The sequence below is a fragment of the Carcharodon carcharias genome, chromosome 8 (assembly GCF_017639515.1).
Source record: "Carcharodon carcharias isolate sCarCar2 chromosome 8, sCarCar2.pri, whole genome shotgun sequence".
NCBI classification, from domain to species: Eukaryota; Metazoa; Chordata; class Chondrichthyes; order Lamniformes; family Lamnidae; genus Carcharodon; species Carcharodon carcharias.
Genome location: NC_054474.1, coordinates 40,245,508 through 40,317,596, shown reverse-complemented (window position 1 = coordinate 40,317,596; position 72,089 = coordinate 40,245,508).

Sequence of the window (72,089 nt, the reverse complement as noted above, 5' to 3'; positions counted from 1 at the left end):
TGAAGCATAAAATGATGCGAGATGATGTTGGGCGTGCATCCCGACATCATCGCGCGTTATTTTGTTATTTCATTCGGCGGGCGCACTCAGAGTTGGCTGCGCACCTGCTGAACTGTCAAAGGCCTATTAAGGCCATTAAAAAAGTAATTTACCTTATTGGCGGCCAGGTGAAGAGCCCAAGCGGCCTTCGTGTTTTTCAGGAAACCTCATCCATGAGCGGGATGAGGTTTCCTGAAGGTTTTATAAAATAATTAAATAAATGTTGCTAAATTCACAAACATGTCCCAGCTCATGTGACACTGTCACATGAGGGTACATTTAAGTAATTTTTCACCTTATTTATAAAAAAGTTCTATCATCAACTCTTGCGCACACGTGTGAATGAGCGCAGGCCCCGACTCTCCCTCCTCCCCCCACCCGCACAGGTTGCGCTGAGTGCTACTGGGCGCACGTTATGCTGGGCGGGCCTTAATTGGCCCGCCCACGTAAAATGGCGGCAAGCAGCTGATCTCGGGCGATGATCAGCTCATCACCCACCCGCGCCAGCTCCCGGACAGTCCGCTGGCCATAGGAAAGACTTACCCCCATGTCTTGTGCGTTATAGTGACATAAAGGCACCAATCACTCATAGGGGATCATGCCAAATTTATCACCATGGTGACATTCAAAGCCACTGGAAATGCTGTTCTTGTCCTGCTCTGAGGTTGCAGTTGTGGCTGCAGCAGTTGACTGATATCAGTGAGGTTGTCCTTAGTTAAGTACAGATGTCCACACATTGTCCCTAACTGAAGTTCAAGTGGGAAAATTGTTCCCTGAATACCCTGAGTGAAAACAGCCTCTTGCTGAGCACCCTCCTTCTTCTCTTCCTCCTGCCTCCCTCTTCTAATAGCTTGTCCTGTTCTGCATGGTCCTTGTTCATTCTATAACTCATGCTGTATTGCAAGGGGAATGCCTACTGATGCAATCATACCTGGGAGCAACTGGTTTGTGCAAAGACCTTCAAGTCAACAAAATGTCCTTCAGCACCTGTCCACCCACTCCCTGTTGACTTTTGCAACTTGAAACAACTGAAGAAAGCACCAACATTTATCGAATTAAAGTAACAGCCAGAAGAAATCAACCAACGATTAACCAGTAGATCATTGATGGTCATTTCAAAAAACACTAGTAGGTTGTCCTTCATTTCATGAATATGGGTTCAGCTGTGTGATGATAAGACAGGGTGATAGCTGGGCCATTGGATGCCAAAACTGCACCACTGCCTTAAAGTCAATATTGCGCACTGATTGACGCCATATACTGCCTGCTCTACGTACTCCTGGTGGCTGTGTCACTGTGCCCTCACCAATGTGCATCTGGTACTATTCACTTCAAAAGTGTGCGCACACCATGGACATCATTTTGAAGCTCTAAGGCTGACTCATTGCATCCAAAAGATAAATGCAAACATTCCCAATTTCTTGCCATAAGCTTCATCTGGTAGATCCACTGAATTCAACCTTTGGAATGAGATTTGAAACTGAGAATAATTTCTGAACTGTTGCCCCTTAGTTTCAAAATAGACAGTAAATGTGGAAAGTACAGATTATGGTTCAAGAATAATTCATGTTACATTATTGGAAATAAAATAAAATCTAGTAAAAAGACAATGGGGAAAGAACAACAGAGAAAGTAGAAACTGTATCTAATTCAGGAAACTTTTTAAGTATACATTTCACTCATGCAATATTACAGCGATAAAAGTCCCTGACATCTGAATGGGATTATTACAGTAATACTGTTTTTTTTAAAATTTCACCTAAAATGTTATTTTAAAAAACCTTTCTGCCCCAGCAGCACAGATTTCACTGGAGCTGTTAGCCTTCTGAGCGTTCAAGTGTTATCTTGCAGTCTATTTAAATTGGAGGACTGTTTCCTAAAGCAGTTTCCCATTGGCAGTGCCTAATCCTGTAATAATACCTGCTGATTCACTTTAAATAGTAGATGTGCCTGTGTGGACCTTCTACAACAGCTGTATAAGCTCCCATTCAAGCCAAAAGGAAGCTAAGTTTCTTTACTGGCTGTACAGGCATGGGAACCAGTGAAGTAACTTACTGGCAGCCATGTCTTTGAATACCTCTAGTCTAACAGCTTCATTTACCTCAGAACCTGTGGTTATTCTGCCTTAAAAGCAGCAACTTCAATGTTTCTGATGGCAACTACACTGCTCTGTTATGTTTGTTAGTATCTGGGATGTACCATCGGCAGAAATTTGCAAATAAAAATGAACTAGTGGATCAAAACAGTTTTCCTTATGTAGACCAATGAGACAGAGAAGCCCTGGTTTTAACCTGGGATAGGGAATGAACTGAGAGCCAAATCTCTCTGACCTTGGTAGTGTGATGCCTGGGTGATTTCAGCTCCTGCATCTCGTTGGCAGGTGGGAATAGAAGTTGGGGCAGCCAGAGGCCACCAGCTTGCACAATAAGGTAGGCTCACTAACAACAAATTAAGCCATTGGATAATGTATTGGGTGGGTGGGGTGTTGGTGGTGTGGGAGTGGATCTCGGGTTGGGGGGCAGTGGAGGAGCTGGGGCTTTGACTGGCAGGTTTTCCACTCGATTCACTGACACAACAGGAAACCTGCCCATTTTTGGTGAGAACGTTGTTGTGAACCTGTATTCCTTTCTGTCTGATTTTGCAGTTTTATTGCTGGAAAAGAAAATTGCCCAAAAATGAGTCACAGGAAAGTCCCCATGTTTGCTGAAGGTCTTGTTGGAAGAGTTCAGAGTAATTGGAAAAAGGATCCTGAAATTTAAACCGTACAAGGCATGGAGAAAGAATCCGGAGATTGTCAGCTTCAGGAACTTCATGCCTAGGACATGGGATCCAGTTCATGAAATGCTTCAATTACTTCACAAGAGTAGCAGGCGAGTACAGCTTCTCATTTCTCAATCTCTCTTAAGAGAGTGAAGCAAAAAAAAGTACCTATGATAAGAACTTAGTGTGTAATGAAGAAAAACTGGACACAATCAACCTGCCCTTTCAGGTGGCTTCCCCTGTACACCTACACTTGCTTCTGTTTTTATTTATTTTTGTGTTTCTTCCTGGTGGAACCTCAACATCCTGGGAAGTGTTGTCTCCTCATGGTCTACAAAAGGGTCATTCAATTCAGACTCTTAAAAGTTTCATTGAAGAGGCCTTCTGCTTGACCTCTTGACTTAGATGGTGCATGGAATGCAGAGACTAAAAGTGGGGGCAAGAGCCTTAAAAAGGTAAACGAATATTTAAACCGTCAGGTAAATCACTTCAAGCATGTAAGCCGATTAAAAAAACCCAAGAGAAATAGTCGACGAGAATTAGCAGATGATGAATGTAGAAATTGGCCAAGCGCAGGCCCTTCTCAAAAATAGCCCTGCCACAACTAGAGGGAAATAACAACAATGAAATAAATGTTTCTGATTTTTGTGATTATGAGCTTCACTAAAGGTAATCATTAGATTTTTCATTCTTTTGGACATTAAAACCATGATTTAAAAAAATTATTTGTATTGCAAACCAATTGCACCATTGTGCCTCTTCAGTTCACAATCATACCAAAGTAACCATAGCAACAATGGCCCTTGAAGCATTGCTGAGAATCTATGACAAAAGTGCATGGTAGTTGTGAAGGAAGTGATGGTGTTAGAGAGAATGTCATGAACTGTGTCCAAGTCCCTCTGTTCATACAAAAAGTGTTTTTGCCACCTCACTAACATGAAGTAATATCTGGCAAGAGGGAGCTTCAGGAGTTTGTGTTGTGGAGCTCATAAAGCTTAAGTCCACATCATAAAATAACTAATTAGTGATTTGTATTTTCTTGACCTAGACCACATGGCAGGCAGTCTCATTCACCTTTTACTGTAAATCATTGTTCCATAAATGTGTAAATCTCTTATTGTTTCCAAACATCCCACAACAGGGACACATGTAAATAATTTCAATAATGCTAATGATTCATTCTTATAAAAATGTCTGTGGGTGTAATGGAAAGGGCCAGTGCAATTTTTGACAATTTGCTGTTTCAGTATGGTGTATTGTTTTACACCAAAGGCCTCAACACAGGTGGCAACAATTGTACGAGGGTCAATATTTTCCAAGTCTAATCCACTGTGTACAGCTACATTTTTCTACCATTTATACACAAATGTCAATTTAAAGATTGGGTAAACCCATTGATTAAGGCCTTATAGGCTTTGGGTTTGAGTCTAGTCAAGCCTGATACAATCCTTATTCTCCCATCTGCAACAATATGTCCATGGGCGGACAGGAGAGTTGCAATGAATTATACCAATTGCTGCGATATTTCCTTCTACAGCCTTGTTTTTTTACTAAAGCTCTGGGGGTGGGGAGGGGGGAGAAATTTGCTTGGGTATGCACTGATTCCTGGGGGCAGGCGGTGCTGTGGAACCTTCCATGTAAATTTCTGCAGAAGCCATCAGAAGGGGTTCTATGCAAATTAATTTCTCCTCCCTTGACTTCTTGGGTTCTCTGGTCAATTCTTTAATGCTTCAAGCCCAATGCGTACAAATTGAATTAACCAGTTCTGAGCAGGATAAAAATTCATGGTATAAAACTGCAAATGATAATAATTTTACTCAGATGGCCTCCAAAATTGTTAGTGTGTGAAATGGGGAAAAAAATAACATTGGTAAAATAAGGAATGATTTCTGAAGTTGAGTGCAAGGCATAAGCCTAGATTTTTGCAGGGGTTTAAACTGGTAAAAACTGTTCTGACTATCCATTCCTTCCAGAATTTATATTTGGAATTAGAATAAGGCATGTAATACATCCACTTAAATACGGTTGAAAATATTATGACTATTTGCAAATAATGCAAAATATGTCATACAATGTATTTCCCAACAGCAAGTTAGCAACAGTTCCTTTGTGCCCCTTGTGTCTAATGATGCAATGAGTAACAAAAGGTGGGGTTGAGGGGATGGGGTACAGCTTGGGGTGGGGGGGGGGGATTAAAATTCTTATTCTTCTTAGGCAATCCCTTGGGATCTTGGATGACTTGCTTCCACTCCTATTTGATGAGTTCTGTGATGGTGGGTAAGACAATGAGAGGAATTTTCCATGCTCATTGGCATTGTGCGTCATTGCGAGCGTGAGCGGACAATATAGTGAGAAGGCCAAAAACCAGTTTCATGCCATTGTGAAAAGAATTTGCAATCGTCTGCTTGGCCTGTCAATGGCAGGCCACATTTCCCGCCGCTGGACATTGGGAACTTCATTTTCATATATCTGCATATCATTATTAGTCCTGCTCACTGGAATCATCACCCCATGCCGGATCATCTGGGCACGTTGGTGTGCACAAATGTACGTAAGCGACGTGCACCTGGCCAGCTTCTCTTCGCTCAGGACTTTGAGGTTTATTTACCTACCTTGCGTCAGGCAGCACTCACGGTCATCAGCACCAGACATCGCAGGCAGCGAGGGGATTCGCCTGTCACAACCGAGAACTGAGTAGAACAGTTGCTTTGGGAGTCTACTGTCAGGCATGTGAACCACATGTCCTGTCCAGTGGAGTTGGTGTCAAGTGATTAGTGCCTTAATGCTGGACATGTTAGCTTGGGAGAGGACTCTTGCTGTTGGACCATCTTTCCTGCCACTGGATTTGGAGAGGGTTAAAATTAAAGATCCAGGGAATCTACTCAGGATAATTAATTGCCAACAATGCGACACTTTGTAAGAAGGAAAATGTCCTTCTTTGCACAGAAGCTACAGACCATATTTTGCTGAGGCAGATTTCATTGTCTGCTGTGATGGATCTTCTAGTACCCTCTATACAGACTATCCAGGGTGAGTTTGGCTGTCTGCCTAAAAATTCCAAATAACTTGGTCAATTAGCTAAAGTGAGTGGTGCATCCCTGTGGCAAAAGGCAGATATCTTAGCATATTGTTGCAGCGGTGTAGATAAAGCTTTGCTGTATATAGCTTATCCCAAAGCTGAGGTAGGTACTAAAAGTGAAAATGTTCCAGTAGTAACATCCATTAATCGATAATCAAAAAATAAACTCAACTGGGCCAAACCCCTTCCCATTTGCTCCCTTCATACAGAACTTCATGGGCAGGATTTCCCCTTCATTGGGCGGGCGCGGCAAGCAGGCCTGGTAATAGCCGCAAAACACACCACTGCCTACGATCAGGCCTCGACCGTGATTCTACACTGGCAGGTCAATTAACGGCCAGCCAGTGTGAAAGGCGTGCTGAAGTGCTGAGTGCTGCCGGGGTGGGGGCAGGAGGAGGGTGAGCATGGAAGTCTGCACATGTGCAGGGGAAACAAGTGCTGACAGCTCCCTGAGGGCACACAGCTGCCTCAGGGAGTTAAGAATTGGGCACTGGCCAATAAAGATTTTACGAATGATATAAACATGTTCCCACATGTGACTCAGTCACATTAAGAGGGACATGTTAAAAAATGTTGAAAATTTTAAATTTTTTTTAAAGTTACTGCCGGAAACCTCATCCCGCCCATGGATGTGGTTTCATAAAAAATCCAAAGGCCGCCTGGCTGATTTGCCTGCCTGCCTGCCAAACATAAGGTTGGATGGGAGTGAAAAATAGTATTCAATTATTTGATTAAGGGCCTTAATAGGCCTCTTAATTGTTGGCGGGTGCGCTGCTGACTCTCGCACACTCCTGCTGCCTGAAATATCACACTATTGTGCAATGACATCGGGACACTCGCCTGATATGATCACATGTGATTTTATACCTGATTGGGTTGGGCATGTGCCCACCCAGTACATAAAATCTTGCTCCATGAGTTGCCGATTTCTCAAGCCCTTTCTTTCCCAGTCATTCTAAGGCATAAGATTCCAATAAGATGCTAATTTTGGAGTAGGATACCAGATTTGTGGGTTTAGATTAAATGCTTTTCACATATTAGCAATCTTTAATAATGTTATTTATTGAATTTAGTTATGTTTAAATGGTAGAGAATAATTATTTCCACTTTTGCCTCCAGCGTCAACATGCAGTACTGCCTGGTCAGATGCGGACAAATTCTTCCTTTGCTCTGTCCCAAGAATAATCTTAATACCAATTTGTATTATATTTTCATTTCCCTTATCAACCATCCTTGTAGCCTTTTGGAGTTTGTTAATTTCATAGCAGATTGTGGGCATTTTTGTGCAGCAGGCTTTGCTCCCACTAAGTTGTCAGCTGCAACTGTCGAAACCTGGATCATTTTTGGTCCTTGTACCTAGTAGTAGGAGAAAACTTTAATCATGACAGGCTGGACGCTTGATTCAAGCCTATCAGTGAGATTTTCTGCACTTGCCCGCCGCTGCGATTGTCCGGTCCTGCCACAAGTCAATGGAATCCCGGCCTAAGTCTCAGAAGTGAAAGAGCAGTACCTATAGCTCTAATCTGCTCTACAAGCCAGTCCTAATGGCTTGATGAAAGTTTCAAGATCAGTGAATTTGACTAGCAGCCCAGTAACTGTTGTTAGGCACAGCCAGGGCTGCCATCATTCGCTTTGATGGGAACATTAATACAACAAAGTATTAGGGCAAATGATAAGTTCTTTTTGTATTAACAGAGTAGTCACAATTATGGAATCAGTGTGAAGGGCTGCAGATGTTAGATAATCCAAATCAATTTCATGCCTATGTTTTCATAAATGTTTGTCCAAGATATTTTTCCCATGGGATGGGAATATTATTTCAACTGAGTTGAAACTTTGCACTTGTGTTTGGATATAGGTTTGTGCAATATCTATGCAACTGGAGGTGGCTATACACACAAATCATTTTCTCTCCTTGACCCTTTTCTATGGCAACACTTCTGCACACATTTCTACATAAGGTGAGAAAACTGTCCCTTGTTTTCTCCCATTCTTCGGATTTGCAACAATGAATTTTTCACCCCCCCAAAAAAAACCGTTCACACAGGAAATTCCTTCCCCACACTGTGGTAGAAAGTCTCCAGGGGAAAAGCTTCCTGTGTGAAGACACTTTCAACTGTTCTGCAACTACAGTTACCAACTTCAAAGTAACAGCAAACTGCTCTCATCTGAACTAATATTGTCATCCAAGTGGTCAAACAGTAAGAAGCTGACCATAGTGCAAAATATATCAACGATATGTGAAAACATTTTTGTTTTTATCAAGATAAGGCAATATTGGAGAATTGAACATTGTTCTTTTTACCCCAGTGTTAATACTTACATAAAAATACAAGCCTTGCCATTGAATGTTTAACCTTGCTAGCTCACGTTTTAGTTCAGTAAGTCTACTGCCTAACGAAGGGTCCCCATTATTAGCAGAGCCAGGTGCTGCAGGACTAGAAAAAAAACTTTTGTGTTTCAGTTTTACACCTTCTTTCATTTGTAGCTACAGATAATTGTTCATTATCTACTGTTTCAAGTCAAAATGAGGGGTGGGGGGTGGGGGGAGGTGGGGGAGAGAGGGGAGGAAGGTTTGTGTCAGCAGTGTACAACAAGGTTTGAAAATGCCCATTACTTTTTTTTGTCTTTATTTCTCAGAATGAGAGATGGGAAGATCTAGTAAATGACAGCTTGTTTTTTCAGTATAACGAAACAGGGGGATTTCTGGTGCATTTTAAACTCTTGACTTTAATGGGCACAGTGTGGTTAGGGTCTTTTTCTGAACTGCAAACTGAAAGTGTGAGGAGTGGGTGGTCAAAGGGAGCCTCACCCACATCACTATGATTTTCCAGTGTATGAGAGCCTCACCACTTTCTGGTGCTAAGTTCTGCCACTGTCTGATAACATGGTGGAGCTCATATTGTTTGCATGGTACAGGTAACATGTGTCACATGTTACAAAGTCACATTTCATGGCACAAAATAAAACAAGATCATTTGTTACTTCTGTTTATTGCCGACACTGGGCTTTGTTTTCTGTTAGTTTTTGGCATTTTTGGAAAGCCAAATATGTCCATTTGCGTAATGCCTTTTCCAAATGGATGTTTGATCAGAACAATAAGGGAAATAAATCATTCAGGTTCTGAAAATAAAATAAAGAGTGATTGCCAAAACTGGTGGTATTCACATAGCATGAGTCACAAATTGTGATGACTGGTTAATACTGTTGGTATTTTTTTTCTCTGTGGCAACACAAGAATTAGTTTACTAGATTAAAAAAAAAGATGGACTTTGAACTTATCAAGGTGAGTGCTACTTATTTTAGATACCATAGCTTAGCCAATCTGTCCTTATAGCTAAGGTTCTCCATTTCTGGCAACATTGTCATAAATCTCCTCTGCATCCTCCCTAGTGAGATCACATTCTCCCTGTATTGTGCTGACCAGAATTGTATGTAGTCCTCTAGCTGTGGCCTAACTAGGGTTTTAGACAGTTCTGACATAACCTCCCTGTTCTTACACTCTACACCTCAACTAATAGAAAAGTATGCCATCTTCACCATTTTATCTACCTGCTTGGCTACTTTCAGGAATCTGTGGACATGGACTCTGAGGTCCCTCTGTTGCTTTACTATCCTACCATTCATTTTGTATTCTTTTGAATGATAAATGCAAAAATAGCTCTTCTCTCCCCCCAGATAAAGGGTTTACCAGATGCAAGAAGACCCTTTAACAATTGACCAAAAGCATTATTCTCAATGTTCCAGCTCATATCTTTCATTGTCTACTCTCTACCTTTCTTGCTTGTCTATGCACACATACCAGCAGCCCTTCAGTCCTTTGCAAAGGGCGATATGTGCAAAGATCAGGGTTTGCAGTAGCCCATCAGTCCCAGATAACAAACTATGAATCAGGGTACCATAAAGGTCCCCTATTTGAGTTAGTTGATCTTAGCATGGGTTTGAGTATGACTGTTAAAGTTGGACCTCAGTGTCATAGGTAAGAAAGGGGAAAAATCAGCCAAGTTTTCCGCTTCTAATCAGTATCCAATGATACACTACAGAAAAGTGTGTGGCTGTCTGCTGAAGACAAAGTCAAGCTAAGTTATGATATCCCTACAATATAAGCCAACACTCTCTGTTGAGGCTTGCATACAAAAAGGTTCCTGAGGGATGCTGATACCCATGCTACCATAGCGCAGTGTGAGTCACTGTTTAGGAAACAAGAGAGAAAGAAGAAAGACTTGCATTTATATAGTGCTTTTCTTGACCACCGGATGTCTCAAAGAACTTTATAGCCAATGAGGTACGGTTTGGAAGCACACTGTACTCTCCACAATTATGTCACTAAAGCACTTTACATTCCTCGGTATATCAAATCTTGCAGGATCTAATTTTTGTTGGTTAAAGGTATCAAGAGATTTGGAATTAAGGCAGTTCAATGTATTTGAGGTACAGATGAGCTATGATCCAATTAAATGGTGGAGCAGGCTTGAAGGGCTGAATGGCTAACACCTGTTGGCATTTTTATAGTAACACTGGTGTCATTTTAAAAGGGGTTATTGGCTTCACCAAAAGAAATAATTGTATTATGATATCACGTAATATCATCACAAAAAAATGAAGCGCAACTCTTTAGGTTTTCCTCTTCCTTCGATTATAAATGGGTTCCTCCACTGAGACAGAGCTTTTTAAATGTGTGATATTGAAATTGTAGCCTCCGGGCAGTAAATTTTGAAATTCAACATTCCTGTTTAATCACAGTGATTAGTCTAATTGTATGTGCTTCTCTCTGCTAAGTTGCTCTCTACTTAGACCTGCGATTTGCCTGAGTTCCTTAGGGGCACATACTTATTGGCAGACTTCTGCAGGATTATGGCTGGAGCAGTACTATAATATAATATATGCTACTTTTCATGATGAGAAAGTATCATTCTGCTCATAGTCAGGGATGTAGCTGTGCAACCAAACATTGTGTAGCAGGAGGAAAGTCTGGCAGTCATCAAGTTAATGGTAATTTGGAAGACAAAGTTTTGAACATTTCTGCATAAAATGTTCAGCATTAGCATTCATTTGAGACATTTCTTTACTGAAGTGCAGGATCCCTGGAACACCTGTTTGTGAAGGAAGAAGGCAGGAAAAAGTGGAAAATGATCTTCGTCTAGAGGGGCAGGAACATTCCAAGGCACATTACTTGCAACTTTTGCTTTACAATATTGTTTAGCTACAATTAGAAGGGCCATTAAATGCAACTAGCCAGACTAAGATTGGAGAAGCTAGGTCTCAGGCACCATGTATGATTTTTCTAAATTATTTGTTCATGGAATACTGGCATTGCTTGCAAGGGAGCATTTATTGCCCATTCATAATTTCTCTTGAGAAGGTAGTAGTGAGCCGCCTTCTTGAACTGCTGCAGAACATGTAGTGCAGGTATACCAACAGTGCTATACCCGGAGCATATGTTAAGCTGTGGGAATCCATGTTTGCTGGAGCACACACTAAATAGGAAACCTGCTGCCAGTTGGTTTCCCAGTACAATCTCTGCAAATTGTTGTGTGCCCAGCAATTACAATTGCTAAAATGGGAGCATGGAATTTATCACCTAAAATTGCCATAGGCGACAGATCTTCCCCCACCCCCCACCATCCTCCCGCCACCAACACCTGCCCCCCACCACCAAACCAACAGACTTAATTTTCTAGAAGCTGCACTCTCCCAACATTGGTTTAAAAAGCTTCTACTCAACAAAAGCTTCAGTTAATTTTTCCATTTTCTCACAGATTTCTTGGCTGCTTCACGTGACATCAAGTTTTTGCGTTACTTTCCAGCACCACAAGCTGACAAGATTTCTCTGGGTCTGTTTAAGTCAGAAGGGAAAATTGATTTAGAATGTGTAAAAGATCTTATTTGTGATAATTCATCAAATTTTCTAAACAAATATCAGTTGGTACTGGCCTGTGGGTGTCATAATTACAAAGCTAGCACCACTCAGTTTATCTCGCAATCAGTTTGAGTTCTTAAGATATGCTAGAGATGGGAAAAATTCCACTTACTAACTTACGATAGAGCTGGGACATATAGCCAGGGTCAATGAGCTGGAAAACAAAGCAGCTCCCTGTCTGCACCAAAAGTGTATTTTATTCCTTTTATAAGATTTATTTCCCTTAGTTCAAATTCAAAAACATTATTTGGCGAACAAAAAAGGTTAAATTAGGTGAGTTTAAACAAAAGTGCTACTAAGCAAGTGATAAGTGAGTCTTTATGCTTTCCCCATCACTGATTGTATTATGATCTGAGCAAGGATTTGGAGAAAGACTATAACAATGAGCTTTTCAGATGACTCAATGGGTAAGGATATGGCTTGGTTTGGAATCTGTCTTTCTTCAGTTTACTAACCACAGCAAATATGGGAAAAAGTATCAATTGTGGCTCCTGATCCTGGTCACTTTCCAGTAAATGCTGATACCCTTGGTTTAAAGAGCAAAAAAATTACCAAAAATACAAAAAAAAAATTAATTTGATGACTTTTTTCCCGTTTAATCACTCTAAATTTGATTGGAATTCCATCTCCTAGAATACTAAAATGTTTATTTTTATGATAGGCTGTAAGCATGCAAAAAAGAAATTGTCAAGAACTGCGTTAAATTAGTTTTGTTTTCTTTTCCTTAATAAAGCCACACTGCCTCCTCGCCATAGCGTAAATGTAAAAACCTACAACAACGTTGGGACATGACATAATAATTCAACAGGCGACAGTGGAGCTGGATATCGAGCCAGCGAATTACACCACAGTGCACTTTTGCAACATTTCTTTTCCCTTGTCACCTGCAATTCTCTTGACCTGAGAGCAGCATGCTGACCTGGAACGTGAAAGGATCAGCCGCTTAGTTAAACCACACGGCTGTAGAAAGCAGCCAATCATAACCTCTCTGTATCCCTACCTGGCATTCAATAGTAAATAATTTCACTGGCTCTGATATACGGTATTTTTTAAAAAACAAGTGCAATAATTCCTGTTTTATGTCAAAATATAATTTACTCTTGAGACTGATTACAAAAGAAAGTACAAGGTGTGCCTTGTCCTTACTACAGATCACATGATTGTAGCAGCAAATAATTCACCACCTCCAAGTTTCAGTCTGTGTAACCCTTTCATTTGGTTATTTTCTTGCGATCTTGTCCCCTTCCCTGTAAATCGAATTTTTATTGCACAGCAAGTATCTTACCAATAACCTGGTATGTCACCTAAAGAGGAAAACTTACCATAGGACACCATAAGAGGGTCAATAAATCAAGGCCTCAGTTAAAGAGGCTTCAATACCTGGAATACTTTTAAATAGAACATCACTTTTGGAAACCTCTTCAAAAAGTGAGTTTCACCTTTTGGAAACCATTTGGTCACCAATTGAAACTCTTGTCAGGAGAGGCAGTCTCAATATCAGGGACCATTTGAAATGATCTTTTCCCCTTTGCTTTTACAGGCTTTGTTGCTGGTATACGGTTCAATGGGTGCTGGCAGCACTTCAGTCCTGTGCCTCACCTGCAAGGTAATTCTTTCTATATCTAGCTGGGAAAGAATGACCCTGAAGATTAGCAAGCCGTTGATTTTGGCATAGCTGCTGGTGACCATCCACGGATGTTGCAGAGTGGTTATCTAATTTAAATATTGGGAGCGAGTTTCATTACTACCAGCAAAATATCTTGACTGCTTTCCTGCAAAAAAATGGCCAGTCATTTTCACCTAGGGTGCTGGAGTGCTAAGGCCCAGCCAAAAATATAAACCACTGCCCAGGCCTGAAGGAATAGAAAGGCCTAATTCCACCATCTGAAATATCTGAAGGCAGATATTTCAAGAATCACTGGTTAGTCTACAGCTGGAGTATTGTGTCTAATTCTTTACTTTAGAAAGGATAGCAAGATTTGGAGAAGGAGAGGAGATTTACTAGAATGGTATCAGAGATGAGAGGCAGCAGTTATGTGCAGAGACTAGAAATGTTGGATTTTCTCCTTAAAGCAGAAGAAGGTCAAGAAATATTTAATAGAGGTTGTCAAAATTAAGAAAGGTTTGTTAGAGCAACGAAGGAGAAACTGTTTCCACAGGCAGGAGAGTTGGTATTGAGTTTTTTTTATTTATTCATGGGATGTGGGCATTGCTGGCTAGGCCAGCATTTATTGCCCATCCCTAATTGCCCTTAAGAAGGTGGTGGTGAGCTGCCTTCTTGAACCGCTGCAGTCAACCTTGTGTAGGTACAACCATAGTACTGTTAGGAAGGGAGTTCCAGGATTTTGACCCAATGACAGTGAAGGAGCAGCAATATATTACCAAGTCAGGATGGTGGATGACTTGGAAGGGAACTTGCAGGTGGTGGTGTTCCCATGCATCTGCTGACCTTGTCCTTCTAGATGGCAGAGGTCACGGGTTTGGAAGGTGCTGTCAAAGGAGCCTTGGTGAATTGCTGCAGTGCATCTTGTAGATGGTACACACTGCTGCTACTGTGCATCATTGGTGGAGAGAGTTAATTTTTAAGGTGGTGGCTGGGGTGCCAATCAAGTGGGCTGCTTTGTCCTGAATGGTGTTGAGTTTCTTGAGTGTTGTTGGAGCTGCACTGATCCAGGCAAGTGGAGAGTATTTCATCACACTCCTGACTTGTGCCTTGTAGATAATGGACAGGCTTTTGGGAGGCAGGAGGTGAGTTACTGTCTGTAGAATTTCCAGTTTCTGACCTGGTCTTGTAACCAGAGTATTTATATGGCTGGTCCAGTTCAGTGTCCAATAAATGGTAACGTCTATGATGCTGCTGATCTAGCTTTACATACATACATTTAAGACAATTGATGAAAGAATCAGAGGCTACATAGTCTAGAATACACTGCTGAAAGATTGGTGGTATGATTTATTAGTAACTGTCAAAAGGGAACTGGATATATGCTTGATGAGGAAAAGAACTGCAGAGCTATGGGGAAAGAGCTGGGAAAAGAAATGTTGAGTGGGGTTAATGGCATGTGACTAACTGGATAGCTCTTTCAAAGAGTGAGCTTTGATACAATCAGCTGAATGACACCCTTGTATGTTGTATGATGTAATGGATGGAATCCTCCGCTCCCACCAGTGGTGGGAATTGTGGTGGGCGGGGACTTAATTTGGTGGGAGGCAAAAAATCTGTTTCTTAGTTGTGGGATAAACTGTGCAAATTTTGTTCTCTCGACTTTCAAGGTGGGTTAAAGGTAGGTCAAGTTTCCTGATGAACAATGTTGGAAACCTCATGTGCATTCATTAGCATCTCATACATGCAAATTAAAAAGCCACCTCACCAGAATTAGGCTTGCCCTCCAAACTAAGTTCCCTTCTGGCAAGAATTTAGAATGCTCTGTTTTATGACTGCACATAGGTGGCATACACCTGATGAGCTTCATCTCTTCCCTTGAGGTCTGTAGATGTTGCTCTTTCCTTCTTGGGGACCTCACATAACTTCATTTAAGTACTGTTAGCAAATGCTGTGCCCAGGCAGGACAAGGGAGGCAGGTGGAGGCTGGAAGGCAGGATGGGAGTGGGGTGGGGGGGCGGGGGGCGGTGTCAGTGGGTGGTGGTGGTGGTAGAGGAGAAGGATGGAGCGAAACACATAAGAACTTAAGAACTAAGAGTAGGAGTAGACAATTTGACCCCTCGAGCCTGCCCCGCTGTTCAATATGATCATGGCTGATCTCATTTCGGCCTCAACTCCAATTTCCTACCCTCTCCCCATAACCTTTCAACCTGTTACTAATTAAAAATCTGTCTATCTCCTCCTTAAATTTATTCAGCATCCCGGCATCCATTGCACTCTGAGGTAGTGAATTCCACAGACTCACCACCCTTTGAGAAAAGTAATTCGTCCTTATCTCTGATTTAAATCTACCACCCCTTGGTCTAAAACTATGGCCTCTCATTCTAGAATGCCCCACAAGAGGAAACATCTGCTCCATGTCTACTTTGTCTACCCCCTTTAGCATCTTATATACTCCAATTAGATCTCCTCTCATCCCTTTCAACTCTGGTGAGCATAGGCCTAAACTGCTCAATCTCTCCTCATAAGACAAGCCCCGCATTCTCTGGAATCAATCTGGTGAACCTCCTCTGAACCGACTCCAATGCAACTACATCCTTCCTAGAGTAAGGGGACCAAAACTGTGCACATTGGTGTGGTCTCACCAATGCCTTGTACGGTTGCAACAACACTTCCCTATTTTTATACCCTAATCCTTTAGCAATAAATGCCAAAATTCCATTTGCCTTCCTTATTACCTGCTATACTTGCATACTAACTTTCAGCGATTCATGCACAAGGACACCCAGATCCCTCTGCACTAAAGCATTCTGAAGTTTCTCTCCATTTAAATAATAAGTTGGCTTTTTATTCTTCTGACCAAAATGGATAACCTCACACTTATCCACGTTAAACTCCATCTGCCAAATTTTGGCCCATTCACCTAACCTGTCCATATCCATTTGTAAATTTCTTATTTCTTCATTGCAACTTACTTTCCCACCTATTTTGGTGTCATCTGAAAATTTAGATATAGTACCTGCCATCCCTGAATCCAAGTCATTAATGTAGATTGTGAATAGTTGGGGCTGAAGGACCGAACCCTGTGGCACCCCACTAGTTACAGCTTGCCAACCAGAAAAAGACCCATTTATCCTGACTCTCTGCTTTCTGTTGGTTAGCCAATCCTCTATCCAAGCTAATATATTACCCCTAACTCTGTGTGATCTAATCTTCTGCATTAACCTTTTGTATGGCACTTTATCAAAGGCCTTCTGGAAGTCCAGATATACTACATCTACAGGATCCCCATTATCTAATTTGCTTGTCACATCTTCAAGAACGCTGGATAGATGAGGCAAGCTTACTGAGGAAGTGTGTGAAGATTAACCGGGGAAGGGCGGGGGAGAGTGTCCAGGGAAAGGGGGTAGAATGCATGGGGAATTGGAGTGGGGGTGGGGGCGGGTGGCAGTAGTGCATAGAGGGTGAGGTCGGCGGTGTCAATGTGGGGTCATGAGTGGTGAACTCAGAGTACTATTGATAGGGTGGAACAGTCACAGTCAGAGGGGGGAGTGGGATATAATGGGGTGGCAGGTCCAGGATGAGAGCCTGGTAGACGAAGGTCTCACTGGGGGAGGGGGTGTGGGGGTCACGAAGAGGGAGTAGACAGATAGCTTGGATAATGGGAGGGGGCAGGGTCAGGGTGAGCATGAGGATGGGAGCGGATGTCGGCACTGAGGGAAGAGAAGGCATGTGGAGATGGATCGTGATAGGGTCCAGGGTAACGGGGGATGTTCAAGGGTGACAGAATGGAGAGAAAAGGCGATGTTGGGTGGGTCTAGGGTGATGGGGGCAAGTTGAAGGTTGACAGGGGAGGATGGAAGGTGGTGGAGTGAGTTTGAATGGTAACACACACCATTTTCCAATCTGACATTGACCACGCAGTTAGTCAGTCAATGAGACCCCTCGAGGTGGGAGGAGGGTCTTTTCAGGTGGGTGCAGTTCAAAGTCAGCACAAGTGGTAGACTAAAGAGACACCCTAATAATCATGAGGCAACTGGATGTCAACCACACTCAGTTGTGTTCTCCTCTCTGTAGTGAGGCCCACATTGCAGCAGGTTTGGTCCCGACTCATTTGTCTCATAACATTGAGATCCCAGCAAGGTGTGGTGCTGCCATTCATTCTGTGTTATTTGTCATTGGCTGCAGTCAGAGGCTGAGATGAAGGGAAGAAGGAAGGTGGATGCCCCTAAAGAGCACAGGTGGTGGAGGGTAGGCAACTTGTGACAAGAATGGCAGCCAACATAAAGGGGAATCCCAAAGTCTTCCATCGGCACATAAATAGTAAGAGGGTGGTAAAAGGAGGAGTAGGGCAGATTAGGGACTACAAAGGGGATTTACACATGGAGGCAGGTGCATGGATGAGGTGTTAAATGTATACTTTGCATCTATCTTTATCAAAGACGCAGATGCTACTGAGGCCATGGTGACAGAGGATGAAACTGTCACTAGAAGGATTCACAATTGATAAGGAGGAAGTGTTGGATAAACTGTCATTACTTAAAATTGAAAAGGCACTGGAACTTGATGAGATGCATCCAAGAATATTGAAGGAATTAAGAGTGGAGGTTGCAGGGGCACTGGCCATAAACAGTCTTCCTTAGACTTAGGGGAGATGCCAGAGGACTGGAGAATTCTAAACATTATGCCCTTGTTCAAAAAAACTTGTAAGGATAAGCCCAGCAATTATAGGCCTGTCAGTTTAACTTCAGTTTGGGGAACTTCCAGAAACAATTATTCGGGATAGAATTAATAGTCACCTGGAAAAATATGGGTTAATTAGAAAGAGCCAGCATGGATTTCTAAAGGGGAAATAGTGTTTAACTAACTTGCTGGAGTTTTTTTGAAGAGGTAACAGAGAGGGTTGATGATGGTAATGCTGTTGGTGTGGTGTACATGGACTTCCAAAAGACATTTGAGACAGTGTCACACAACAGACTTGTGAGAAAAGTTATAGCTCATGGAATAAAAGGGACAGTAGCAACATGGATATAAAATTGGCTGAGTAAAGGGAAATGGAGGGTAATGGTCAATGAATATTTTTCAGGCTGGCGGAAGGTTTGTAGTGGAGTTCCCCAGGGTCGGTATTAGGAAATCTTGCTTTTCCTGATATATATTAATGATCTAGATCTTGGTGTTCAGGGGACAATTTTGAAGTTGGAAGCATTGTAAGCTGTGAGGAGGACAGTATAGAACTTCAGAAGGACATAGATAAGTTAATGGAGTGGACAGATAGGTGGCAGATGAAGTTCAATGCAAAGCAGTATGAGGTGCTGCATTTTGGTCGGAAGAACATGGACAGATAATATAAAATAAGAGGTACAATTCTTAAGGGGTGCAGGAGCAGAGGGACCTGGGTGTATGGGTGGAGAGAGCAGTTAATGAAGCATTTGGTATCCTGGGCTTTATTAATAGTGGCTTGAGTACAGAGTAAGGAGATTATGCTGAGTTTATATAAGACACTAGTTAGACCTCAGCTAGAGGGAGCATTGTGTACAGTTCTGGGGACCACGCCATAGGAAGAATGTGATCGCATTGGAGAGATTGCAGAAGAGGTTTACAAGAATGGTTCCAGGGATGAGAAAATTCAGTTATGAAGATATATTGGAGAAGTTGGGACTGTTCTCCTTGGAAAGGGGAAAGCTAAGAGGAAATTTGATAGGGGTGTTCAAAATCATGAGGGGGCTGGATAGAGTAGATGGGGAGAAACCGTTCCTGCTTGTAAAAGGATTGAGAATGAGAGGGTACAGATTTAAAGTAATTTTCAAAAGAAACAAATGTGATGTGAGAAAAAACTTTTTCACTCTGTGAGTGGTTCAAGTCTTGAAAGCACTGCCTGGAAGTATGGTGGAGGCAGGTTCAATCGAAGCATTCAAGAGGGCGTTGGATGATAACCTTATTAGAAACAATGTGCGCAGGTACGGGGAAAAGGCAGGAGAATGGCACTAAGCCATAATGCCCATTTGGAGAGATGGTGCAGACATGATGGGCCGAATAGCCTCCTTCTGTGCCACAACAATTCTGTGATTCTGTGGCTGAATGGTCATGGCTGACAAGGGATCATGCAGCTAGTCCTTCTATACTGACAAGGTAATGGTCTCTCTATAGAACTTTGAAGGTAGGGGAAACAAGCATTACCCTTGTCAAAGAGCAATATCTCATACATATTCATGTATGAGCAGGGGGAACACCTGCCTCCTGCCATGTGTAGATGGAGTTTGGGAAAATTAGGACTGGCCTGCTGGCTTTGAGATGTAAACAATATGCTCACTAAATGTATCACTTCAATTCGTTCATACATCCACTTGAGGCATTGATGATGCAGGCTGCAGGCAACCCTGCCTTGGTAATGGCTCTCATCCAGATGAGGAGAAGGACGGCCCATCACCATTTGGCACAGGCTCAGGAGGAGAAAGGCACTGAGCAGCAAGAGGCAGCATGGCCTCTGGAAGGTCAAAAGGCTGGAGAACATGGACCACTGTAAGGGCGGTGATTGGCCTTACCATGGGTCTCTTGCAGTTGGTACTCTTATCTAGAGATGAGCGAAAGGCAGTGCCGGAGGTGCCATTGTACATCCAGTGATGTGGTTGCTCACATCTGCGAGCTTCTCTAGCATGAGTTGTGGCTGCAAGGACTCTGGAGGAGTAATGCAGAGCTCCTGGCCTGCAGTGATTGAATGTCTGTCCCGGTGCATTTTGGAAATGATACCAGGACCTTCGGCCTCATGTGGTAATGGCGGGGCAGGTGACTTCCTGCCTGCCCTGCCACAAGATTCACCAAGCTTCTCATTGATGCATAATTCATGAGTGCAAAGCAGAAGATCACGCACATTCTCCCACCCGCCACCCTGTGGAATCATGCCGAATTTCCCACCCGCAACCGGACTTAGTCTCCAGAATGGAAATTTCCGCCCTGTGAAGTATGCCTGTTTCACTCAGTTTACTGGCTGCCCAATGTTCTGTCAGGTTGAGGATGAGGTATGTCCCAGCCATACTCTTCGCAACTGACCTCAAGGTCTCTTACACCTGTATACTTGTTTGAGGCAGCTAGAGGTTATTGTCACTAACAAGCCCTGTGAAAACTCTGCAGTGTGGGGTGTAAAGGGGGGAAAACCAAAACATCTCATATTAGGCCTCGACCTAATATGCGCCCATTCAGCCACTCCAGTTCTAGACTTACAGTAGGAGTGCACTAGAAGGACCTCAGAGTTTCAGCCTCATGTCTCTGTGAGGGTGAGGGGAAGTTTAAGAAGTAGTGTGTGTGGGAACTTAGGGGCATTTGGAGGGGAAAAATGGTGCCTCTGGGAACTGGGCAGAGGTTTTGTAAGGCATGCATCTCTCTCTAAACTTGGACAGTTATGAAGTTGGAGTGGCTCTGTGAGTTAGGAAGAAGGAACTACTTGGGGAACACCTCTGTGGAAGAGGAAAGAAGTGCCATTTTTATGGGCCGAATGACTGTTGAGGTAACATTTGGGGAAGTGATTGTCGGGTTGATCTGTATGGATAAAGCCAATTGTTACTTAATTTTCATACGCTTGTTAAAATAAAAATATATCAAATGCAAGATAAAAAGCATTAAAAGTGAAACAGAATTGAGCATTTTAATGTAAGATTTCTAGGTTTTTAAGGCAGCCTGTCCCTGCTAGAATTGTAGCACAAAGGGCACATTTCAAATTCCTTCTGACCAAAAAAAGGCCAGAATTTGGGAAAGGTGAAGGATGGTATAAATTTACTGTGAATATCTTTGTGGAGCCTTAAGGACATCAATGCTCTATCTAGAGCCCCTTGAGGTGAGAGTAGTAAAATTCAGCCAGAATTGGGATTATACCCAGAATCTTGCTAAGTTATACATCAGTGTCATATCATGCTATGGCTCCCAATTTCCTGGAGGGTTGCACTGGACTCTTACCATGACCCCAGTGAGGGTCCAGTGGAACCCACCAGAGAATGGCAGGGACCAGTTGTGCCGGATCCCTGCTGACTTGAGTTTTCCCAGTTGACCTTGTAAGGGATAGAACTGCTGTATACACATTGCAAGACCTATCACATAAGGCAGTTGAGCTGGAGAACATGCTAGGAGTTACCATTTTCCTGGCTCAATTTATTTCTAGAGACTGAGTTGGATGAACTCCTGGCACAAGTGAGATCTGGCAGCAATGGAGATGGCCTAGACCCCCCCTTGCACAAGGGCTGATGGGAGCATGATGAGCCCACAAGGGGGTGGCCTGAGCAACTCTCACCCGAATACTGAAGAGGTACTGAATTTACCAACTGCATGCTCTCCACCATTGGGGTTTTTCTTGTGTCATATCTGTGACTCTCTTGTAGATGAATTGATAGAGAATGACTGCTATGATTAGTCAAAAATTCCATTATTGTTGTTGCACTGTATGTGAGAACCAGGGAAGTAACAGGCTGAATTGTGGTCTCCTTTGGTCCAGCAATTCTCATTGACTCTCTAAACTCTGGCAGGGTCAGAGGTGTGATCCCACTCTAATTGCAAGGGATTGTGGTCAGGGAATCGATGCATTTATCACTGTGCATTCAAGATTGTTGGTTTGTTAAATAGTAAAACTTAACATTTGTTTCAATTTTGTACATTATTTACACATTGGTCTGAATTTTCCTGTTGGTGATTTGGGGGCGGGGCCCGCTCACTGACTGGAAAATGACGCGGGATGACGTTGGGAGGAACCCCCGACGTCATCCCGGTCCCTTTAAATTTTTAGAAAGGCGGGCGGACAGCAAAATCAGCTGTCCTCCCACCGACCTGTCAATGGCCAATTGAGGCCATTGACAGGCTAATTAAGATAAGTAAAGACCTGCTCGTCCAACCTTAAGGCTGGCGGGAAGGCCAGGAGCCCCAGCGGGCTTCTGATATTACATGAAACCTCATCCACTGGCGGGATGAGGTTTCATGTCCGTTTTAAAAAACTTTAATACATTTTATGTGATATTTATTAACATGTCCCATCTCGTGTGACATTGTCATATGAGGGGGACATGTTTAATAATTTTTTAATTTTTCTATTTTTAGAGTCTACTTACCTCTCACTAATCTCCCTGAGACAGCACTTTGTCTCAGGGAGCAGTGCATTCTTTCACACGCATGTCCAAAAGAGTACACTTTGACAGCTGGTGATTCCCTTCCCCCCCCGCCCCTCACAGGAAGCACATAGCGCTTTCTGTTGGGCAGGCCGCTGGGTGGGCTTTAATTGGCTTGCTCACTCAAAATGGCAGTGGGCCCCGTTTTGGTGGCGTGTGTCGGCTGTCCGCCCGCCGCCGAGCCGGTGGGGCCCACACGCCCACCAAGGGCAAAATTCTGCCCATTATATTTAGTTAAACCTAACATCTCACAGGCCTGATTTTCAATTCATCTTGTCTGCTGATTTTCCTGGGGACACATACTAGGTGGCTGTAGTCAACAGCTCTGTATAAATTATGCCTCAGGCATATGCATTCAGGTACAGGGCTTATTCCCCGTGCCTCTGCAGCATTTCTAAGCCTGCTTTCACTCCCATGTCATCACTTACTTGTCACGTCCCTTTAGTTTTCTCAGTAGTCCTTTAAGCGTTCACAGTGTGTACTATTTCCCAATCCTCCCCACCTTCTCCCTTTAGTGAGTTTCCCATTTTTCCTGGAGTCAGTATAAATAAGCATGGGTTCAACAACCGTAAATCCTAGGAGACTGACTGCTGAAAACTGGCAAGTATTGTCAGAGAGGTAGAGATAGACACAAAGACAGAAAGAGTAAGAGACAATGAAAGACATGCACAGAGATTTAGACAGAGACATATAGAGGGAGACAGAGATACAGTTAGAAATAGGCTGGTAAAAAGCCAAAGGGAGTGGAGACAGAGGAATATTTTCGTTGAGAGAAAGAAGATTTACATAAAGAAAAAGAAACAGAAGGAAGAGGGAGAAACGAAGAAAAGCAGACAGAGCAGAAAGAGTTAAATAATGTCTTTCTGTCTTTTTTCTTCATTCTGGCATCTTGTCAGAGCCATTGGAAATTTGAACAGGTTCAAGGTGATTGAAATGAGGATAAAGATCGACCAAGTGGCAATGATCAATGGGGAAGAAGAATAAAATATAATGTACTGGGACTTTTTGGCATCCATCCACAGATTAACAGGAGCAAGGATACAGCAATTCAGGTACTTTTTATATCAGTTCTTGTGTTACACTATCAAGCATTAATATTGTTGTCATTCTATTTTGTTGAATTTATTAACAACGTGGATTTAATCCGATAAATTAAGCTTCCAAAAACACTTGTGATATTTTACTTAATGATACACAATTTATTAAAGTAGCAGTGGCTCCTGTGTAAGGGGTTTTGCTATATTTTCTTTGCTATACTTACAAATATGGGCACAATGGCATTATTCACATAATAATGTTAGAGAAATATCATCATGGTACATTCACAGCAAGGACATTCAGTCTTTTTGGGCTCTTTCCTCCTTCCAAGGAGAGTAACAGTCTACCCATTCACATATGCCGATGGAGGAAGGTCACAAACCATGTTGACTTAACATAGAAACATTCATATAAAGGAGTGGAAATTCATCTGGGCTGCGCTCATCCACATTCATTGAAAATGATGAATACAGACCACTTGTCTCATTAACTTCAGCCTGAAGCTTAATCCCAGGGCGAGTATTTGATTAGGTTATGTCAGAGACCATAACAATTATGGCATCAGGTGAGCATTCCTGCCTCTCTTGGATCCATGGGAAGATTTTTTAAAAAATCAATATAAAAAACTTACCTTTCATTGGTGGCTGCAGGAGCCACTGCAGAATTCTGACTGGGCTTGGCCTGATGTCAATCCCACCCATCGCTGCCCCATTCCTGTGAGGGGTCTAGAAACAGATATTAGGCCCCTCATTTACAAATTTAATGAACATAGCTCTATTTTCAGCAACTGCCAGGGAAGCCTGGAAAATATTCCAACCCAATTTCAGTTCAGGTGCTTTTCCTTGGGGTGCAGAATGATAATCCCTGAAATTGGGCCACGTAATTCCCCAATTTTTGCAATAAATTGGGTACAGGGAGTTCTGATTTCTACCCCAAAATGTTTCAACTTATGTCCTGTGGATGTGACCAATGAATGCATTGCCTGGCACATCTGTTGGGTACAGGTTTGTGGTATAGTTAACATCAGCTTTTTGTTATGTGTATGTATCTATTTATTTCAGAATTGAGGCATGTTTGCTTGATGAGCAGTACAGCAAGTTTCAGACTGTGCACTGAGGCTACTTTTGATATTTGTTTTTTCACTGTTTGTTGAGTTTACTATGTGTGTTGAAGCCTTCTGTGCCTTTATGTCCTGGTATCTGTATGATGTGGTTTGGTGCAATGCTTACCACCTGCAAGGGTTTTTATAAGAAATGTTTTCTCACAAAGTGGTTGGCGAGACATGCACCTGCTCTACATCTGCACCGGCGAGCAGTATGTTTGTTTTTTTTTCTTATTTGCTCTAGTTTCTTGACACCCAGTGGTTAGGCCTTCTTGTCATTACTGTCCATGTTGTGGTACACTTACGCTTCTCTCAATTCGAAGGAAAAGGTGAGGTATCTGCTTTCAATGCTATCTCATTTTCTTCTCTTTCTTTTGTACAACTTGTGAGCCATTATGGAGGAAGACAGGAAGCTTTGTTCTTTGTTTTCATGGGCAGAGTTTTTTGTCCCTCGGGTGAGTGCGCGCCCGACCCGAACTGGAGTGAAATAGTGCACGATGATGTCGGGCGAGCATTCCAATGTCATCACGCTCTCTCGCGATCTTTCAGCCGGCAGGCATGGGCGAGAGGCAGCAGCGCGCCGGCTAACAATTAAGAGGCCGGAAAGGCCCTTAAGTAATTCATTAGGTAGCATTTTTTGCTGCCCGCTCAACCATTTGGTGGCGGGCAGGCAAATAGGCCAGGCGGGCTTTGCATTTTTCGTGAAACCTCATCCACGGGCGGGATGAGATTTCCAAAGGTTATCAAAAAAACAATAAAAATTTTATAACATCCTTTTTCACATGTCCCTCTTTATATGATTGAGTCACATGTGGGGACATGTTTATATAATATGTAAAAAGTTTATTTGTGTGTTTAAAATCCTTCAGCTGCCTGAGGCAGCTCTGTGACTTCAGGGAGCTGTCAGTGCATGCTACCTCACGCATGCGTTCACTTCAGTGCTTGCACTCCTCCCACTCCCACCCTGGCAGTACTGAGGCTCTTAGCGTGCCTTTCATGCTGGGTGGCCGTTAATTGTCCTGCCCCATTTGTGCTGTCATTATTGCATGTGCCTCTCTGACATTTTATCTGCTTATTGCCTTCGTTTTGACATTCAGCAGAACATTGGATACATATTTTCTGTGCTTTGCTCATCCTTCCACAAATATTTTATCATCTCACTGTCAATTTCTTGGCTCTGGATAGCCTCTCATTATGAAGTAAGGCATGTGTAAGTGCAGGTCAAATTGTTAAGCTAATAGCAGGGTGAGTGACTGCCCAGTTTTTCTTTCCACATAGCTCTCCATGAGTATTTTCTTTTATGAGTTGCTCTGCTAATTTTCTCTGGTTCTTTCAGTTATTGAGAGTTTTTATGTCACTTTGGTCATGTTTTTACATACAACAGTGCAATTGGCACAAACAGTATTCTGTTCCATTTATTTTGCTTCTATATATTATAGCTCCAGTGACTTTTAGTATAAATGTATTCTCAACTCTGGTGTGTGCCTTTCCCATATATTAGGTATTATATTCCTCATTGTGGTAACATCATGTTACCTTTTGTTACCTGTTTACTTTTGAACGGGTTTTTTTGAACCATTTTGAGCTACAAACTATTGTTCCTATGGACCTTTGGTGTATGCTATGATGTCAGTTCAGTGCGCTGGGTTTAAATGGACACATACTTCCTGGGTTTGCCAATAGCTTTTATCATGAAGGTGTTGCTCCTTTCAAATCCCATCTTGTAAGTTTATATTCTTGTTATTTTCTGCTGTTAGTTTCTTTCTCTGCCTACATTTATCTAGTACTCACATGAATCATGCTGCAAAGGTTGTTCTTTTTGTTGCAATGTTCACACCTGTTGAACATGCAATGAATGTAGCAAATAATGTTCTCCTTGGATTAGGCATCCCACATAAATGGAAGTGAATTGGAATGGTGTCTTGGAGTCCTTCCATTGGGCAAGAATTACACTTGGATCAGGTTTGCACTTCTTTAGTGTTGGATCCTGTGGATCCTTGTTGCCAGTTTGTTGTGAGTGGTGGCCAAATTGGTACTAGAGATAGAGCAGATCCGTAGACACTTCTTAGGTGGATAACTTTATGTTTATTTACAAGATACATAGCAGATATTACAGGTATGCTTTCTTCTCAAACTCTGTCCAACTACTAACTACATACTGCAGACTACTGACTATTGAGGTAGCCCACGCTACTCTCCTATTGGATACAGAAGATCATGTGATCTTCCTTTACAAGCATTATCCTTAAAGATATGTTCACACTAAATAAAACCACAACTATCATATCCCTCCCACTGTACTCAGATATACATTTTTCTCAAAGCAACAAAATATTTACACTGGTAGTAATTTACAAGTTCAGTCTTCAGTAGAACATCTCAGCTCCACAACCTCAGATTCTTTGTCAGGAACCTCCTTTTCCGGGGTTGCCTGAACATCAGGTTCTTTGGTAGGTACTTGCAGTTCTGTATGCTCAACTCTTACAGGAACATCAGACGTGTCTGTCCTGGGTAGGATATTCTCAACAGGAATTGCCAACCCAGTTGTCGCATTGTGGAATCATTTCTCTCTTCTTTAAATGATTTGCATGTCCCCATATGACTCAGCCTTCCACCTCCACGTGGTAAGATAGAGGTCCAGTCAGTTCACCCGGTAACCACTTTGGTCCTTCTCCTAAGTTGTTCATATATACCAGCTCTCTCACAGTAAATTTCCTCTCATGACTATGCCAGTTGTGTCTAGTTTTCTGGCTTCCGTGACTCTTTTCCAACTTCCCCTCTAAATTGTGCATTATTAAACTCAATCTTGTCCTGAGATGCCGTTTCATCAATAATTCCTCAGATGTGACACCTGCTGTTGTCTGAGGGGAGGTCCTATATTGGAAAAGAAAGCATGCTAGATTGGTTGTTATGGAATCTCCAGTTAGCTTATTCATGCCTGTCTTGAATGTTTGAACCTTTGGCCAGTCCATTTGAGGAAGGGTGGTATGGTGAAGTTTTTACATGAATGATACCGTTGAGGCTGATAAACCATTGAAACTCAGCACTTGTAAATGCTGTGCCATTATCAGAAATGACTACTTCTGGTAGTCCATTAATGGCAAAACTTTGACGTAGCTTCTCAATTGTAGCAGTTGATGTTGAAGACTTCACCTGATATTTGTCCATTCATTTTGAGTGGACATCAACAACGAGCAGAAACATTGTTCCCATGAAAGGTCCGACATAGTCAATGTGTAACCGCACCCATGGTCTTCCTGGCCACTCCCAAGGGTGTAACGGAGCTGTTGATGGTAAACTTTTGCAGTTGTTGACATTGCACATAAATCTCTGCAAACTCTCTATTTTGGCATCCATCCCAGGCCACCATAGGTAGCTGCGTGTTTTGGTCATCATTCGGGAAAATCCTGGATATGTACTGTGTAGTTCAATTAACTGTGGCTGCCATCCTTTTGGAGGTACTATCACTTGTTCTCCCCATAATAAGATGCCATCCTGGATGGTTATTTCATGTCTTCTGTTAAAGTACGGTTTCATTTTGTCAGATACAGGCTCCTGTGACCAATCACGTAGAACTTGTTCTCGTAGTAGGACTGGGTCCTGACTTGTACAGTTTCTAATCTGTCATGCGATACTGGCGAGGAATCTCAAAAAGTTAACAGCTAAACAAGTTCTTGTGGAGCTGGGATGTCCTCATCATTTTCTTGTAAAGGCAAATGACTAAGTGCATCAGCGTCTGTGATTTGATTGCCAGGCCTATGTATGAAAGTTTTTTCATGTGATGGCAGGATCTAAAGTCCTATTTGTGTTTCTGTGTCTTCTTTCTTCGTGCTTTCTTCTTTCTAGCACTGACTTTAATCTCAGCCTTCTTGTCGACTTCAATATTGGCCAGACTACTCTCAGATGCGAGCTCAACTTGTCTGAGCTGAGTGGTTGAGTCCCCCAAAATTTCATCATCTGTCTGCTTCTTAGAGAATTCGGTGAATTTCGCTTCCAAAGCCTCTCTGGCTTCATGTAGCTGATTCTTCAGCTCCTCCACTTCCTTTTTGAATTTGTTTGTTGCCTCCTGGAAAATTGAACATTGTTGTGTCTTCTCTGCAAATTCATTCTTCAGTTCGTTTAGAGATGTGTTGAATTCTTTCTGTTTCTCTTTGTACTTTTCCAGTGGTACAAACTTAGACCTGAGGGAACCTTGTAGTGTGTGAATGTCTTTCAGCAGGTTTTCTTTCTCCTTTTGAAGAATGCTCACCTCGTCTTGAACTCTGTCATCAAGCAGGGTCTCTTTGAGTTCCTTCTGCTGTTCTACCATGTTTTAGTTTAAGACAGCCTGCACTTCTTCAGGTTGTTGTGTCCTTACACACTCCTTTTCCAAAACACATATGATTCTAGCTTCCTTTTGGAATCTGAGTGGCTAGTCAAGGTTGATTTCTCTTAGCCAGTTTCACCCTAGAAGGCTTTGTGCTCTGCCTCTCAATACCCACACTTGTACCAATTGGCTTCCATTGTAGACAGTTACCCTACTTAAGCCTTTGACTTGAATGTCTTCACGCGTGTATATTTTTAGTTTGGCAGATGTTGCTTCTAAATATAATTGATGTTCACCACTATTCAGACATCTGTAGGCATGTTCCCTAATTATTGTAGCGGAAGCTCCTGTGTCCACTTCCATTTAAACAGGTCTGCCATTTACTTTTACTGTTACAAATATTGGTTCTGTTTTTCCAACCTTCAGATTAACTAATGAGTAGATATCTCAATTTGCTGTTTCAGGCTCTTCTACATTGTAGATTTCACTGGGTTTTGCTTTTGTTTAAAAATCTGTTGAATCTTTCCTTGCACTATCTCATTATATGTCCAATTCTATGGCAATGATAACATTCAATTTTTTAAAACTGCCAGTCATTAAAATACTGCTTGTTTCCACCCCAATTGAACTTATCCTTTGATTTTGCTGCTAATTTTATTTTCCTTATTTTCTGACTAGCAGGGCTGTTTCCCGCTTCTTGGCAGAGTCTTGCATTTGCGTGCCCTTTTTAGCTGGGGTCTCCCACCTGATGTGGAGGATGGTGCCATTTTCCACATCCTGTATGGCTTTTGAATCTCTCTCTGCGCTTTCCATGGCCAATTGATCTCTAGCGCCTTCTTGAAATCCGAATTTGCTTCGGACAATAATCTCTTCTAATTGTGCCCTCATTCATACCACACACTAAACAATCTCTGAGCATGTCATATAAAGATATACCAAACTCTCAATGTTCCATTAACTGCTTCAAACTTGCCACATAGCATGAGACTGTCTGCCCCAAGGCTCTATTTATTGAATTAAACTTGAACCTTTGCATCGTTACTGAGGGCTTTGATTGATAATGACCCTTCATGAGGTCCACAAATGCATCAGAATTTTTTGAATCTGAGGCACTGGGTACCATCAAACTTTGAATTAAGCCATAGGCTTTATTCTCACATGTACTTAAAAGCTTCACTCGCCTCTTCTCTTCCCCCATAATCTCTTTCGCTTGAGAAAAGAACGTGAGATGTTCAATGCAATGAGACCAATCGCCCGTTGCTGGACCGAAAGGATCAATTTTTCTGAATTGCGACATTTCAAAAGGGAATTACTTCACTGATTTGAATGGAAATTTCTACTTACACTCACTGCTCGAAGTACACGGTGCCAATTTCTTTTTACTTGATATCTTCTGTTATACGTGATATATCTTCATTGCCAGTTTGTTGGATCCTGTAGATCCTTGTCGCTAGTTTGCTGTGAGTGGTGGCCAAGTTGGTACTATAGGAAGAGTAGATCCGCAGATACTTCTTAGGTGGATAACTTTATGTTTATTTACAAGATTCTCAGCAGACATTACAGGAGTGCTTTCTATTCAAACTCTGTCCAACCATTAACTACAGACTGCAGACTACTGACTACTGAGGTAGGCCAAGCTACTCTCCTCTTGGATACAGAAGATCATGTGATCTTTCTTTACAAGCATTATCCTTAAAGGTATATTACACACTAAATAAAACCACAACTACCACATATAGATTCCGGCGACTGGCGATTCCAAAGTTAAAATGCAACAACATTTAAAAAATACTTCTGAGCACCATTTTGCCCCACAAAGTTGTGGATATTTGGGAATAAAAAATCTGCATTGAGCTACTTTACCTTTGGCTTTTCCACCAACCTAATGAGAGGAGGAGGTAAAACAACACCTGGGCAACATTACTGAATAGCATGGCCTGAATTTTGCATTAAGCATGCCATTTATACCTGAATGGTGGTTTGGGGCATATTCCATTGTGAACTGTTTGCATACAATTTTCCAAGGTTGGCTCTAGGTGCAGTTTGAATGGATGATGGTGTGTACAACTGGCAGGAGTGGAAAATTGCTTGTAAGGGAAATTTCAGAATATGCAGGAAAAATTAATTAGAGTTTTAAAAAGCATCAAATTCTGAACTTGTCAGTGGCCCTTGCTGAGACTGAAGAGGTTGACAGATAAAAATGAATGGAAAGGAAACTCAGGGTGCAGCCTTGGGCCTGCAGGCAAATGACAATGCAATACAATTCCTGAATTCCTCTTTAATGACTTCTGAATTAGGAGTGGTCTACATGAGATGATTATGATGAGGGTGGCTCTGTTTGTGACTTCACTGCACCATCCTTGGTTAAGTCTGCAAGGAACTGTAGATGGATTGGAGGTCACAGCTGAGTGATATTCTCATTGGCTCTTGCTATTGGCTATTGTGCATTGTAGCTTCAGGTGTCCAAGCAACAAATGTCTCAGCTGTTCATCCAAATTTCTGTTGACCTGGGCCACAAGAGGACAGTTCATCATAGTCATCACCAACCAGGAGCACCAATGCCTTCTCCATAGTTCACAAGCCTGTTTGTCCATTTCTTGAGGCTTTGACTGGAATGTGTCACTCAATTTCAGCAATGGCCTTGAATCTACAGAATACAGATCACTTCAAAATTTCTAACTTATCAAGAATTGACAGAACAGAGGACCATTGGTCTACGCAATTCAAAATGGATGATACAAATGTGAGCAATAAGTCTGTGTTGGAAGAGCCTAGAATAAAAATTGATTTTGCCAATTACAGTTCTATACAATATAAATGATTGGGCAGGAAACTACTGAAATTGTGCACAATGGTGTTAAATAGAGATTCAGTCCATCAGAGTACAATATACAATAGGAGTGAATAGGAGGGGAATTCTATGCTTGGATCAGATATGCATTTATCTGAAACCACCTCTGCTATGATCAAAGTAATAACTTGGAGCTTGCTTATTGGTAATGTGATGACAAAGCATGTACTTAAAGCAGCTTTTTAAAACCTGATTTTAAACTCATACTCTGGCTTTTAATCTACTATTTCATTACTAAATCAGAAAGCATAACCATTATCACAACTAGCACAAAGAGTTTAGAGATGCACGTGGGGTTTCTGTAACATGTTTTCAAGAGAATGTGCAGATGTTCTTTCCATCTAAATTTCAGCAGTGTGTATATGTAATCTTCATAGCACTTCACTGGTGTATCATCAAAGTCAAGTACCAGGAAGCATGTCAATCCCAGCTGAAAATAGTGACATCTGACAAATATCACTTTCATCATTTGAGCATCTTGTAGGTGTCTAGTAAGATGCTTTCTGATCCTAAGATTTCATCTCTCAAAACATAGTTAACAATTTTTGGAGAAATGACTCCATTTCAGAATAGTATTCTCTGTTCAAAGAAAGTCTTGTGATTTGGTTGCCGAATGAGGAAAAGTTTCCAGGATCTTCTGTTGTCTTTGCAAATCCTTAATAACATCTGGGGGCTTGTGCTAAAATTGACATAGACTAGCCAAACAACAGCCTGATGTAGTCATACTCATCGAATCATACTTTACTAACAATGTCCCAGACATCACCGTCATCAGTCCTGGGTATGTCCTGTCCCACCAGCAGGATAGACCCGCCACTGTGCAGTCAGTAGGGAGGAGTCCTGGGAGAACAAAATCCTGTCTTCACATTGAGGATACCCTTCATTGTGTGGCATGGAACTACCATCCATGCTGAATGAAATAGATTTCTAGCAACTCAAAATTAGGTATCCGTGAGGCGCAGTGGGCCATCGGTAGCAGCAGAATTGTATATAACCACAATTGGTAACCTCATGGCCTGGCATATCCCTCCCACTCTATCATTACCACCAACCCTGGTTCATTGAAGAGTACAGGAGGGCATGCCAAGAGCAGCGCCAGGCACACCTAAAAATGAGGTGTCAACCTGGTGAAGCTATAACACAGGGCTGCTTGCATGCCGAACTGTGGTGGCAGCATGCAATAGATAGAGTTATGTGATTGCACAGCCAATGGATCAGCTCTGCAGTCCTGCCACATCCAATCGTGAAAGGTGGTGGATACTTAAACAACTAACTGGAGGAGGAGGCTCCACAAATATTCCCATCCTTAATGACGGGGGAGCCCAACCAATCAGTTTAAAAGACAAGGCTGAAGCATTTGCACCATCTTCAGCCAGAAATGCTGAGTGGATGATCCATCTCGGCCTATACCTGAGGTCCCCAGCAACACAGATGCCAGTCTTCAGCCAATTCGATTCGCTCCACGTGATATCAAGAAACGGCTGAAGGTACTGGATACTGCAAAGGCTATGGGCCCTGACAATATTCCAGCAATAGTACTGAAGACTTGTGCTCCAGAACTTGCCATGCCCCTAGGCAAGCTGCTCCAGTACAACTGCAGCTCTGGCATTTACCTGCCAAGTGGAAAATTGCCCAGGTATGTCCTGTCCACAGAAAGCAGGACAAATCCAATCCAGCCAATACCGCTCATCAGTCTACTCTTGATAATCAACAAAGTGACGGAAGGGATTGTTAAAGATGTTATCAAGCGGCACTTATTGAGCAATAACCTGCTCACTGACACACTTTGGATTCTGCCAAGGCTGCTCAGCTCTTGGCCTCATTACAGCCTTGCTCTTAGCATGGATGAAAGAGCTGAACTCTGATGGGGTAGATGAGAGTGACTGCTCTTGACATCAAGGCATATTTGACCGTGTGGCATCAAGGAGAAAACGAGAAAAACTGAAGTCAATGGGAATCAAGGGGAAAGCTCTGCATTGGTTATAATCATGCCGAGTACAAAGGAAGATGATTGTGGTTTTTGGAGGTCAAACATCTCAGTCCCAGGCCATCACTACAGGAGTTCCTCAAGGTAGTGTCCTTGGCCCAACCATCTTCAGCTGCTTCATCAATGACCTTCCCTCCAGAAGTCTGGATGTTCACTGATGATTGGAGAATATTCTGGACCATTCATAACTCCTTAAACACTGAAGCAGTCCATGTCCATATGCAGCAAGACCTGGACAACATTCAGGCTTGGGCTGATAAGTGGCAATTAACATTTGCACCAGACACATGCCAGACAATGACCATCTCCAACAAGAAAGAATCTAATCATCTCTCCTTGGCATTCAATGGCATTACCATCATTGAAACCCTCCACAAGCCATACAATACTGAGACTACAAGAGCAGGTCAGAGGTTTGGAATTCTGCGGCGAGTAACTCACCTCCTGACTCCCCAAAGCCTGTCCACCATCTACAAGGCACAAGTCAGGAATGTGATGGAATACGTTTCACTTGCCTGGATGAGTGCAGCTCCAACAACACTCAAGAAGCTCGACACCATCCAGGACAAAGCAGCCTGCTTGATCGACACCTCATCCACCACCTTCATCATTCACTCCCTCCACCATTGACGCACAGTAGCAGCAAATTGTACGATCTACAAGATGCGCTGCAGCAACTCACCAAGGTTCCTTTAATGGCACCTTCCAAATCTGCAAACTTTATCACCTGGAAGGAAAGGGCAGCAGACACATACAAACACCACCAAATGCAAGTTCTTGTAAGTTCTACATGCAAGTTCTAGTAGGTAAATTATTGGAAGGTATTCTGAGAGATCGGATATATAATTATTTGGACAGCCAAGGGCTGATTAAGGATAGTCAGCATGGCTTTGTGTGCGGTAGTTCGTGTTTAACGAACCTTGTAGAGTTTTTTGAGGAGGTTACCAAGAAAGTAATTGAAGGAGAGGCTGTGGATGTTGTCTACATGGACTTTAGTAAGGCCTTTGTCATGGTCCCGCATGGGAGGTTAGTTCAGAAGGTTCAGACACTTGGTATCCATGGAGAGGTTGTAAACTGGATTCAAAATTGGCTGTGTGGGAGAAGACAGAGAGTGGTAGTGGATGATTGCTTCTCAGACTGGAGGTCTGTGACTAGTGGTGTGCCTCAGGGATCTGTGCTGGGACCATTGTTGTTTGATGTCCTTATCAATGATTTGGATGATAATGTGGTGAATTGGATCAGCAAGTTTGCTGATGACACTAAGATTGGAGGCGTTGTTGGCAGTGGAAGGCTTTCGAAGCTTGCAGAGAGATCTGGACCAACTGGAAAAATGGGCCAGAACATGGCAGATGGAATTTAATGCGGAAAAGTGTGAGGTGTTACATTTTGGAAGGTCAAACCAAGGTAGGACATACACAGTAAATGGTAGGGCACTGAGGATTGCGGAGGAACAAAGGAATCTGGGAGTTCAGATACATAGTTCCTTGAAAGTGGCGTCACAGGTAGACAAGATTGTCAAGAAAGCTTTTGGCATACTGGCTTTCATAAATCAAAGTATTGAGTATAGGAGTTGGGATGTTATGATGATGTTGTATAAGACATTGGTGAGACCAACTTTGGAGTATTGTGTGCAGTTCTGGTCGCCTAACTACAGGAAGGATATCAGTAAGATTGAGAGACTGCAGAGAAGATTTACTAGGATGTTGCCGGGTCTTAAGGAGTTGAGTTACAGGGAAAGATTAAACAGGTTAGGACTCTATTCCGTGGAGCATAGAAGAATGAGGGGAGATATGATAGAAGTTTACAAAATTATGAGGGGTATAGACAGAGTAAATGCGAGTAGGCTCTTTCCACTTAGATTAGGAGAAATAAGCACAAGAGGACATGGCTTTAGGGTGAAAGGGGAAAGGTTTAGGGGGAACATTAGGGGAAACTTCTTCACTCAGAGAGTGGTGAGAGTGTGGAACGAGCTACCATCTGACCTGGTAAATGCGGGCTCACTCTTAAGTTTTAAGAATAAATTAGATAGATACATGGATGGGAGAGGTCTGGAGGGTTATGGACTAGGTGCAGGTCAATGGGACTAGCAGAATAATATTTTGGCACAGACTAGAAGGGCCGAATGGCCTGTTTTCTGTGCTTTAGTGTTCTATGGTTCTATGGTTCTATGGTTCTCCTCCGAGCCACACATCATCTGCACTTTGGGTTGTAGCGCCATTCTTTCATTGTCACTGGGTCAAAATCCTGGAACTCCTAACAGCACCGTGGTGTACTTGTACCACATCAACTGCAGCGGTTCAAGGAGGCAGCCCACCACCACCTTCTCAAGGGCAATTAGGGATGGGCAATAAATGCTGGCCTAGCCAGCAATGCCCACATCCCATGAATGAATTTTTAAAAAATCGCTTAGTGGACCTACACCACATGGACTGCAGTGCTTCAAGAAGGCGGCTCACCACCAAGTTCTCTAGGGCAACCAGGGATGGGCAATAAATGCTGGCCTGGCCAGTGATGCCCACATCCTGTGAAAAAAAAATAAAAATTATGTTAATATGGGAGCATTGAAATGTTCAATTTTTGCAGTATTAAAGAGCAGATATAAAAACCACACTCCTCAAATGTTTCAAAGGTATTGTGAATAAGAAACTATGTTATTAATACTGTAAAGTTGAATTTCTTGTCCACACTGCCTATTAAGTCTCAGTGGTCTCTGTTGGATTTCTGGTTCACTTTGTCAATTTATTTTCTCCTTCTTCCCACATTGCTTTTCCAAAGGCTGCATTAAGGTGGGAAAAGACCTAAGGCAAAAACAAGGGAATAAAATTCCAATGAAGGCATGAAATGCTGCCTGTGGATTGCAGGAAATGATGGAGTAGCACAACCCCAGGTCTCCTGTTTGAGAAGCTTTTAAAGTAGAAGCATAGTTCCATAATACGTTCAGTTGTCCTATAATTGTTAGCCTATTAGCCAACACCAGCACAGCTATATACTTTCCAAAGAATTCTGTTGGCTCTGGTATAGGGGCCGCATTTCTCAAGCTTTTTATATTTTTGGGCTGTAAATATGATGGGAACTTAAGTTCCAATAGGAACTGTAGTATGCCTTTCTGCCTGTTTAGCCTGTTCAATGTGATCTCTGTTAGTATGAATCTCAATACCATTTACCCTTCTTTGCCCAAATGCTTTGATACTTCTAACGATCTTAGTCATGAAAATCTCAATTGATACAGTGTCTATAGATTTTTGAAGGAGATAGATCCAGATTGCATGAAAAAGCTTATGAAGAATATTCTGCACAGACACAGGCTATTTGGCCCAACCACTCCATGCCCTTATGCTCCATTTGTGTCTCTTCCCATCTTTTCTGATCTAAATCTGCCATTGTAATCATGTATTCTCTTCTCCCTCAGGCTTGTCTAGTTTCCCCCAAATGCATCTATACTGTTCACTTCAACCACTTCCTCTGGTAGTGAGTTCCACATTCTCACCACTCTTTGGGTGAAGAAGTTGCTTCTGAATTCCCTATTGGATTTATTGGTAACCATGACCGAGATTTTCTGGTCCCATCCACTGGAGGACCAGAAGTTGCCGCCCAAAGTCAACAGACCTTTGGCTGGTCCATCAAATTTTCCATCCTGCCCATGATGATTCCTGCCGTGGGCAGGACTAGATAATCCTGGCCTATCTTATATTGAAGGCCTAAAAATAAAAACAAAAAAACTGCGGATGCCGGAAATCCAAAACAAAAACAGAATTACCTGGAAAAACTCAGCAGGTCTGGCAGCATCGGCGGAGAAAAGAGTTGACGTTTCGAGTCCTCATGACCCTTCAACAGAACTAGTCAACAGAACTTCAACTAGTTCTGTTGAAGGGTCATGAGGACTCGAAACGTCAACTCTTTTCTTCTCGGCCGATGCTGCCAGACCTGCTGAGTTTTTCCAGGTAATTCTGTTTTTGTTTTATATTGAAGGCCTCTAGTTATGGTTCTTCCCAAGAGGAAATGTTGTCTCTGTATCCACTCTATCAAAGGTTTTCAGAACAAAGCCTCTGTTAGGTCACCCCTCGGCCTTCCTTTCTCAAGAGAAAAGAGACCCAACCTCTCTATCCTTTCCTATATATACATATAATATGTAACACATATTTCTGGTATCATCTTTATAAAACTTCTCTGCATCTGCTCCAGTGCTTCTATATCCTTTCTATAATATGGTGGCCAGAGCTGCATGCAGTCCTCTTAATCAAGGTTTGATACAGGTTTAGCATAAACTCTATCCTTCGAGAATTAACAGCAACACCAGTGCTTACTGCTTTGTTTGCTATTTTTATGGCCTTGCTAACTGTGGCAGAACTTTTAGTGATTGATATATTTGTATTCCTGGATCCCTTTGTTTCTCTACCCCACCTAGACCTTGCACTTCCAAGTAATAAGTGATCTCCCTATTCGTCCTACCAAAATATACTACCTCACGTTCATCGATGTGTTGAACTTCATTTTGCCAATTATTTGCCCATTTTGTAATGTCGTCATATAGTTACTTGCAGCCCTCTTCAGTATTGACCGTTCCCCCAATTTGGTGTCATCCGCAAATTTAGAAATTGTCAAAGTCCATATTGTTAATATAAATTGTGATCAGCATTGATCCTTGTGGAATACCACTTCTCACCTTCTGCCACTCTGAATGACTACCCTTTACTGCTACTCTCTGCTTTTTGTCTTGGAGCCAGCTAGCAATGCATTCTGCCGCTTACCCCCTGACTCCACATTCTCTGACCTATGCATTAGCCTATCATGGGGCACCTTATCAAAGGCATTTTGAACACCCAGATAAATCACTTCATCAACGTGGTTCTTAATTTCACTCCTAAATAGCTTAGCTCTAATTGTAAAATTGTGCCCTCTTGTTCTGGATTTGTGGTTTGAGTTTTGAAGGCCAAAAAAATGGAGGAGGAAAGAAAGTGTAGCCCTTCAAGAAGAAGAGAACTACCAGCATCAAAATGTTAAATTATTGAGGCAGGCATTCCATTAGCAATTTTTGAAAATTGCATGCTTTGTAGCCAGAGAAGCACTGGAGGTCCATTAATATTGTTGAGGGCTTCCTTCATTTGAATAGTTTTCAGGACCTTAATGAGCATTTTGTGCACAATTTCTGTGCAGGTTCTGAGCTTAGGCAACACTTTGGGCTCATATTGATGGTGGAGGGTGGGGGCAAGGGGATGGGGATCTGAGCTCATCATGTTTGTGGTAGGCCTCAAGCCTCCCTGCAAATAAAGGCATCCACCATCATGTTATCAACCCCAGTGTCTTTGGGACAAGTAGTTTTTCATGGCTCACATGCTGTACATGAGAAATCGTATGAGATGATTTACACCCCACGAATTGGTTGACCTGATAACTTATAGGCCAGTTGCCAGTGAGTTACGGTCATTACCACAAACAGGAAACAGATCACATCCCACAACTCTTCAACTCTCATTCTCTTTATACCACAGTTTAGTCAGAAATATCAACCAACAGATAGGAAAGTTTACAGCTTACATGCAGGCAAAATGTAGCCTTTAAAGAATTACATTAAGCTTTACAGAAATTTACAGTGGTAATACTGTAAAAATACATCAAATGGCAGGAAGGTATCACATGAAGATTACCTGAAAGGCTGTTGCCATTTTATTGTAGGGCACCATTCATGCACAGGATTTTCACTCCGAATCTGCTGTTGGCTTGAATATTTATATACTTTTAAATCCTGAATATTCATACAAATTTTAATTTTGCAAATGTTATGGAATTAAAAAATAATGTAATTACCATCTTACTGCTGGGCTGGAGCCCCTGACTAAATTCCTCTATTTGGCCCTTGAGATCTAATGAAAAGCTCAGCAGGTTTTGCTATTAATGAATTTGTTCAGACATTGTACTTTCTCTTTCTAAATTGTAGCTTAAGTCTATGGTTGTTAATTGCTCTATGTATCCAGGCTAATGCATGCAAAATTGAAAAGTAAAAGAGGAGATTTTAACTTCCTCTTCCCCAGTGGAAATAGTAATTAAAATTGAGTGTCTCTGACTGACCAAACCAAGGAGACTACCATGCTGGCTGAGGCATCCATTTGAACCAGGCAGATAATCAGGGTACTAGGACTCAGATAGGACCCAAGGCAATTTGGACAGCCCACTGCTCAGAGCGGCTATTGATGGCATATGAACCAGACATACTTAAAAGATAAATTTTAAAAAATCCTTGTGAGACTGGGGAAAGCAAGAGTAATCTTTGAGGCATAAGAAGGAAAAATTTGGGCCTCTGCAAGACCAGGCTTCCCACCAGCAGAACTCTGTGGAACTCTTTCACCACCCAGCCACCGCCATACCACTGTCCCCCACCATATAATTTACCTCAGTAAATATAATTATGCAAGATGGTCATTTATATTGTTTTTTGACCTGGAGCTAGAAACTCAAAAACATCTTCAATCTGCAAAAGTCGTTCACCAAATTGCAATTAAACTCTGATTAACTTTGGGCTGTGTTTACACAGCTATTAAGCATTAAAGGAAGAGAGCTATTTAAACAGAGAATACAGTAAAATCCCAATGAGTCGAGTCTCAGGGGCTATGCCCACAAATTCATGCTAAATGGAGCTCTGTGATAGTCGAGGAGGCCCCATTCCCATGTGAATACATCTCTATGTGACCCGATATGCATACAAACAGAGTAAATGTCGAAAACAGTAGATTCAAATGTCAAATGAAAACACAGTAATATAGTAAATGTGTGAAAGTCTTTATCCAATTTGTTCACACCTTAAAATGGCCTTAGGGCTGGAACTTTGCATTGAAAAATATTTACAGTTAGCTTCAGAAAAACTTCATAATCTTTCTCTGCATAGTGTGCTATCTTCGGATGTGTGCGATACAGTCCACCATGTCCTCAATGCGGTTGAACATGTTTTCGGTATTTTCATGCCACAATGCAAAATCCTGGAGCATCTCTATGATCTTTGTAGCATCGGCCAGGGAAACAGACAGGTGAATGGCCGGGCATTCATCGGACTCTTCAGAGTCATCAGCCTCTTTGAGCTCCTTGGTTGAAGAACGTACTGCATCTATGATTGCATCATGTATCAGTTCAATTATGCAGCATGCGGCATTGTCCACCTCCGTATAAGTTTCCATGGTTGTCTCTGTTGGAATTTCCATACTGGCCTCTCGCAGGTAAACAAAAAGTACTCATCATTGGGTTGGTTGGCCTCACCCTGCTCCTCCTTGTTTTCAATGTCCTGTGGAGTCATAATCTGTTTGAACGCAGTGTGGTGGAAGCAGTTGGCAATTGTGGCTTCCGTCACCACCTTCCACACCTTCTTCACCATGAGCATGGCCTTGAGTACAGTTGGATTGTACTTCTGCTTCTTACTGATGGCCTTGATAGCCTGAGAGTTTCAGGTTCCTAATCACAGCCTGAACCACTGGCTGGAGTTTGGCTGTGGTGTTGAACATCAGTTTGGCGCTCTCAAGGACAGTGATGTCGGGGTACACGGGGCAGTTGTCTGTAATGATGACAATCTTTCTTTTCTTTCATTTTGTCCACTTTCCTGATCCACCTCAAAAATCCCAAGGTCATCCAGGTGGTTTTCTTAGCCTCATACTGTGTATGTAGTGTCTTGTCTTTCGTGAGGCAACGCGGCTTTTTGGACTTTCCTATCACAAGAAGCAGCAGCTTTTTGGTGCCATCCATGTTGGTGTAGACCATAGCAGTGAAATGCTCTTTGTTCTGCTTTACACCATTGTATGATTCACCTTTAAACATCAAAGAGTGATCTGGCAAAAGATGGTAAAACAGTCCAGTTTTATCCGCATTAAAAATATCTTGTGGTGTTTACTCATTCCACATGTAGGCAACACCATTTTGGAGCCAATCATCTGTCATTGCTGCCATAACTGCTGCACCCTCACTACTCATTGCGCAGAAAAGGATGCTGTGCCTTGTCTTGAATTGGTCCAGCCATCCATCGCTGCAAGTGATGAATTGGCCCAGCTTCTTTGTCAGGGTGACTCCCCTTTCCTGCAGGATTGGATCGGAGGTGGGAACTTTCCCTGCTAGGCCTGTCTTGAACCATGTTCGTAGAGCTTCTTCAACAGCCATTCTCATCCTCTTGCCTTGCTGGAGAGAATCCCGCTTGTTAAACTGTTCCAAGATAGTTGCCTTGTGTTTCATAATAGTGGACAAACTCGATGGTGGAATCTCCCACTGCTTCATGATGTCCACTTTCTGCTTTGTGCCACAGTTTTCCACTTGCTGTGTCAACTTCACCTTCTCTCTGATTGACTAAACTTCTAACTCTCATAGGTTTAGCCATTCTTGTGGGTTTTGCACATCCTTTCACAGGGAGATCTCAATGTCAAATGAGGCTTGCCCAATGCTCCATGATTGTGTGCTCTTGTATGGTCTAATTCCATTCTGATTGATTGGTCGGTGCAATCAGATGACAAGCTTAGACAAGTTTGGCTAATCCGGAGTTACCAGTGCAAAATTTTGGCTTATCACATGTTTCACGCTATGGGATTTGCTACTCTTCCAGCGAGAATGGTTGACCACTTTGACATAACTGGAATTTCATGTCATCCGAGTTTGGCTCATCGTGATTTTACTGCAGAATATCCTGCATTTTCTGTAACATCCTATAATTATAAAACAACATGGGATGAATTTTCCCCCTATCAGGGGGGAGGTTGATGGGCGGGCGCGTATAGGCACACTTCCAATGGGTGCCCCCAATCGGAGGCGCGGTGCCATTTTACATTGGCTGGCCAATTAAGGCCCACCCAGCGTGACATCCACAGGCAAGCGCTATGCGCTCCCTGTGTGGGCAGGGGGGGATTCCTAAATTCGAGAGTGCGCTCTTCCATACATGCACACAAAAGAATGCCCTCATCTCCCTGAGGCTAAGTGCAGCCTAAGGGAGATTGGCTGTAAATGTGAAAAAGCTCAAAATAGAAAAATAACATTTCCCTAACATGTTCATAATTTCCAAAAAACTTTATTAAAATTTCCTGTGGATGAGGTTTCATGCTTTTTCTAGTTCGCACCAGGGCACCTGGCCTGCTCGCCAACCTTAAGGATGGACGGGCAGGTCCACTAATTACTTTAATTGCTCTGTCAATGGCCTCAATTGACCATTGACAGGTCGGCGGGTATGCAGCTGATTTTGCTGTGGCCCCGCCTCTCTGAAAATTTAAATGGAGTGTGATGATATCGGGAGTTCCGCCCAATGTCACCGCACGTCATTTTACGTGTCAGCGAGCTGGCCCCGCCCCCGCTCACCGACGGTAAAATCCAGCTCCATCTCACTCAATTGCCCACTTCCTTCAGCTCACATTTGGTAGCCATGCCTATGGTTGTCAAGGTCCTGAGCCCTGGAATTTCTCCCCAAGCCTCTTCAACTCTCTTTCCTCCTTTAGAATGCTCCTCAAAACCTATTTATTTGACCAAGCATTTGGTCATCTGTTCTAATGTCTTCTTTCTTGGCTTGATGACAGGTTTTGCCTGATCACACTCCTTGGCTGGAATTTTCCAGCCCCCCCTTGGAGGGTTCCCCTGCGACAGGACTGGCAAACCATTGAAATCTCTATTCACATGGACGGGACTGAAAGATCCCGCTGGCATGAGGGGCTGCAAAATTTCGGCCCTTGGGTCATTGTACTACGTTGAAAGCTCCGTAGAATTGCAAGTTGTTGTTGTGATGTTGTATTCCGTGCCTCCATTTACTGATCCACCTGAAAATCAGCAGGCCATGGCCATCCAAGTGGTGGTCAAGATGATAACGTCCCCAGCCCACTCAACATCACCATACCCCACCCAACACCCACCCCTCCATGATTTTCCACTTACGCAGCTTGTTTCTGAGATGAGGGATCAATAGACATCAGCTGAAAATCATCCCCAACATAGAATGAATCAGGCAAAATGATACAAACTCCCAATGCTGCAGAGATGGGTTAGTGGTGCCTGCTGTGGATTTGAATGATGACAAAATAAATGATCATCTTCCTTAGGCGGGATGAGGTGGTAATACCCAACAGTGGTAAATTGAAATCATGTTAATTCCGTGCCACACACAGTAATTGACACTCAAGGCATGCAGTGCTGTTGGGCATTGTTGATAATTTGACCAGCTAGCCCGGCTTACTGATAGGACCTAGAGAAGCTAAGATTCATTCAATAGACTTGAAATAACCTGTTTGATCAATCCCCTAATTAATAAGAAATTCCTAAATGTACAAGCAATGGAAAGCTTATCATTGCTCTGTGCTGATAAGCTCTGTGATTTTAGTTGATTAAATGCAATATGACTCCTTTACTTGCTTAATTGGGGGTTCCACAGCCTTTACCTTTACCAAACTTTGCCTAAATTCTTGGAATTATATTGATGGGGTGCATCCTATTACAGAGTTTGAAGTCCATGTTGGGCAAACAGGATTGTAATGATGTGGAATATTTTTCCAAGTGTAGTTGACACTTAGCATAACGCTAAGCAGCACAGTGGTCAGTTTTATTCTCATAAACCAAGATGGGCAAGGAAAAAACAAGATTGGGTTTCTCAGAGGGATAAACGGTGTATAATCCCTCGAGATTGAATGATAAAAGGAAGAAATTAAACTTCTGAGTTGCAGAGCAGGTCAGCAGACTGTCCTATCAACTCTGGGATCTAAATATGAATCCCAATTGAACTGATTACTGTTAAGGGTCCTACATCAAATACCAAGGGAAGAATTTTCTGGTCAGTGAGCGGGGGCGGGTCCGCTTGCTGACGCGTAAAATGGCATGCAGTGACATCGGGCGAGCGTCCTGACGTCACCATGCATCATTTAGATTGTCAGTTCGGCGGACCCACAGCCGTATCGGCTGCTCGCCCACCGAACTGTCAAAGGCCTATTAAGGCCATTAAGAAAGTAATTAAAGTTGTTAAGAATGCTGCCCGTCCAACCTTAAGCTCATGTGACAGTTTCACATGAGAGGATCTGTCCTTAGATTTTTTTTCCTTTATTAAATTTTTCAAAACTTAAACTAATCTCCCTGAGGTACCTCTGTGCCTCAAGGAGATGTCTGAGCTCTTTTGCGAGCATGCACAAAAGAGCGCAGGCCCCGACTCAGGGAATTCCAACCCCCCCTCGCTCCCCCGCCAGCACAGGAAGCGCTCAGCGCTTCCAGGCGTGCATGACGCTGTGTGGGCCTTAATTGGCCCAACTGTAAAATGGCGGTGCGCGCCCGATTGGGGGGCGCCGATTGGGTTTGCGCTTGCTCCCACCCACTCCGCACAACCATCCCCAACAGGGGGACAATTCAGCCCCAAGTTTCTGGTGAGCCGTAGCACAGTGATAATGTTGCTAGTAATTCAGAAGCCTGTTGGGATTCTCTCAGGATTGAGTTCAAATCTCACTATTGCTGCTTGGGGAATTCAAATTCAATTAATTAATCAATCTAGAATAAAAAGGCTAGAGGGGAATCTTATGGGACCTATAAGAATGGGGAATGTGGCAGGTGGGTGACTTAATTAAAAGCTGAAATTTTGCCGAACTGATGGTGGGCTCAAATTTAGAGGTTAAGTCAGCAGAGTGCTTGTGGTGAATCGGACCTCACACTGTTCCACGGCAGGCTCCTTCTTTCAAGGTTAAGTCAGCAGCGCACGAGAATTTCATGGCACCCTTTTCACGTTCACTTAAAGGTGGTGTGCAATAGTTGTCTTTGTGCAGTTGTGTCTGAGGTCAGTGTTTTTCCTTATTGAACTCTGCAGCACAGGGGAGGAGAGCAGGAGAATGCAGCTTGCAAGGAGGCCTGGGCCTGGCAAGGACGAGTAAGGTTTGGTGGGGGGGGGTTGTAACGTGGGATCGGGGGCATGGAGGAGAGGAAGAGGGATAGGCCTGGCATCCCGGGTGGTTGGGAGGGTGGTGAGGTCAGTCAGTCAAGGTAAAAAAATGAGGGGCCTAAAGAGCAGTGTCAGTACTGCCCACATCTGGGTCCATCCCAGGGTGTTTGTTGACAGCATCATCACAGTGCTCTGAGTTCACCTATAAGATTTCAATTATCCTTGCTGAGAGTCATCTTGGACAATCTCCTTTACAAGGCATAGAAGGGATGGCCACCTGAACCAGCAAGTTCAGCCATGTCCCACAGAGCGGCAAGAACAACACGAGACGCTAACATGAACATTCAATAAAAAGAAAATGCAAAAACACACCATAGTTTCTTCCACATTAATGAAATGTCCCTAACTCCCCTGTAACCATCAATGTGTGCCAACCATGAGCTGTGCCAGTACAATGAGCTCTCCTGACTAAGCTAGACTCAACAGATAACTATGATGCCCACATAAATAAAGTGAAACCAATATAATGTGAAATATTTACAAGTGAAATTTAATCCTTTGTGCTGTCAATAAGCCTTATGTTAATTGGTAATGGCGTTTGGCAGTAAAATTTTGGCCATAGTGCAGAGCCTCCATGTTTGTCTAGGAGGCTCTTTTCTGGCCTGCCCATGCGTCTTGCATTGCCAGCTGATGGTGGGCTTCATCACTGATAAGCTTCCCCCACCGTGTGATCACATGTGTCTCCCATGCTCGCTGCTGACACTTTAGATTTTCAAAAGAAATGCGTGGGAACCAGTAAAAAGTAAGACAGCAGAAGCGATCCCTCTTCTGATTCAGCCAGCAGAAATGTCGTGTTGTGGTTAAAATTCCAACCCCTGTTTTAGTGTTATGACCATGAAACTACCAGATTTTCATAAAAACCCATCTCATTCACTAATGTCCTTCAGGGAAAGAAATCTGCTGACCTACATATGCCTACAGACCCACATTAATGTGGTTGAGACTTAGCTGTGCTGTGAAATAGTTTAGCAAGCCACTCAATTCAATTAAGACGCTATAGAAATATCAAATAAAGCCAGATGGACTGCCTGGCATCGACCTAGAAACCCCAAATGACAAGGGCATACTCAACCCAGATAACCCTGCAAAGTCCCCCTCACTAATGTCTGTGAACATGCGAACATTGGGAGAGCAATGGCCATCTTCAACAAAGGAGAATCTAACCATCTTCCTTAATGTTCAATGGCATTACCATCATATATATATTCCCCACCATCAACATTCTGGGGGTTAGCATTCACCAGAAACTGAACTGGACCAGCCATATAAATATTGTGGCTACAAGAGCAGGTCAGAGGCTGGGAATTTTACAGTGAGTACTCACCTCCTGGCACCCCAAAGTCTGTCCACCATCTACAAGGCACTAGTCAGGAATATAATGGAATACCTTTGCACTTACCTGGATGAATGCAGCTCCAGCAACAATCAGGAAACCCGACACCATCCATAACAAAGTAGCCCGCTTGATTGGCAAGCCATTCACCACCTTAAACGTTCACTTTCTCCGCTACCACTGCTCAATGGTAGCAGTCTGCACTGCAGCAGCTCGCCAAAGCTCCTTCAACAGCAACATCTTAACCCCTGACCTCTACCACTTCAAAGAACAAGGGCACCAGATGATGGGAACAGCATCAACTGCAACTTCCTGTCCAAGTCACACACCTTCCTGACTTGGAATAATATCACCTTGCTTCACAAAAACAAAAATACCTGGAAAAACTCAGCAGGTCTGGCAGCATCTGCGGAGAGGAGAACAGTTAATGTTTCGAGTCCGAATGGCCCTTCAACAGAACTAAGTAAAAATAGAAAAGAGTTGAAATATAAGCTGGTTTAAGTGTGTATGTGTGGAGGGGTGGGGGGGGGGAGGGGAGAGGTGGGGTGGGGGGGTGTTGGGGGGGTGGTGGTGTGGTAGAGCTGGATAGAGGGCCAGTGATAGGTAGAGATAACCAAAAGATGTCACAGACAAAAGGACAAAGAGGTGTGGAAGGTGGTGATATTACCTGAGGAATGTGCTAATTAAGGGTAGAAAGCAGGACAAGCAAGATACAGATAGCCCTAGTGGGGGTGGGGTGGGGTGAAGGAATTGAAAAAGGCCAAAAGGTGGAGATAAAACAATGGATGGAAATACATTTAAAATTAATGGAAATAGGTGGGAAAAGAAAAATCTATATAAATTATTGGAAAAAAAACGGGGGTTGGGTAGGGTGGTAATCGGAAAGGGGGTGGGGATAGAGGAGAGAGCTCATGATCTAAAATTGTTGAACTCAGTATTCAGTCCGGAAGGCTGTAAAGTGCCTAGTCGGATAATGAGGTGCTGTTCCTCCAGTTTGCGTTGAGCTTCACTGGAACAATGCTATTTTTATTTTTGCTTTCACCTTCCTTCACTGTTGCTGGATCAAAATTCTGGCACTCCCTTACTAACAGCATTGTGGGTGTACGTACACCACATGGACTGCAGTTGTTCAAGATGGTGGCTCACCACCAACTTCTGGAGGGCAATTAGGATTGAGCAATAAATGCTGGTCTTGCCAGCAATGCTCATATCCCCATGAAGTATTAAAAAAAAACACAACATTTCTCATAATCTGCCATGAAATTGATGATCTCTCTGGGCAGTTGGTGTCTGAAGTTACAAATTCACATTGGTGCAAGAGAATGTACGCTTCTGAGATTTGAGTTTGAAGGCACAATGTTGGGAAAGAGTCGCTAGAGTTTAGTCCCATAGCTGACTGCTATATTTACTTGGAGGGCATTGGGTGGGGTAAACAAAGAGATATAGGGCAAGATTTCCCGTTTGGTGACCGGGAGTGGGGGTGGCAGGGCCCGCTCACCGATGCGTAAAATGACGCGGGATGATGTCGGGCGGAACTCCCGACATCACCCCGCCTCATTTCAATTTTCAGGTCGGCAGGGGCTCAGTCGAATCAGTTGTGAGCCCGCTGATCTATTAATGGCCTATTGAGGCCATTGACAAAGTACTTATGGTTAATAATGGACCTGCCCATCCAACCTTAAGGCTGGCGGGCAGGCCGGGAGCCCTGGTGGGCTTAAGAAAAAGCATGAAACCTCATCCTCGGGCGGGATGAGGTTTCATGTAGGTTTTAAAATTTTTATTATAAGTGTAACTGAAAGTGATGGATATGTCCTAACTCATGTGACAGTGTCACATGAGGGGACATGTCAGGGAAATTTTTATTTCTATTTTTAATATTTTTTAATGTGCAGCCGATCTCTCTGAGGTGGCACTGAGCCTCAGGGAGATGAGTGCACTCTTTCCCACACTCTTGGCTCAGGAAATTCCCCCCACCTGCACCGCGCTCCCTTGCGGATGTCATTGCTGGGCAGGCCTTAATTAGCCCACCCATGTAAAATGGTGGCACGCCCCCTATCGGGGGTGCCACTTGGAGGCGCGCCTCCATGCGCCTACTCCAGAACTTCTCCCTCAATGGGGGGAAAATTCTGCCCGTAAAAAAATTGGGAAAAAATGTTCCATTCCACAACACTAACATTTTCACCATGATGAACACATAAATTCATCCTTAAATAGAGAAAGTGAGTTAGAAGCAGTAATTTCATCGCCAGTTCTGGTGGAGTTCATTAACGATTTAGGCTTTGATCTGATGATTTATCACTGCATCTGAACCTCTTGATCAATTGACTGACTTGTAAATCCCTTTATGAATAAATCCCTCTCATTTCTTCTTAATCTCTCTGGTCTCATATTAACTATAGCTCAGTTCCCAGGTCTCTTCCAATGCTGCTGCTTCAACCTGAATGAGGTACACAACAGAAACCCTATGCAACCTCCCAGCATCATTCTCTGCTTTTCGAGTCTCATTGTACCTCCCTCCTCTGTTGACCTGATGGCATCCAGAGTTACAACTTAATGGTCTGGTGGATTTTGATCTGTCCCACCTCTTCATCATGCAGTGTCTTGGTACTCCCATGTGCTTCACCACCAGGCTTCCTATACACTGCCATAATATTTCTAGCCACACTTTGGCACTTGGTGCAACCCACCAAACACAGCTCCAATTCAGAATGGCTTTGAAGTGGAAAGTAATCACACAGTACCGCTTCAATGGATGCTGAACTTCTTTGTAGTGCAAATTCAAAGAAAGAAAAATAACATTATAAATGGTTATGCAAGAAAGAAAAAATGCCATAATTTGTAAACTATTCACTAACTCCATTAAAAATGAGGAACAAGTTAAACATGCCCACACTGTTATTCTATTTTTGAAGTTCAGCATATTACCCAAAATTATATTTCAAACACCATATAAGCTTCAGATATTTTGCAACAGACATCAAACACTGAAATCACACATTTTACACACAAGCGATATTGATCTTTCTGCTTCTTGTTTCCTCATGATGGCTCAGTGGATCAAGGCGCATCAAGGGACAAACCTTTAAATGGCTGCGGAGGCAGAACCACAGGTTGATGGGCCCTCAATTTCCCAACACTGGCTGGCATGCCGGTGTCCCGCCATAGTGCCGGCTCCGAGACATTTATGCTCCAAGAGGATCGGGGGCTTGGGGAAGAGGCGGTGACAGCAATCCACTCACAAACTGTGGGCAGTTCATTAGGCCAATTAAGGCCGCTCTGTAGGAGCTGACTGGAATTTTCCAGTTGGCATGCAGTCCCCCACTGAAGCTGAAAGATGGAGCAGGGGAATAGAGATGGCCTGCCAGCAGCAGACCGGCAGGGGTGGGTTCCTTCCCTGCATTTCTTCCTGACAGCAGACCAGGATTCACAAACGAAATTTCAGCCACTTTTGTATGCCATACAGATCAGAAGTTAACCTAACTACAATCCCAAGGTGTAATGGGATGAATAGCCTCCTTCAGTTTTTATTTCTTTAATTCTAAATGGCTTCCTCGCTCACATTTTGTCCCCTTCTATTTTCTACATTTAGGAGTTTTTAGTGCAGATTATGTATCAATTAGCTCCCTGACTATCTGTAGTAAAAGGCCTTCCAGTTCCTCCCTACCTCCCACCCCCTCCTCCCATGTACTCTGCTGTTTCAAGGCTCCAGTGTGTGTCTATGGTTGAAAAAGCATAAAATGTGCACCAAATGTAGCCAGCAGCTTTGGCCTGCCAGGCTACATTGTGACTAAGCCAGCCACACTGATCTTTTCCACATGTGCCTAAACCTGTGTGATTGTAGCATTGGCCAGGATTTTCGGGTCCCGCCAGTGGCGGGCATTGTCTCGGGTGGGACGGAAAAATTTGGAGAGCGGCTAAAACTCCCCAAATTTTCCCATCCTGCCCATGACGATGCCCGCCAATGGCTGGGCCGGAAAACCCTGCCCATTATCTCCATTTTAAGCCCATGTCAAAGTGGAAAATGCTGGCAATGGAATAATTTTTCCTCCACCTGAGGAGGCAGGCTGAACTTCAGTTTAATGTCTCGTTCAAAAGATGAAACCTCCAACAGTGTAGCACACCGACTACACTTAAAATGGATTACATGTGCAAATCTCCAGGATAGGGTTCTAACTCATGACCTTCTGTCTAACAGGCAGGGGCGTTAGTACTAACCCAAAACTTAAAAGCTGAGTGAAGTTATTGTGTAAAAGTTCCCTCTCCACTCAATGAAATCTGTGGTTTTTTTTCATTCTTTTATGGGATGTGGGCATTGCAACCAAGCCAGCATTTGTTTCCCATCCCTATTTACCCTTGAGAAGGTGGTGGTGAGACATCCTTTTGACCGCTACAGTCCATCTGATGCAGGTATACCTACAGTGCTGTTAAGGAAGGCAGTTTTATTCTAGGTATCCTTGTATGCCCTGAGTGAGATTGGCAATTTAGATCACAATTGTTACTGTATTAGGGACAGTCTTAAGCTGCAGATTTGTACCAGGAAGAATTATAAACTGTTAAACTCATTTCACGTAGGACATTCACTTGACTGTCAGAGACAACTTTCATACCAATGGACTGGGCTAGGTTTAACCAAGTGCAAACAGTGATCAAGGATACCGTTGAGACTCGGTTTAGGTTTCTTTGACCTTCTTTTACAAGAAGAAGGTGGGGGAGACAGTAAGGTGGGATTCTATGGAGCTTGGATTGGAATCTTTTACCCATGGCCCTGAATTTTTCGCTCGTTGGAGCGCGATCAGTGGGCCTAGGAGCAGACGGGAAATGGGCCCCCAACCGCGATTAGCTCCCAATCGTGATTTCACACTGGCTAGCCAATTAATGGCCAGTCAGCATGAAATGCACGCTGGTGAGGGCGGGAAGAGGGCGAGCGCCGACAACACCGTGGATGCTGGTGAGCGCTTCCACTGAGCTCCCTAAAGGCAGACAGGTGCCTCAGGGAGCTGCAGACCTCCACAGAATAAACAGAACAATAAAAATGCTGCCAAAAAAGTCCATGCAGCAAAATCAAGCACCTGAAAGCATCCCTCATTAAAAAACAGTCCCCAGATATCTCTTTTTTATTTTATTTCCCCACAGGGATTTCATCCCGCCCTGGATCCAGGTTTCAGCAAAAATGTGGGGGCTGCCCGGGAGAATGGCCCATCTGCCAACCATAAATGTGGGCCATGAAAAATCACTTTCAAGTGCCTCCTTAATGGGCTTAATCTAAGCCTACTTAATTGTCGGTGGGCGTGCTTCCGACTGCTGCGAGATATCGCATGAGTGCGCGATGACGTTGGGATACTCACCCGACGTCATCTGGTGCTATTTCATGGCCAGACAGGTCAGGTGCACGCTAGCCCATGGGCCGTAAAATTCTGGCCTTCGAATTTTTTATACAAATCGCATCAAAACATGAATCATGTGAAGTGTGATGAAATTTTTATGGAAACAATGCACCTTTCTTTTTCTAAGCAACTTCTAAAAAATAGAGTGGTCAAAACTGCTCACAGCAATTTTAACACATGGACTTTATGAAAATGTCTCCCAATAGAGGGAGAAGAGTATCCTGAAAGTGTGACACCCCAATGTGAATGTAATACATCTGCATATGATGTTGCAAAGCAAAATAAATAGTTTCTCCTTCCTCACTATCCAAGGTTCCAGCATCCCAAAGTGACAATCCCCTCTGAAGCACACTGGCCCACGCCTCTATCACCCCCAATACCCCGGCCCCCTCTCACGGCACCTTCCCATGCAAGTGTATGAGATGCAACACCTGCCATTTTATCTCCTCTCTCCTCACTGTCCAAGGCCCCAAACACTCCCATCTTTCGATTAGGCACTTCACCGCCACCTGGACTCAACATAAGTTCAACAATTTCAGACCTTAATCTCTGCATCCATTTTGTTTCCTTTTCTTTATGGTTCAATCTTAGTCTTGTTTTTTTGTCTCTTTCTTTTGCTTTTGGGTGGCAGCTTTTCATTATTCTGCCATTCGCACATCCTCTGTACACTTTAGTTTCACTACTTGTCCAATTACTACCCACTTTGGCTCTTGCCCAGCAATTTTTTTTTGTCATTTAATGTCTCCCATCTTCCGCCCTTTCACAGGCCTTCCCTTTTCTTCATTTTCCACTTACCCCATTTGACGTTCTTAAAATGTATTACCTTTCTAACTTTGCCCAATTCTGATGAATGGTCATCAATCTTAAACATTAACTTTCTTTATCTCTCCACAGATGCTGCCTGATCTGCCCAAGTATTTACGATTTTATTTAAAATAAATGGCTTGTTGGCTGAATATAGCCGACTTAATTGATTCAAAAATATCTAAATTTCTATCACTTAAACACTGTGATAGGAGTAGCAAGCCTTTGGCTTTGTGACATTCATAGAATCATAGAATTATATGATAGTTATAGCACAGAAGGGGGTCATTCAGCCTGTCATGTCCATGCCAGCTCTCTGCAAGAGGAACTCAACTAATCCTAATCCCATTTCCTTAAAGCCCTGCATTTGTTTTTCCATTCAAATAGCTTTCCAATTCCCTTTTGAATGCAAAGATTGAATCTGTCTCCACCACACTCTCAGGCAGTGCATTCCAGACCACTGGCTGCATGAAAAAAATTCCTCATGTTGCCTTTGGTTCTTTTGTTTTTGATCCTTCAGTCAGAAGGTACAATGTTTGAACTCTGCTCCAGTCAGTATTTGTGCTTAGAGACTGGAGCTCCGCCTCTGAATTCTGGACTGACATCCAGTGGGAGAAGCATGTCTGGCTCTATAGGCGTGGGGTGGGTGCTCCCCTCTTCATCGTATGTGATTTGAAAGCCCACAAAACCCTCCCATCCTATAGGACTAAGCACCTATTGGCTGATATAATGATGGTTATGACTATGGAAGGAGTGTCCACATTATGGTGTGTCTGACTGCTATTCGGCAATTCAGTTGGATATAAAATTTACTCAGTGGGTATTGCCCAACAAATTTTCTGATTACTGAATATTACTTTCCTTTCATTCACCTCCTCCTAAGCAATCCTCCTTTTGAGAGGTATTAGCAAACATTCATCTCCTGAGCCTCTGCCTGGTACTGAGACTGATTCTGAAGCAGTGAGGATATTTCCAGTGTGACATTCTCCCTTTTCCATTTTTCAACTGAGATTTTAACCAAGGCCTTCTCTACATGTTCAGAGAGATAAAAGGTCATGTGCCACTTTTTGAAGAAAAAGAAATGAGTTCCTCCCCGTGACCTGATATAAAAACCATAATTCAAAATAGCAGATTAACAGCTCACCTCATTGCTGCTATCAGACGGCAGAGTACACAACTTGCCTTGTTTGCCTCCAAAACAAGAGACACTTCGAAATTCATTGACAGTGTAACACTTTAGGGTGTCCTGATTTTATGAGAAAGGCAGGACTTTATGGGGAGCGAGCGGGTGCATGGGCAGAAGCAGAAGTGGGCTCGCACCCAACCTGGTCATCTGGCAGCAAATTAACATCTGTCAGGTCATTAATTGCTTAGTGGTGAGATTTTTGTTCCCACCTGAGAAGGAAGTCCTGTCAAAGGCTTACTACTCCTACCGCAGTGCTTAAGTGATAGAAATTAAGATATTTTTGAATCAATGAGGTCAATCACATGGCTGGCAGGTCTCTGGTCCCAGCAGTGCCTCCAGGAGTGTTCCCCATGAGGATCGTTGCTGGAGCCACATGGAAAATTAAATGGGGAGAAGGGGTTATCACCAGGATTAGGCTGGCAGGCCATAGCAAAGAGAACAAGGGAGATCGGATGGGGGCTGGGTTAGACAAGGAAGGGCAGGATGGGAAATGTGGGATTGATCAAAGCATTGAAGGGCCTCCAATGAAATAGGGGGCCCATAAACAAGGAAGACACCCCTTCCCATCATATGACCGATCAGTGTTACAGCCATGTATCCCAAACTGTCGCCACCTCAGCCTGTTGCTCATCAGATAGTGGTGGAGGTGGGAAATGGCCCTTAAGTGGGCATTAATTGGCCACTTAAGGTCTCCATTGACATAAGGTGCTGCACCTGACCCCCTCCCTGCCGGGAAAGGCAACAATGGTATTTTCCGCCCCCTCTTCCCCCGTCATAAACCTGCTCATAGTGAAGCGTAAAATTCTGCCTTATATAAATTTGAGTTCCTTTGTTAACCTTTATTGTGCACCTTTTCCCACAATGAAATTACAAATCACCACATGCAAAATCATCGATAAGAACTTACTTTCCACCTCCCATGCATTATCGATGTCACTTCAACAACCTGTTTTTGTGTGCCATGCCAATAAGTATTCACATGGTGTACTTGAAAGCATACTTCAACCTTACAGGATGCAATATTCCTCAATTTCATTGGTAGCTGTGGTGTTGTCATGGGAATGTTTGAGAAGTCAAGCCATGTAACTTGTGAGATATGATCTACATAGTGCCTTAAAAATAGATAATAATCTAATACCCCTACATGAAAACAAAATAATCTTACTAAAGTTAGATCTCAAGAGTATTATCTGATGGTTTGAACAATGCATTCCATCTTATAAAAGCAGAATATGCAATGGATCAGTGTGAAAGACCTATTTATGTTCACTGGTGCGGATCAGCTACTCAAATCCCTTGTGACTGTGTCACTCATGAGTTTTGAGGCAACCGCCCTGAAGCAATATGGGTAGATATTTCATATGACCTACTCCAGCCCCTCTGTACATTCAAAGGATGTCACTGATGGTTCCTGTGTCTGGAAAAATGACAAAAAGTGACATTAGAAATTGTATTAAAATATTTCCCAACTACAGTTAATAAGTGACTTTGAGCAACCTGTTCCAGAATGTTTGAATTAAATTAGAATTTTAAAGATCATTGATACGTTAGAGTTTTTTCCCATTATGACAAATCTTTATATAACATCTCCATGCCAGTGGTATCCATGGCTTTATGGGTCTGTCATGTTTGTGGCATGAAATATGTAATGGAGATGTTACATTTTGTTATGTATGTATACAGGGAAACCTCATTAGTACAAATTGATGAAAACCAGCAAGGTAGTTCCTAAAGTTTTATTTAGATTAATTTTTTCTCTCTTTGAGCTGTGCACCATGCTGTTGGTAGGTTGGGCAGACACCTGCCCTAAAACCTTATTCCATGACTGGCTGCTTGAAGGGGAGTGAATGGCTATCTGAATTAATTAGCAAAGCGATACTTTTTCTTTTTGTGGAGGAAGTTCATCACCACCTGTCACATCAGCATCACTCACTCATTTTCTGCCTCATCTCTGTCCTGTGGCTTCTCTGGGCTCAATGCATCTTCTTTATGGTCTGTCTGAAATGTGGGATACAGAGCAAGGAAACAATCAAGTTGAAAACTCATGTATCAATGCCAATGGGTGCCTCGTTGAAGGCAAAAGATTTGTGACTCCTTTGTGAGAGTAAACACTTACTGGGCGCTGGGAACCCACATCCACCACAAGCTACTCTGCTTCTAACACATGTCACATATAAAATACCTGAAACTAGTTTCATTCTTGGTGTAATGAACACTTTCTGTCAAGAAAAATGGTGAAAAGATAAAATCAAAATGATTGAAAAGCCTGTGAACAAACAAATACATGAGCACAGTAAATATTTTACTCAGATTATTGGAGCATAGCTTTGTTTGAATTCCTAATTAGAAATTGTTCTGAGATCAGATATTGGAAAATGCAAAAAAAAAATGGTGGCTTATAGTTTGGCAGAGTGAAGATTAGATGGTGCATGTGAGAAAAATGCATGCAGTAACTGATGGGAGATCATCAGCTGTCTCAACAGGACAGCAGAAAATTATGATTGAAAATAATTAGCGATTATACCTGTTTTGTCCCCAATTAATTAACGTGAGTAGAAATGGATAGTTTGTATTTTTATAATTTGTAATGTTACCTGAAGAGATTTTATCATTGTTTTCCTATTATAGCAATGATACAGAGACTAAAATTAGACTTTTAAAACTGGGTAAGGTCCAAAGTTTTATTTTGGCTTGAAAAAACTGTTTAGGAAAGTGATAATCTATGTATTGCTAAATGAAAGTTTGGATTTCTTAGGGATTTGTCTTTGGAAGTCCTACCAATCTAGACTATTTGTGAAGCTAAGTCTGGAAATCGAATCACGACCTTGTTCATTCCTTGTGTTCCCTAAAACACTGGAGGCAATAGGTCCATACACACCTCTGCAATAGTGTGGCGAGAATGTGGATACTTTGTCCATCTCCAGATTATTTGACTTGTAACATCAACGTTGAACAACACATAAATATTCCAGAGCTGGGGTACAATGGATCAGATGTCTCTCTCCCCACTCAGTAAATCAGGAAAATGAGCATATGATGATTGGGGAGGGATTGGGAAGCTTCTCGAAGACCACCATGGGAACCAGATGCATATCAAACTTCCTGGGCTTGGGCCACTAGACAATGTCTGTAAGGAAAATAGCCCTAACTACGAATGGCATCCATTTCTATTCTTGCCATGAAAGAGAAAAAATATACATTGGAGTAATTCAAAGGTGTGCACATGTGCACAAGGCCACCTTTAAAAGACATCCTGATGTTGAAACTTCCTGTTTAAACCTTAGGTTACTAGTAGTTCCAAGAACACCCAAGCCCCACCCCACCCACACTAACTTTTTTCACTTAAGTTTCTACCCCTTCCGCCTTGAAGTAGCGATTCATCCCTAATTATGACTTTTTTTTCCTCCAGTATTTTCTTCAATCGTGTTTGCCCTACCAGTGAGTATCGGAAGGTTATTAATACTGCAGTCCACCTCAGCCAATGTCTACACAAACTTTCTTTTCGGCAGAGATAATGATCAGGAGTACACACTTTGGCTGATTGTTCCACTCTTTAGCCTGAGGACACCAAGGCCAATCATGGCATTCTAATTTATTGCCCCTGCCTGGCAGAGTTGGCACCATCTAGCTCGATGGTTCATTTTACGTAGGCAGGTAAGTCTCATATTCATACTTTACCCAAAATTCTTCAAAATGTTGGCACAAAATCTTTCTATGAACTGTACCCAAAATATTTCTTTAGAAGTGTTGAATATTGGAAAGAGAGCAAAAGGATGAAAGAGGCAGGAGAAATATAAAAGGAAAATACAAATTAAAAATAAAAGAGATACATACAGATTATGGCAATTACATTTAAACAAAAACAGAAGTATGGAAAAAAGCAAATGAAGAATTAGGTCATTGAAAAAAGTATTTTCAATCTTTGTGAATTTTCTTCTGTTTCGACCACTTTATTTCTACAGCTGACTTGATAAATTTCTGAAGGCACTCAATAATCCTAAAATCAGGGAGAAGAGTGTAATTCTTACCTGTACTGTTGGCATACAATTGAAAATGCATGGAAAAAGTTCAAACGCTATTCTTATGAAGGCTAACACATTGTAAATAATTTTGCATGTTCAAAAGATATAGTTTACCCCATGCCTCTTAGGTGGAGCTTTCTGATTTCTAAAATCAGTGTGTCGGATGCTCAGGTGCCATGCTTGTGGGGTTCTCTGACGTCTAGTGTCAGTGTAAAAAGTCTATTGGAAAGATCTCTGGTTTCTCATGTCCATGTGAGAACTGTACAGCACATCTTTGAGGGGAAGATATCTGATTTGTAATAACTCTAATGAGAACCTTTGAGGGAAAGTTCTGTGATTAATTATGTGCCTTTCTAAATCTAGACAAAAGATCTATGTGCACCATTTTGTGAGGTCTGAGTCATTCTAGTGAGAGGCCTCCCAACATCACTAAAACCGATTAACTGCTCATTTACCTCCTTTGCTGTTAGTGCCACCTTTCTGTGTATAAAGTGGCTGTGGCATTTGTAATGACTGAAGTTCAAAAATAATAACTTGTTGGTGGAGCATCTTGTGACATTCTGAGGACATGGAGGTGGTACATAAATCCTTCTTTCTTTCGCTTCTTCTTCTTTCCTTCCTCTGTTCCTGGGAGGAAATATCTGACTAATATGTAGCATCTCTCATAATAATGTAGCTGAGCCCATGGACTTAGCAACTGGTTGAGCTGAAGAGAAGAGAAATTGAATTTGCACCCCCCTGCCCCCTCCCTTGTTCTTTCATGATATTGCTCTAGGTAATGCCTCCAAACCAAAGGTGCAATTTTCCATTAATGAGACTAAGTGCGGTGGCAGGCAATCTCAGCAGCGCCCATCCCATTGGCTGGAATGGTGGGAACTCGGACCCAATTCCGCGCTTGGAGGGTCATTAATTATGCAAAGGCATGTATCAGTCCAAATCACCAGGCAGGTCGGGAGCAGATTTATCTGCTCACCATCAGTTGGTGGGTTCGAAGGTCTGGGCACTGTATTTAAAGACCAGTCCAACACATAATCTCACTCTCTCCAGCCCACCAGAAATGTCTCGCAGCCAGAAGAAGGCAGAGACGCTCAGGAAGAAGGCTGCAATTGGAGGCACATCAGTGTGGCTGGTAACCGCGCCTGAAATGTCAACCAGTGCAAGAAGGGGATGAACAATCTCATCCTCTCCGCCAGGGTAAGTGTTCCTTCAACTCCCTCCAACATTGAGATCTCATCATGGCATCACGCACTCAAACAATTACTTTCTTCAGGGATCTCATGATACCATTAGTGCGGGACTTATTCTCTCAATAAGACTTTCACATCACCACCATCTCATCTATCATGTTGCCCAATCCATCCTCTGGCCTATCTGGGGAGGGCTCACCACACACAAGGAACATGCATCTCACCCAACCTCTGCTCCATCCCTTCACATCGCATGCCTTTCTTTCTTCTTCATACAGGCCAAGCTGGTGCACAACAGGCACGATGGAGCACAGACCAGGGGAGGGATGGCCAACCTCATCACCCTCTGTGAGTTTGAGGATTCTGCAGCTGAGCTGGCTGGACAGAACCTGTCACTGCTGTGAGGAAGGGGAGATTAGCCTCTCCCAGCAACCTAGTACGGATCACAGCTCCATCACTTCAGCAAATCCTGACAATCACAGTGAGTCAGATACAGTTTTATTTAGCTCATGCTCATTAGCTGAAACTTTATTTTCTATTTTCTAGGCACCAGCAGATCGAGGCCCCCAAGACAGTCCAGCATCAGTGCAAGCTCCCAGACTACACCCGAAGAAGCAGCTCTGGAAGAACCATCATGGCACTCACACACACCCTTCACCAGCTCAGAGACACACACGTCGGTGGGGCACAGGTGTAGATTAGTCTCTGGATCACTTTTTGGAGAACATCTCACTGACACATCCCCAGAGCAGACCGATGCAGGGATATCCCAGCTCTCTGGCAACCGGAGGGCTGCTGGAGACCAGCCACCCATTCAGTCTGAGTCAGATGATGAGCCTCTGGAAGTGGCCGCCAACTCAATGCTGGAGATGCAACGACAGGTGGTGGAACATCAGGCAGAAATTCAGCAGTCACTCAGCAGACTAGAGCGAATGGTGGAGGAGTGCGTCCGTGTTCTGTCTGATGTCACGCCTCAAGGTCACCATGGGAAGGCTGGCAACCACCATGAAGAACATGGTCTAGCAGGTCTTGCTGTATTTGTGCTAGGCCCTGCACCCCATGGCCACACACCCTGGTGGGCACCATCAAGATGTAGGCAACATGGGGACAAACCACTTTGACCTCCCTCCAGGTACACCATCTCCTGAAGGAGTCAGGGCGGGGTCCTCAGGCACCCACAGGGAGGATGAGCATCAGACGGACTTACCGGGGGCCTTCTCTCGGGACAATCCAAGGGCGTCCAGCCACTCACAGCCCCCTCTCCCTGTGACTCCATCCACTCAAGCTTCTCAGGCTGCCGAGGGCACTTCTGCCTCTGAGCAGGTGACCCTGATCAGGCCTCCACCAAGAACGTCCACCAAGGTCATCACAGACATCAGGATGTAGCAGTCAGCAGGCTGCCTCCACCTCTGCTGCGGATGTTGGGGCTGCACCCTGGCATAGTGCTGGAGTCAAGAAAGTTGAGAAAAATTGATGTCACCTTTGGATCACGGGCGTGCTAGACATGTAAAGGAATTGCACTTTTGCAACTACATATGATGGCTATGTGAATGTTCTTGGCAACTGAAGATGTTGTGATTTTGTACTTTGGAATCTTCCTATTTCGAGGTTTAGCAATTCTCCCACTCAGTGATAGTGTCCCACCGTGATGTCAACCTCAGTTGAACTAGTCTCCGCACCACTTGTGTGATGTCAGGGAGATGTGTTTAAATCTTTATTGGAAGTGCGTGATGTAAGCGTTTCTAACCCTTCTTCTTCAAAGAACACCATTGAGTGAGGGCAGCTCTTCAGCATTGATATTCTAGGGGCATTTGTGTCTCCTCAATGGCAGTGGCAGAAGAAAAGCCAAACACAAGAGGAAGAGATCGCTAGGCATGTCCACCTCTCAGCCGCAGCAATGCTGGCATCGATGGATGGCGACGAAGGTTTCAAGTCTTCTCACGCATCTATCTTGTTCCTAAGTGGGCTCTCAGCTCTCAGACTGAGCTCACTCACAGAGTGCCATGAACCAAAGCAAAGATCATGGTCTGGCGATTCATGAGACCAGGATGCACAAGTGTGAATGCAGGACCTGTTCCCGTTGCAAGTGGATGGACATCCCCTGAGATGAAAGAAGATGGCATTGAGGGCTAGGAGAGATATGTGGCCATATTCCCTCACTTAGCTTTATTCTTCCCGGAACCTGTCAACAATTAACGCATCATGGGCATGTCTCCCACATCTTCCTTCCTCCATGGCGTGATTGCGCTCATGCTGACCCTCAGCAGCTTCCTGAGGATCCTGGGCCTCCAGATCTTCATCCTCCAATGAGCTCTCATCCCCCTCCAGGTCGTCCTCTGGCAGGGGTTCACCTCTTTACATTGCCAGATTGTGAAGGGTGCAATACACAGCGAGATGTGGGAAACCCTGTCGGGAGTGTATTGGAGTGAGCCACCAAACATCTGAAGTGTATCTTCAGAAACCCTATGGTCTGCTCTATAAGGGAGTGTGTGGAGCCAATAGCAGTGTTGTACCTCTGAGGGTGATGCACTGGTCTCATCAGCCAGCGTTTCAGTGGGTGCCCCTTATCCCCAAGCAGCCATCCCTTCAGATGTAGCAGTCATGGCAACTCCCAGGGTACTGTGCAAAAACGTGCAGTATGTGCTTCCAATGATCACACAACAGTTGTACATTGATGAAATGATAGCCCTTGTGGTTTACAAACATTAGGGCCTGCTGCCATAGAGCCCAAATATACACATGGGTGCAGACTATTGCACCCTGCACCCTTGGATAGCCTGAGATTGTGGCGAAGCCTGTGAATCTCGCAGCCTCGCTATCTTCGTTCAGAGCAAACTTGACATAATGATGAGCCTTTCTTTAAAGGGCATTTGTGACCTCCTTTATACATCGATGTATTGTGGACTAAGAGATGCCACACAGGTCCCCTGTTGATCCTTGGAAAGGTCCAGAGGCCAAGAAATTGAGTGCAGGTGGTCACCTTCAGAGCCACTGGCAGGGATACCCTCCAAGTCCACGTGGCGACAGGTCTTCACAAAGGATGTGGCATGTGTGATGTACCAGAGCTTGGGACAAGCGCAGATGTGCAGGGCATTGTCTCTTGCTCATTTTTAAAAAGGAGACGAGGTTAGACCTCAGTTGTCTGGGTCTCTCCTTCTGACCCTCCTGTTCATGCTCTGGCTCCAGTTGACCATGTCCCTCCAGCTGGAACTGCACACGGAGTTGTCTCTCCCACCTTCACCTCCTCCATTGTATTAGGATCCTGACAAAGGCAGCATTTAGCCTGGATCCATATCTGCTTTTGCCTTCTCTCTGAAAGGAAACATTGAAGACATCATTGATTCAAGGAGCAAGAAAGTGAAGCTCAGAAGATGACACGTTTGGAAACTGCAAGTGTCCATAGTTTTTCATACCCTACTTGCATGGTGACTGATGCCTCCTTGTCCCTGAGACACTAGCACACACTTTGAGGTGACCAAGATGGCAACACAGATAGATAACATCTTGAGCCCTGCGTGGGATGCTAAAGTTTGTTTGAGATGAGTTACCCAACCTAGCTCTGTGCTCCAATCTCTGATGTGGCATATTAATGGCTAATCAGTTGCTCATGGTTAATGGGTGGATGCCCTTTGGCCTGTTAGGAGTGTCCAATCTGGTGAACATGTGACAGGCCTTCATTGATGGGATGCCATATATAATACAGCTGTGGCTCCTTCACTATTGCCTGCCTTCTCAAATTCTATATTCCTATGTGTTATTGTTGAGATGCAGCAACTGTGATGTGAAACCACTGAGTTCTGAGTAGTCCTTTAACTTGGCTAATGAAGCCATTGGCTTTAAGTGGCTTTTGTTGCAAGGAGGTCTTCCTTCTTTCTTTCTAAGCAGAATCTGCTCACTCCTGCAGCAACAAGAATTTAGAGGGCAACCCCAGAAAGGCCCCCCTAGTGTTCACCCCTCCCACTGACTGCCATTTCACAGCCTTCCCTCCTCGTTGCCCTCCTTGTGTTCGTCCTTCCCCCTGACTGCTATTCCACAGCTTTCCAATCCCGTTGACCCCTTCATGTTCATCAACCCCACCCTCACAGCCCACCCCCGGTTATAGTGTTTCTGGAAGCAGAGGCCTGCATGAGTACCACAGCACAGTGGTGCTCTTTGGGACAATGTGGGCAAAGAGCAGGAGCAGATCAACCCTATAGCCCCAGCAGAGTGGCGTTCATCACCACAAGACTGGTGCAGAGCCATGGCAGGCAGGCTATGTATGTTCCACTCACCTTGAAGTTACCAGCGAACTGAGGTGCGACTTGTGCACACCATCACTTTTCAAATGGGTTTGAGGCCGACGCAATTTCCTGCTGACATGACGCAAGATTGGAAGGCCTGACAGGATTCCAGCGAGCAGCTGTTTTAATGAGCATTCATGACATTTTAATGAATGCAAATTGTGTTCACCCCACTAGTCAGTGGGATAACCGACCTGCCATAAACATACCATCGGGCAAATTGCAAGCTGTTTTTACGCCAGTGGATTTTTGCCTGCTGCTGGATGCCCCGCTCCTGCCCAGCACGAAACCAGCTGCAGGCAGGATGGGAAAATTCCCCCCAAAGTGTCAATCTCTCCAAATCAGAGTGAGGGGTAAAGAACACAGTTTTTAGGTACATCTCTATGAAATATGCTCCATCTTTATGGAAAACTAATTTTTAAAGCATTTTTCATTAATAATAACTGTTTTACTTCCATGAGTATGCTCGTGTTTGTTTGCCTGCAGTCTCATGGTGTAAACAATACGGCGGACAGCATTTAACCTGACCCAATGACCTGACAGTTATAACATCGTTTGCCTGCTATGTGATGAGCCATTGGTTGCGAACAGATGGCTACACACCTGGTTGATACTTTATTGAAAAATTACCATGAGCTTCAAAAGAGCTAGGTTACAATTAGCATTTTTCTGAATGTTGTTACGGTATGTTACAATAGACTGAACTTATATTGGCTTCCAAAACAAAATTACCTGGAGAAACTCAGCAGGTCTGGCAGCATCGGCGGAGAATAAAAGAGTTGACATTTCGAGTCCTCATGACCCTTTGACAGAACTAGGCAAATCCCAGGAAGGGGTGAAATATAAGCTGGTTTAAGGTGGTGGGGGGGTGGGGTTGGGGGGGGGAGAGAAGCGGAGGGGAGTGGTGTGGCAAAAGCAGTGATAGAAGCAGATCATCAAAAGATGTCACAGACAGCAGAACAAAAGAACACATAGGTGTCGAAGTTGGTGATATTATCTAAACAAATGTGCTAATTAAGAATGGATGGTAGGGCACTCAAGGTATAGCTCTAGTGGGAGTGGGGGAAGCATAAAAGATTTAAAAATAGTTTACAACAATGGAAATAGGTGGGAAAAAGAAAAATCTATATAATTTATTGGAAAAAAATCAAAAGGAAGACCTAAAGTTGTTGAATTCAATATTCAGTCCGGAAGGCTGTAAAGTGCCTAGTCGGAAGATGAGGTGTTGTTCCTTCAGTTTGCGTTGGGCTTCATTGGAACAATGCAGCAAGCCAAGGACAGACATGTGGGCAAGAGAGCAGGGTGGAGTGTTGAAATGGCAAGTGACAGGGAGGTTTGGGTCATTCTTGCGGACAGACCACAGGTGTTCTGCAAAGCGGTCGCCCAGTTTACGTTTGGTCTCTCCAATGTAGAGGAGACCGCATTGGGAGCAACGAATGCAGTAGACTAAGTTGGGGGAAATGCAAGTGAAATGTTGCTTCGCTTGAAAGGAGTGTTTGGGCCCTTGGACGGTGAGGAGAGAGGAAGTGAAGGGGCAGGTGTTACATCTTTTGCGTGGGCATGGGGTGGTGCCATAGGTGGGGGTTGGGGAGTAGGGGGTGATGGAGGAGTGGACCAGGGTGTCCCAGACGGAACGATCCCTACGGAATGCCGACAGTGGGGGTGAAGGGAAGATGTGTTTGGTGGTGGCATCATGCTGGAGTTGGCGGAAATGGTGGAGGATGATCCTTTGAATGCGGAGGCTGGTGGGGTGATAAGTGAGGACAAGGGGGACCCTATCATGTTTCTGGGAGGGAGGAGAAGGCGTGAGGCCGGATGCGCGGGAGATGGGCCGGACACGGTTGAGGGACCTGTCAATGACCGTGGGTGGAAAACCTCGGTTAAGGAAGAAGGAGGACATGTCAGAGGAACTGTTTTTGAAGGTAGCATCATCGGAACAGATGCGATGGAGGCGAAGGAACTGAGAGAATGGGATGGAGTCCTTACAGGAAGCGGGGTGTGAGGAGCTGTAGTCAAGGTAGCTGTGGGAGTCGGTAGGCTTGTAATGGATATTGGTGGACAGTCTATCACCAGAGATTGAGACAGCGAGGTCAAGGAAGGGAAGGGAAGTGTCAGAGATGGACCACGTGAAAATGATGGAGGGGTGGAGATTGGAAGCAAAATTAATAAATTTTAGGAAGTGAGAGGAGTTGAAGGAGAAATTGTTCAGTGTGAGAACAAGTTCAGCCAGACGGAGGAGAGTAGTGGTGGATGGGGATTGTTCAGGCCTCTGTTCGAGGAAGAAGCTAAGGGCCCTCAGACCATTCTGGTGGGAGATGGAGGTGTAGAGGGATTGGACGTCCATGGTGAAGAGGAAGCGGTTGGGGCTAGGGAACTGGAAATTGTTGATGTGACGTAAGGTGTCAGAGGAATCACGGATGTAGGTGGGGAGGGACTGGACAAGGGGAGAGAGAAGGGAGTCAAGATAACGAGAAATGAGTTCTGTGGGGCAGGAGCAAGCTGACATGATCGGTCTACCGGGACAGTTCTGTTTGTGGATTTTGGGTAGGAGATAGAAGCGGGCCTTCCGAGGTTGGGCGACTATCAGGTTGGAAGCTGTGGAAGGAAGATCCCCATTGGAGATGAGGTCAGTGACAGTCCTGGAAACATTTTCATCAAGCCATTGTTTCCAGGACTGTCACTGACCTCATCTCCAATGGGGATCTTCCTTCCACAGCTTCCAACCTGATAGTCGCCCAACCTCGGACGGCCCGCTTCTATCTCCTACCCAAAATCCACAAACAGAACTGTCCCGGTAGACCGATCATGTCAGCTTGCTCCTGCCCCACAGAACTCATTTCTCATTATCTTGACTCCCTTCTCTCTCCCCTTGTCCAGTCCCTCCCCACCGACATCTGTGATTCCTCTGACACCTTACGTCACATCAATAATTTCCAGTTCCCTGGCCCCAACCGTTTCCTCTTCACCATGGACTTCCAATCCCTCTACACCTCCATCTCCCACCAAGATGGTCTGAGGGCCCATAGCTTCTTCCTCGAACAGAGGCCTGAACAATCCCCATCCACCACTACTCTCCCCCGTCTGGCTGAACTTGTTCTCACACTGAACAATTTCTCCTTCAACTCCTCTCACTTCCTAAAATTTATTAATTTTGCTTCCAATCTCCACCCCTCCATCATTTTCACGTGGTCCATCTCTGACACTTCCCTTCCCTTCCTTGACCTCGCTGTCTCAATCTCTGGTGATAGACTGTCCACCAATATCCATTACAAGCCTACCGACTCCCACAGCTACTTTGACTACAGCACCTCACACCCCGCTTCCTGTAAGGACTCGATCCCATTCTCTCAGTTCCTTCGCCTCCGTCGCATCTGTTCCGATGATGCTACCTTCAAAAACAGTTCCTCTGACATGTCCTCCTTCTTCCTTAACCGAGGTTTTCCACCCACGGTCATTGACAGGTCCCTCAACCGTGTCCGGCCCATCTCCCGTGCATCCGGCCTCACGCCTTCTCCTCCCTCCCAGAAACATGATAGGGTCCCCCTTGTCCTCACTTATCACCCCACCAGCCTCCGCGTTCAAAGGATCATCCTCCATCATTTCCGCCAACTCCAGCAGATGCCACCACCAAACACATCTTCCCTTCACTCCCCCTGGTGGCATTCTGTAGGGATCGTTCCCTCCGGGACACCCTGGTCCACTCCTCCATCACTCCCTACTCCTCAACCCCCACCTATGGCACCACCCCATGCCCACGCAAAAGGTGTAACACCTGCCCCTTCACTTCCTCTCTCCTCACCGTGTAAGGGCCCAAACACTCCTTTCAAGTGAAGCAGCATTTCACTTGCATTTCCCCCAACTCAGTCTACTGCATTCGTTGCTCCCAATACGGTCTCCTCTACATTGGAGAGACCAAACGTAAACTGGGTGACCGCTTTGCTGAACACCTGCGGTCTGTCCGCAAGAATGACCCAAACCTCCCTGTCGCTTGCCATTTCAACACTCCACCCTGCTCTCTTGCCCACATGTCTGTCCTTGGCTTGCTGCATTGTTCCAATGAAGCCCAACGCAAACTGGAGGAACAACACCTCATCTTCCGACTAGGCACTTTACAGCTTCCGGACTGAATATTGAATTCAACAACTTTAGGTCTTGACCTCCCCCCTCCATCCCCACCCCCTTTCTGTTTCTTCCCCCTTCCTTTTGATTTTTTTCCAATAAATTATATAGATTTTTCTTTTTCCCACCTATTTCCATTATTTTAAACTATTTTTAAATCTTTTATGCTTACCCCACTCCCACTAGAGCTATACCTTGAGTGCCCTACCATCCATTCTTAATTAGCACATTTGTTTAGATAATATCACCAACTTCGACACCTATGTGTTCTTTTGTTCTGCTGTCTGTGACATCTTTTGATGATCTGCTTCTATCACTGCTTTTGCCTACAACCACATCACTCCCCTCCACTTCTCTCCCCCCACCCAACCCCACCCTCCCACTACCTTAAACCAGCTTATATTTCACCCCCTCCTGGGATTTGCCTAGTTCTGTCGAAGGGTCATGAGGACTCGAAACGTCTACTCTTTTCTTATCCGCCGATGCTGCCAGACCTGCTGAGTTTCTCCAGGTAATTTTGTTTTGGATTTCCAGCATCCGCAGTTTTTTGTTTTTTGTTTTTATATTTGCTTCCAGTCTATTCCAACTGGACGCCAATATAAGTAGATTGGAGAGATACACTCATAAGAAACCTGGACAAACAGCAACAGTTGCCAATGGGAAGTTGGAACCATGTGTAATTGATGGTATTTTTTATCACTGGTACACTTCCATGTCTATGTATAAGCAATGATTAAAGGAGCGTTTGAAGACACAGAATCTGGCATTAAGAAAAGAGGGGTGGTGGGGTGGGTGGGGTAGTAGTGGAATGATAACATCAGTTAGATTTGCAAAGCATTTGTTGCAAGCGCAGAACAATTATTATAAGAAACAGGAACCAGTAGTTGGACTAGTAACAGGAGGTATGAACTTTGGAGTGAAAGTGAACATTGGCAAAACCAAAGTGATGCACATCTCAAAATTACAAAGAAATACTCACATATTAAGGAAAAGAACTAGAACAGGTGCAAGAAATCAAGTATCTAGGAAGCATAATGTTTGGATCTTTTGTTTGTTATGAAAAGGGGGGATGTTTGGGTTTTGAAAAGCAACAATATTACATGTCCTGTCTGGCTTGCTGTAGTCAGGTGATCTCTGCCATGAGGGAAGCTCTGTAAGCTGTCATCTTGCAATCTGTTCAATGAATACCTCTCACCGAGACAGACACTGAGAAAGCACTGCAGTCTTTAAGCTCCATAAAACACTGGGTGAGGGAACAGCTCCTTTCAAAATGGCAGAACTCCAATTGCAATGGCAAAACTATGAATTTGCAACAGGTTTAATTAACAAGCCAGAGCTGATTAGAATAGCCACACTTCTAACACTGCTGGGGAGAGGGACTGCTACAAATTGTATTCCACCCTAAATCTATCCAATGAACAAAGGAAACAGGTGGACAGAGATTTTGAACACCTTGAACACACATTTTGAACCCCAAATGAACATGACTTATGGACGCTATGTATTCAACACCAGAGTTCAAGGTACAAACAAGCCCATTGAACAGTACGTGACTGCAGTAACACAGCTTGCAGAATCATGTGAAATTGGGCAGCTAAAAGATGATCTAATTAAAGTCTTTGGCATACGAGACCCCTCAATGAGGGAAAATCTACTGGAAGAGGAGAAACTTATGCTCAGGAAAGTGATAGACATGTGTAGAAATGCAGAGCTTGTAAAACATCAGCTAAAGCACATGTATGACAGATGGAGATACAATATGCTGCGAGACATTCCAAGCCAAAAGGGCCAGATGCCAATACTGCGTACAACATAATACAAAAGAAAAGAAGGATTGCCTAGTGTGGGGAAAGCAATGTTTTAACTGCAAGAAGCCAAATCATTTCACACACAAGTGTTTGGCTAGAAAGAAGCAAAACAAACTTTTACAGATGGTCACTGGTGAGATATCGGCAGAAGAATCTGATGAAGCACTATACATGATAAAACAGGTTGGTTCTGTCAAGTCTAAACATGATAAATAGTTTATGACTGGTACAATGATGACCACAGAAGGAGAGCATCAAAGTGAACAAAAAATGTCAGATTGGCACTGGTGCAACACAGACCTGTGTGAAGTGGCTCAATGTAGCAACTCAAAAATGAAGCCCTTGAAAATAAGGTTGAGGCTATATGATTACGTGATACTCATACCGAGAGAACAAATTAACCTGAGAGACCAATGGAATAGCAAAAAGGAAGATCTAGAATTCCAGATCATAGATGGGATGCAACGGCCACTCATCTCAGCTGAAGCAAGCCTGAAGTTTGGACTGCTAACCCTAAGTGTGCTGACAGAGATTCAACATGAAGCAGCAGCTTGACATTATTTGGAAGTCATCAACCCAGCAGAGATGTTGATTCTGACAGACAAGTGCCTTGCTCAAGCCTAGAGAACCAACCAATATGTGCAGCTCTCCAAGTGCTGCAATAAGTAGTGATGAAAGGATGGTCTGAGAGCATCAAGGACACACCTGTGGTCACAGAGCATATTGGGCATTCCTAGGTGAATTGACAGCCCAAGATGGCATCTTTCACAAAGAAAATAGAGTCATCATCCCTAAGGAGATGAGAGGAGAGATGCTGAAGCACATCCATGCAAGCCATCAAGGAATTGAATCGAGCCTGAGAAAGGCAAGAGAAGTGCTCTACTGGCCAAACATGATTAGCTTGTCACAGTAGACTACTATTCTGACTACTGGGAGTTAGACCAGCTGACTCCAATAATGACAAAAGAGAAATAGTGGAATGCCTGAAAGCACACTTCAGTCGTTACAGCACTCCAGATATTGTGATGGGCAACAATGGCCCTCAGTGCATGAATGAAGAATTCAGCCGATTCACAAAGGATTGGGAAACTCAACATTACATGATCATCTCCACACTACCCCCAGTTGAATGGAGAGGCTAAGGCAGCAATGAAAACCGCCAAAGTAATCATCAAGAAACCGATCAAATTGAGCACAGATGGAGATGAGGCAATCCTCGAGTGGAGAAACACACCGACTGAAGGCATGGAAAGTAATCCCGTCCAAGACTAATGTCACACCACATGTAAACCACTCTTCCAATAGAAAAAAAGCTACTGAAACCAGTGGTCACAGGTGTGAGTGAAAAAAATATCAAGGTGAAACGGCAGAAAGCCAAATTTAATTTTAACAAGACTGTCAAACCACCGTCAGACTTGAACTTTGGAGCGCCAGTCGGGGTACAATCCTTCAATAGTCTCAACAGGAGTCAACCCATGTTGAAACTTGGGACATGTGTAGAGAAATTATCACCTTGATCATACGCAGTGGATGTGAACGACCAAATATACTGGTGCAACCACAGGCATATACTAATAGCTAGCAAAACTGGTCCTTTACTGCAGATTGCCAGTCAGGGAGAAGGGATCTCTCCAGCTGTACAGAGTACAGAACAACCATCACTCCCAGAAGTCCAATTGTTCCCAATAATGGAAGTGGAACAACATTAGGTACCAGGCAACAAGTGCCATGGGAACGACCCCCTCAGGACAAGGAACATCACCCAGACGAACAGCCAATGACAACACGCACGTGTACTATTTAGAGACCTGCACAGTTTAAAGATTATGTATGCAATGTAACTGCAGAGATGGACTACAGAACAGATAGTTGTTAACACATGAGAACAGTGGGTGAATAGTGGGTAACTTGCGTAACATGTAGTTACACATGATCGAGCACATAAATGTGTCTTCTATTCGTTAGGAAAAGGGGCTGTTTAGATTTTTTGTTTTTATGAAAAGGGGGGCATTTGTGTTGTGAAATACAGCAGTACTACATGTCCTATCTGGCTTGATATGGTCGTGTGATCTCTGCCATGAGGGAAGATCTGTAAGCTGCCATTTTGCTATGAGCTCAATAAAGACCTCTCACTGAGACAGAAACTGAGATAGCACTGCAGTCTTTAAACACGAAACACATAATATCTGCGGGTGGAAGATGCACCAAAGAAATAAGAACAAGG